This window comes from Chiloscyllium plagiosum, unplaced genomic scaffold (genome assembly GCF_037043375.1).
Source record: "Chiloscyllium plagiosum isolate Xiang-an unplaced genomic scaffold, Cpla_swu_hap1 HiC_scaffold_5, whole genome shotgun sequence".
In the NCBI taxonomy this organism is placed as follows: Eukaryota; Metazoa; Chordata; class Chondrichthyes; order Orectolobiformes; family Hemiscylliidae; genus Chiloscyllium; species Chiloscyllium plagiosum.
Window position 1 is genome coordinate 91,094,855 of NW_028270143.1, and position 51,997 is coordinate 91,146,851.

At 41.4% G+C, this 51,997-nt stretch overlaps 2 pseudogenes across 1 annotated transcript; both read left to right on the top strand.

The window, feature by feature from the left end:
• Positions 1-23,856: 23,856 nt before the first annotated feature.
• Positions 23,857-45,542, top strand: LOC122550320 (patched domain-containing protein 3-like; annotated as a pseudogene). Its single transcript, XR_015757243.1, has 4 exons — positions 23,857-24,730; positions 32,904-33,023; positions 33,125-33,270; positions 41,745-45,542. The product of XR_015757243.1 is annotated as a patched domain-containing protein 3-like (transcript).
• Positions 25,017-25,726, top strand: LOC148149980 (uncharacterized; annotated as a pseudogene).
• Positions 45,543-51,997: the final 6,455 nt, after the last annotated feature.

The window sequence follows — 51,997 nt, forward strand, 5'->3', positions numbered from 1 at the left end:
ATCTTTGCGGTATACCACTAGTAACTGAACTCCAGGATGAACATCTCCCATGAATCACCACCCTCTGTCTTCTTTCAGCGAGCCAATTTCTGATCCAAACCGCTAAATCACCCTCAATCCCATGCCTCCATATTTTGTGCAATAACCTACCATGGGGAACCTTATCAAACGCCTTACTGAAATCTATATACACCACATCAACCACTTTACCCTCATCCACCTGTTTGATCACCATCTCAAATAACTCAGCAACGTTTGTGAGGCACGACCTACCCTTCACAAAACTGTGTTGACTATCCCTAATCAACTTATTCCTTTCTAGATGATTATTAATCCTATCTCTTAAAACCTTTTCCAACACTTTCCCCACAACCGAAGTAAGGCTTACAACCCTCTCAAGGGTTGTCTCTACTCCCCTTCTTGAACAAGGGGACAACATTTGCTATCCTCCAGTCTTCTAGCACTATTCCTGTAGACAATGATGACATAAAGATCAAAGCTAAAAGCTCTGCAATCTCCTCCCTGGCTTCCCAGAGAATCCTCGGATAAACCTCATCTAGCCCAGAGGACTTATCTATTGCACACTTTTCAGAATTACTAACACCACCTCCTTGTGAACCTTAATCCCATCTCGTTCAGTATCCTATATCTCAGTATTCTCCTTGACAAAAATGTCTTTTTCTAGTGTGAATACTGATGAAAATTAATCATTTGAGCGCTCTCCCATCTCCCCTGACTCCACACACAACTTCCCACTACTGTCCTTGATTGGGCCTAATCCTACTCTCGTCATTCTTTTATTCCTGACATACCTATAGAAGGCTTTAGGGTTTTCCTTGATCCTAGTTGCCAATGACTTCTCATGCTTCCCACCTACCCCCCCCCCCCCAACCCGGCTCTTAGATAGAGTCATAGAGATGTACAGCATGGAAACAGACTCTTCGTTCCAACCCATCCATACTGACCAGATATCCCAACCCAATCTAGTCCCACCTGCCAGCACCCGGCCCATATCCCTCCAAACCCTTCCTATTCATATACCCATCCAAATGCATCTTAAATGTTGCAATTGTACCAGCCTCCACCACTTCCTCTGGCAGCTCATTCCACACACGTACCACCCTCTGTGTGAAAAAGTTTGCCCCTTAGGTCCCTTTTATATCTTTCCCCTCTCACCCTAAACCTATGCCCTCTAGTTCTGGACTCCCCGACACCAGAGAAAAGACTTTGCCTATTTACCATATCCATGCCCCTCATAATTTTGTAAACCCCTATAAGTCATCCCTCAGCCTCTGACGCTCCAGGGAAAACAGCTCCAGCCTATTCAGCCTCTCCCTATAGCTCAAATCCTCCAACCTTGGCAACATGCTTGTAAATCTTTTCTGAACCCTTTCAAGTTTCACAACATCTTTCCGATAGGAAGGAGACCAGAATTGCATGCAATATTCCAACAGTGGCCTAACCAATGTCCTGTACAGCTGCAACATGACCTCCCAACTCCTATATTCAATACTCTGACCAATAAAGGAAAGCATACCAAACGCCTTCTTCACTATCCTATCTACCTGCAACTCCACTTTCAAGGAACTCTGAACCTGCACTCCAAGGTCTCTTTGTTCAGCAACACTCCCTAGGACCTTACCATTAAGTGTATAAGTCCTGCTAAGATTTGCTTTCCCAAAATGCAACACCTTAGCTCTCTCTTTAGGTCCTTCCTGGCTAACTTGTAACTCCCAAGCACGTTATCTGAGCCTTCATATCTCATCCTTACATCAGCCTTCTTCTTCCTTTGACATGAGATTCAACTTCTTTAGTAAACCACGGCTCCCTTGCTCGACCACTTCCTCCCTGCCTGACAGGTTCATACTTATCAAGGACACATAGTAGCTGTTTCTTGAATAAACTCCACATTTCAATCGTGCCCATCCTCTGCAGTTTCCTTCCCCATCCTAAGCATCCTAAATCTTGCCTAATTGCATCATAATTGCCTTTCCCCCAGCTATAAGTCTTGCCCTGCGGTATATACCTATCCCTTTCTGTTGCTGAAGTAAACATAACCGAATTGTGGTCATTATCACCAAAGTGCTCACCTACCTCCAAATCTAACAACTGGACTGGTTCATTACTCTGTACCAAATCCAATGTGGCTTTTCCTCTTGTTGGCCTGTCTACATACTGTGTCAGGAAATCCTCCTGCACACATTGGACAAAAGCTGACCCATCGTATTTCCAGTTGATATTTGGAAAGTTACAACTTTCCCATAACAACTACCCTGTTACTATTGCTCTGATCCAGAATCATCTTTGCTATCCTTTCCTCTACATCCCTGAAAATTCCCAACAGGGTGACCTCTCCTTTCCTGTTTCTAACCTTAACCCATACTACCTCAGTAGATATGTCTTCAAGCATCCTTTCTGCCACAATAGTATTGTCCTTGACTAACAATGCCACACCTCCCCCTCTTTTGCCAACTTCCCTGTTCCTATTGAAACATCTAAATCGTGGAACCTGCAACAACCATTCCTGACCCTGCTCTATCCATGAGTCCGAAATGGCTACATCAGAGTCCCAGGTACCAACCCATGCTGAAAATTCACCCACCTTATTTTGGATGCTCCTGGCAGTAAGTTTGCAGATAACACTAAAATAGGAAGTATCGTGGACAATGAGGAAATTGCAGCAGAATATTGATCAGCTGGGAATGGGCTGAGAAATGGCAAATGGAGTTTAATATAGATGACTGTGAGGTGTTGCATTTTGGAAAGTCAAATCCAGGTGGGAATTTCATGGTGAATGGTAGGACCTTCAAGGAGTGCAGTGGAACTGAGAGACCTTGGAGTTCAGGTTCACAGTTCTCTGAAAGTGGAATCACAGATAGACAGGGCAGTGAAGAAGGCTTTTGATATATCAGCCTTCATTAGTCAGGGCATTGAGCAAAGCAAGTTGGAAATAATGTTGCAGTTGTACAGGATGTTGGTGAGACTGCACTTGGAGTATTGTGTTCAGTTTTGGTCACCTTGTTTTAGGAAAGATGTTATTAAACTGGAAAAAGTGCAGGAGAAATTTTCAAGGATGTTGCCAGAACTTAAGGGATTGAGTTATAGGAAGAGGTTGGACAAGCTCAGACTTTTTTCTTTGGAATGTAGGAGATTCTTATCAGCGGTACTGATTAACACATATCAAGGCAGAAAATAAAGAAATAATGTGCAATTTTACAGTCCTTCTATTTAAGTGCTTTGCCACTGGGCTTGGATCCGAGCTTCTCCACCCCAATATTGAGACTGTCACCAGCTCAAAGCAGTCAGCCAGCCTTGAATCTCTTCACCTGCTTGAGATCCATGACAGTAAAATATCTAATCATGATATTAGAAAAATATTAAGTAGGGTCTGGGATGAAAGACCATTGTTGCAGAGCTGACAGGAAAGTGTCTAATTGTGACATTAGAATAGCATTAAGTAGAATGTAGGAAAAAAAACTATCATGGCAGAACTAGAGAGATAATGGGAATTAACATCATTGGTTTATTGTGTAGCTGGAGTGAGGTAATTCTGATTAACACAGTTGGACATGCTGATAAGCTAACAAAAACATTTTAAAAAATGAAGAGCCACAGATGCTGAGGCTCAGGGGCATTCAAGAATTTGCTTTCTAAGTGTCATGGTTTTTTGTTGGCAAATAAAAGACCTTCTCCTTGAAGAAATCTCTGCGTCTCCTGGTGATTCTCTACATTTTCTCCATGACATGTGCCACCACCACTGGAACACATTGGCCACTCTTTGGCAGCATCTCATCTCCGCTGATGCCACTGCCACCATGAGTCCGTGCTGAGCCAACCTCACTGATGTGGCCGCCACTGATTCTGCTGGGTCTGCACTAGGCCCAAACCTGACTCTGTCACCTCTGCCATGAGTCCACATTGGGCCTATCTCATCAATGCATATGCCACCAGGAACCCAAACTCATTTCCGATACGATTGCCATGAGTCTGTGCTGGGCACACCTCATTGTCACCGATGCTGTTGCCGCCTGAATGTTACCTACTCCACCTCCATCTTGAATATTGTGGGGAAGTTTGAGATGCACAAACTTGATTGAGATTTCTGAGGAAGTGACAAAGACAATTGATGAGGGCAGACCGGCAGGTTTGGTTTACATGGACTTTAGCAAGGCCTTTGCCAAGGTCTCTCATGATGTGGAGGTGCCGGTGTTGGACTTGGGTGGACAAAGTTGAAAATAGCACAATACTAGGTTATAATCCAACAGGCTTACTTGGACGTACAAGTTTTTGGAGCGGTGCTCCTTCGTTAGATGGCTAGCGGGGCAGGATCATAGGACACAAAATTTAAAGTAAAAGATCAAAGTGTCTTACAACTGATGTGATGTATTGAACAAACCTAGACTGCTGTTAAATCTTCAATCACTTAGAATGGATTTCAGGTTTCCTGACAAAGGAGCAGTGCTCTGAAAGCTTGTACTTCCAAATAAACCTGTTGGATCATGACAAAGTCTCTCGTGGCAGGCTAATACAGAAGGTGAAGTCACATGGGACCCACGGTGAGCTGGTAAGATGGAAACAGAACTAGCTTGGTCATAGAAAACAGAGAGTAGCAATGGAAGGATGTTTCTCTGACTGGAAATCTTGAGATCAGTGGTATTCTGCACAGATTAATGCTGTTGTTTGTAACATATATATAAATGATATGGAGGAAAATATAGATGGCTTGATTATTAAGTTTACTAATGGCACAACGATTCGGGGAACTGAGCTGCAAATAATGAGGAGGAATGCCAGGATTCAGCAGGATATAAATAGGTTGGAGATATGGGTGGAGAAATATCAGATGCAGTTTAATCAAGACAAAAGTGAGGTGATGCATATTGGAAGGTCTAATACATGAGGCAAGTACACAGTAAATGGCAGGACATACAGCATCAACATACAGAGCGATCTAGGTGTACAGGTCCACAGTTCCCGAACGTGGCAACACAGAGTTGGAGATGATCAAGGAGGCAAATGGCATGCTTGTGTTTGTTGGTTAGGGCACAGAGTCTAAAGGTTGGTGAGTTATGTTTCGGTTGTATAGAACTTTTACTAAGGCCACATTTGGAATATTGCATACAATTCTGGCCACTACACTATCAGAAGGATATGGAGGCTTTGGTGAGGGTACCAAAAAGGTTTATCAGGGTATTGCCTGGTTTGGAGGATATTAGCAATGAGAAAAGATTGAACAAACTTGGTTTGGTTTCACTTGAACATTGAAGGATGAGTGGTGACCTGATAGAAGTTTACATAATTATGGAAGGCATGAATAGAATGGATAGTGGGTTGAAATGTCAATTACTAGGGGGCACAGGTTTAATGTAAAAGTGGATGGATTGAAAGGAGACATGAAGGGGCAGGTATTTTAAACAGAAGTCCCTGGAACATGTTGTCAGAGGAGGTGATGGAAGTGGATACAACAATGACAGTTAAGAGGCATCTTGACTAAAACATGAATAGGCAGCAAAAAGAGGGATATGGATGGTTTGGAGGTAAAAGGGTTTTAGTTTAGAAAGGCATCATGTTGTCAGCACAGTATTAATGGGCTGAAGGGCCTGTTCTTTGTTGTTCGCTCTATTCTTTGTTGCCTGGCTGAAGGCATTGGATTCTGTTTTTAGACAACAGTTTGGATGAAAGAAATGAAACAAATGGTGAACAACAACAGACAAATTCCTGCCCTCAATTAATTCCAAAGAAAGCACAACGATCTCTTTATCATTATAATTGTTGGGATGTTGCTGATAAGGCATGTTCCCTTTTCCATTGCAATAGGAATCATAATCTGTAAGGAAACTAATTCTGTAAATCATTTCAAGTTAACTGATAAGGATCCATGTAAGTGACATGTATGCCACTCAGTTGTACTGAATGTGAGTACAGGGGGAGACAATGTTCTAATGCTATATCATTACATCGTAATCTCGAGAACCACATAGTGTTCTGGAGACTGCAGATGGTGGAATTTGAATTCAGTAAAAATCTGGAATTAAAAAATCTAATGAGACTATGAAACCATTGTCGATGATCAGAGAAAAAAAATGTAGCTCATTAATGTCCTTTAGGGAAGGAAATCAGCCATCCTTACCTGGCCTGTGACTCCAGACCCACAGCAATGTGGTTGACTCTCAACTGCCCTCAGGGCTGAAGAATAGCATCCAGTATCAGTTGTACAGCACATATCATTAGCTGCGGAAATTTAAACTTCAGTGTTTGGAGTTATTTCATTTAGGAGGTTTTTTTTTCCCTATCTACTTTGTGCATGTTCCTCGTTATTTTAAAAACTTCTGTAAACTTTCCCACAAAATACATTTCTCCAAGGAAGATTGCCCCAACTTCTCAACTATCCTCATACCTGAAGTTTCTCATCCCTGGAATCATTCAGATAAACATCATCTGTATTATCTCCAATACAATCACAATTTTTCTAAAGTGTGGTACCTGGAACTGTACTCAATACTCCATCTGAGGTCAAACCAATGTGTTGTATAAGTTCAACATAATCTCCCTGCTCTTGTACTCTGTGTCCTCAGTAACAAAGGAATATTTATTAACGACTCCCTCCAACTATCTTGCCACCTTTAAGGTCTTATGCATAAAAACACACAGGGCTCTGCTCTTGCACATCCTTTAGATTATCCTTTGTGGTATATTTTCAGTACATGTTCTTTGTACTGGCAAATACATCCTTTCTCAGTTAAGAAGAACAAAATTGCACATAATATATGAGCTCACCAAAGGTATATGAATAGAAAGGATTTGAGGAATATGGGCCAGGAACTGGCAGGTGGGACTAGACTGGGTTAGGATATCTGGTCTTCATGTACGAGTTAGTCCGAAGGATCTGTACATCTGTGCTGTACATCTCTATGACTCTATGACTCTGTCGAGTTACAACAGGACATCTTTTCTCAAACTACTCCTCATTATCTCATAAAAATATATCAGAGCACAGCACCAAAGGAGGCAACTTAGATCAACAGGTTGGATTTAATGAAGGTGGTGTGAGTCTTACTCACTGACAGGTGAGCTGGCAAGAGTCTACATTTCTCTTTTGGGGATGTTTCATTGTATTAAAACTCAATCAGTCACTTAAATGGACAGTGGCAGATATTTTTTGGAATCAAGGAGACTGGGGCAGATGTCCTACTTGTTGAGTGCTGCTAGCCAACCTGAGGCGTACATCTCCATTGAACAATTGTATCTCGGGTGTAGCAGCGGCTGCTGCCAGTACACCATACACTTGAGGTCCAGGATTGCTCTGGACCCAGGTCACTGGCTATTGAAGGTAGGCAGGGTACACAGGGTGAGGTTGTAGGTAAGACATTTGAGGGCCAAAAATCAAGAGCAAGGGAAATGGCTTCAGCTGCTCCCACATACTCAACGTGTTTCTTGATCAGGCACTGAGTGCTTTTGAAGGAGGATTCCCCAGTAAAACAGCAAGCAATTCTACATAGCTTCACTTGTTGGCTCCCTGCATGGTATGCCCATAGCCCACTGTTGGATTAAAATCAGCTTAAGTTATCCACTTAAGATGCTCAATTAGTGGCAAGTTGACAAAACTATCCATGGACATTGCAGGATTAAAGCTGGAGACTTGGTTACCCAATCAGACATTTTAAAGTTCCGGATACAGCTGGCAATCACCATAATGGTCCAGGAACTGTTATTAAATCATTTATAGTGTGTTTATTTTGCTCCTAATATATCTAGGAGTATCAATGGCTGAGCTTGAGTGTTATTCCATTGTATTAGCAAAGGCCAGGCTTGTGATCAGCTTGAGGCAGCCTAGTACCTTAGATTACTTCAATGATGTGCATGTACCTGCTATGGTGTAAGGAGGCTACGCTCCTCCAACTTCACACATTTTAGCTGGTTCTACAGTGGAGGTAGTGTGATTAATTTGATGTAATATCTCATTGTGATGACCAGGAGAAAGGGAGGACTGCAGATGCTGGAGAGTCAGAGTCAAAAAGGATGGCACTGGAAAAGTACAGCAGGTCAGGCAGCATTCACAGCGCAGGAGTGATGACTAACCAAGTATGTGACTGTAATGTTATAAAAGGATTAGAAATCTAAAGAAAGTCATCTCACAGAGTTAAATGAGGGGTATAACCGTAAAGCATATTAATATTGCACTGCATTATTATCTTTTAGGTCCAAAGCATAAAACAGCTAACAAAGAACTTAAACTAATCTCAGAATTAGCATTTAAGTAATAACCAGATAACCTGTCTTAATCTGTCTTCAAGTGGCTTGAACGTCTCCCCAACCCTCTCCATAGGTAGTCCTTCAGATTCTTTTATGAATACTATAAAATATAGAAGGTGTGTCTTGGGTAAACACAATATCTAAAAGATGGTATCTCTTTCAACTTAGAGTTCTCTTCCTCTCTCTCTCGATGCTGCACTACAGTGTCACTCGAGAAGTTTTATGCATCATGTTTTAAATCTTAAGTGTTTCAGGATGTTAGGGAATTCTTTAGTCAGGAGAACAGACAAAAGGCCTAGCAATCACTTCCCTAGCTTCCCACAGAGTTCTGGGTTCACCTGATCAGGTCCTGGGGATTTATCCACTCCTGTACTCAATACTCTGACCAATAAAGGAAAGCATACCAAGCACCTTCTTCACTATCCTATCTACCTGCGACTCCACTTTTCAGGAGCTATGAACCTGCACTCCAAGGTCTCTTTGTTCAGCAACACTCCCTAGGACCTTACCATTCAGTGTATAAGTCCTGCTAAGATTTGTTTTCCCAAAATGCAGCACCTCGCATTTATCTGAATTAAACTCCATCTGCCACTTCTCAGCCCATTGGCCCAACTGATCAAGATCCTGTTGTAATCTGAGGTAACCACCTTCGCTTTCCACTGCACCTCAAATTTTGGTGTCCTCTACAGAGGTTTACAAAATTATGAGGGGCATGGATAGGGTAAATAGGCAAAGTCTTTTCGCTGGGATCGGGGAGTCCAGAACTAGAGGGCATAGGTTTATGCTGAGAGCGGAAAGATATAAAAGAGACCTAAGGGGCAACATTTTCACGCAGAGAGTGGTACGTGTATGGAATGAGCTGCCAGAGAAAATGGTGGAGGCCGGTACAATTGCAACATTTAAGAGGCATTTGGATGGGTATATGAATAGGAAGGGTTTGGAGGGATATGGGCTGGGTACTGGCAGGTGGGACTAGATTGGGTTGGGATATCTGGTTGGCATGGACTGGTTGGACCGAAGGGTCTGTTTTCATGCTAGACATCTTTATGACTCTATGACTCTGTACCTCTTATGGTCACATCCAAATCATTTATATAAATGATGATCCTGTATTCCCTGAGATCTAACCTTGTTAACCAGTCTCCAATGGGGAACCTTGCCGAATGCCTTACTGAAGTCCATATATATCACATCTACCACTCTGCCCTCATCAATCCTCTTTGTTACTTCTTCAAAAAACTCAATCAAGTTTGTGAGACATGATTTCCCATGTACTAAGCCATGTTGACTATCCCTAATCAGTCCTTGCTTTTCCAAATACATGTACATCCTATCCCTCAGGATTCCCTCAACAACTTGCCCACCACCGACATCAGGCTCACTGGTCAATAGTTCCCTGGCTTGTCCTTACCACCTTTCTTAAACAGTGGCACCACGTTAGCCAACCTCCAGTCTTCCGGCACCTCATCTGTGACTAACGATGATACAAATATCTCAGCAAGAGGCTCAGCAATCACTTCCCTAGCTTCCCAGAGTTCTCGGGTACACCTGATCAGGTCCTGGGAATCTATCCACTTTTATGCATTTCAAGACATCGAGCACTTCCTGCTCTGTAATATGGACATTTTTCAAGATGTCACCATCTATTTCCCTACATTCTATATTTTCCATGTCCTTTTCCACAGTAAACACTGATGCAAAATACTTGTTTAGTATCTGCCCCTATCTCTTGTGGCTCCACACAACGGCCACCTTGCTGATGATTAAGGAGCTCTATTCTCTCTCTAGTTACCCTTTTGTCAATAAGTATTTGTAAAAACCCTTTGGATTCTTCTTAACTCTATTTGCCAAAGTTATCTCATGTCCCCTTTATGCCCTCCTGATTTCCATCTTAAGTATGCTCCTATTCCTTTTATACTGTTCTAAGGATTCACTCAATCTATCCGATGTATACCTGACATATGCTTCCTTCATTTTCTTAACCAAACCCTCAATTTCTTCAGTCATCCAGCTTCCCTATACCTACCAGCCTTTCTTTTTACCCTAACAGGAATATACTTTCTTTGGACTCTTGTTACTTCATTTCTAAAGGCTTCCCATTTTTCAGCCGTCCCTTTATCTGCAAACTTTTCCCCCCGGTCAGCTTTCGAAAGTTCTTGCCTGATACTGTCAAAATTGGCCTTTCTCCAATTTCGAACTTCAACTTTTAGATCTGGTCTGTCATTTTTCATCACTATTTTAAAACTAATAGAATTATGGTTGCTGGCCCCAAAGTGCTCCCTCACTGACACCTCAGTCACCGGCTTGCCTTTTTTCTCAAGAGGAGGTCAAGGTTTGCACCTTCTCTAGTAGGTACATCCACATACTGAATCAGAAAATTTTCTTGTACGCACTTAACAAATTCCTCTCCATCCAAACCCTTAACACTATGGCAGTCCCAGTCTATGTTTGGAAAGTTAAAAGCCCCTACCATAACCACCTTATTATTCTTACAGATAACTGAGATCTCCTTACAAATTTGTTTCTCAATTTCCCTCTGACTATTAAGGGGTCTATAATACAATCCCAATAAAGTGATCATTCCTTTTTTTATTTCTCATTCACCTATATAACTTCCCTGGATGTATTTCCAGGAATATCCTCCCTCAGTGCAGCTGTAATGCTATCCCTTATCAAAAACGTCACTTCCTCTCTTCTCTTGCCTCCCCTTCTATCCTTCCTGTAGCATTTGTATCATGGAGCATTAAGCTGCTAGTCCTGTCCATCCCTGAGCAATGTTTCTGTAATTGCTATGATATCCCAATCCTATGATCCTAACCATGCCCTGAGTTCATCTGCCTTCCAATTTAGGCCCCTTGCATTGAAATAATTGCAGTTTAATTTATCAGTCCTACCTTGTTCTCTGCTTTGTCCCTGCTTGCCCTGACTGTTTGATTCACTTCTGTTCTCAACTGTACCAGTCTTAGGTTGATCTCTTTCCTCAGTATCTCCCTGGGTCCCAGCCCCTCCACCTTACTACGTTCAATCCTCCTGAACAGCTCGAGCAAATATCCCTGCCATATATTAGTCCCTTCCAATTTAGATGCAAATCATCCTTCTTGCACAGGTCACTTCTACCCGAAAAGAACTTCCAATGATCCAAAAATGTGAATCCTTCTCCCATACACCGGTTCCTCAGCCATGGATTCATCTGCTCTATCCTCCTATTCCTGCCCTCACTAGCTCGTCGCACTGGGAGTAATCCAGATATTACTACTCTCAAGAGCTTCGTTTTTAAATTCCTGCTTAATTCTCTGTAATCTCCCTTCAGAATCTCAACCATTTCCTTTTCTATGTCATTAGTCCCAATGTGTACAATGACCTCCTGCTGTTCCCTCTCCCTCTCCCCCTTGAGAACATTCTGCACTGTCTCTGAGACATCCTTGATCCTGGCACCAGGGAAGCAACACACCATTCTGATTTTTCGCTGCTGGCCACAGAAACGTCTGTCTGTACCTGTACCCTAACACAACCGATCTCTTGGAACCCGGCGTATGCCTCGTTGCATTAGAGCCAGTCTCAATACCAGAAACTTGGCTGTTCATGCTATGTTCCCCAGAGAATCCATCACCACCTACATTTTCCAAAACAGCATACTTGTTTAAAATGGGGATAGCCACAGAAGATTCCTGCACAAACTGCCTACCTCTCTTACCTTTCCTGGAGTTAACCCATTTACGTGACTGTATCTGCGAATTTTCCCCCTTCTTATAACTGCCATCAATCACATCCCCTTGCTCTTGTAAATTCCTCACTGCCTCTAACTTTCTCTCCAACTGAGCCATTTGATCTGATTGGATTTGCAACCAATGGCATTTATTGCAGATATAACCTTCAGTAACCCGTAAACTCTCCCTAAACTCCCACATCTGACAAGAAGAGCACATTCACTTTCTTTCAATCTACAGACTCAGAAAATAGCACTCTCTTATTCCTCTACAAACCACTGCTCCAAGTTAAATTAATACTTATGGCTTATATTTTAAATGTAATCAAAAGACATATCTTAATAAAACATATAATCAAAAAAGAAACCATTCTATGTGCTACTGCAGACTTACTGTAAGGTCTCTTATTCAATTATCTGTTTCTGTGCTACGACCTCTCCCAAACAGGTTCCTCAACATTAGTTGTGAATTTCACTGTTTGTTCATTTTCCCACTCTGATGTCCAGCGATACATGAATTCAAACAGCAAAGGCAGTGACTGTGCAGGTTCACTGCTTGTGTGTTAGCAGTGTGGATTTCTTTCTCTCTCTCTCCTGCACTGACCTCACAATGTCCTTCTTTTGTCTGTACCTCTCCCTTTTAAAAGTGCTGTTGTTGTGACTTTTTTTTCTCCGAAGTTCCAAAACAATGCAACAGCATATGAAACAGTAATTGCTGCTCCTGGAATTCGAGGAAATCGCCTCCAACACCTAAACTGGAAGGGAACCAAAATTCTCACAGCAAGTTTCGCTAGTACTACTTGGGAGGGTTTAAACTAGAGTGGCAGGGTGCTGGGAACCACATAGGGGGACTGATGGGATGAAGTGTGTTTATTTCAGTGCAAGAAGTATTATGAGTAAGGCAGATGAGCTTACAGCCTGAATCAGTACATAAGGCTATGGTGATCATCACAGAGATCTGGTTGAGAGAGGGACAGGACTGGCTTCTCAACATTCAATGTTTTAGTTAAAATAGAGAGGGAGGTAAAAGAGATGGAGGAGTTGCATTACTAATCAGGGAGAATGTCACAACTGCACTCAGAGAGGAAACACTAGAGGGCTACAACCTTTGAGGGCTTGCTCTTTCATCTACTGCCTAACTTCCTGAATTCTTGGTTCAGAACCTCATTCAGCGATGCAATTATGGGTAGACCTCAAAAATGAGAAACATGCAATCACTATGATGGGAATATACTCTAGTCTAGATTAGAGTGGTGCTGGAAAAGCACAGCAGTTCAGGCAGCATCCGAGGAGCAGTAAAATTGACATTTCGGGCAAAAGCCCTTCATCAGGAATACAAGTTAACCTTTGATGTCCATCTGAATGTAACATTAAAGTACAAAGTCAGCAATTTCTCTGAAACATTGTGTCATTCATTATCTGAGGTTAATTTGTAAAGTTGAAGGAGTCAATGACTAAGAACAAGGTATTGAATTCAAATGAGAATTTTTCAACCACTTGGAGGTTTGGACAAACTGAGAACTGCCTCCCACATCATACTATGCACAGAATCATAAACTAGGATCCCTAAATTAAGATACAGGGTTCAGTTGACAGGAAGACAAATGTAGTATTAGCGTTCATTTTAAGAGAGCTAGAATAGAAGAACAGTGATGTACTGCTGAGGCTGCATAATGACCCTGTCAGATTGAATTTAGAATATTGTAAGAAGTTTTGGGCTCTGTATCTAAGGAAGGATACGCTGGCATTGGAGTGGTTCTAGAGGAACTTCACAACAATGATTCTGGGGATGAAGGTCTTGTTATACGTGAAACGGTCGAAGGCTCTTGGTGTGTGCTCAATGGAGTTCAGAAGGCTGAGGGGGACTGTCATTGAAATATATAGAATACTGAGAGTCCTGGATAGAGAGGACCATGGAGAAGATATTTTCACTAGTAGGAGAGGTTAGGATCAGAGGGCACAGCCTCAGAGTGGAGAGAGAACTGAGTTTAGAACTGATATTTGGAGGAATTTCTTCAACCAGAGGTGGTTAATCTGTGGTGCTCATTGCCATAGAAGGCTGTGGAGGTCAAGTCATTCAGACAGAGTTAGAAAAGTTCTTGATTGGTAAGGGCATCAAGGGTTACAGGGAGAAGGGTTAGAGAAACATCGCAGCTATGATTGAATAGCTGAACAGAATAATTATGCTGAATGACCTAATTCTGCTCCTACATCTTTTGGTCTTATTGAGAAAGGTTGTGCAAACATTTGTCCACTTAGTTGACCATTCCCACGATCCTCTAGAGCTCTGTAACATCTCTGGATGACAGAAATTCTCTCAGATATCCAAAGCCTTTCTCCTTTGTGCTTCAGATATCCAAAGCCTTTCTCCTTTTAGAAAATAGTCTATACATCTATTCATCCAATCAAATTGCACCTCCTCACACATTTGAACATTGCATTACACCTGCCATTTCTTTGTCCACTCTCCCAGCATGTCCAAGTCCAACTGCAGTCTTCCCACTTCCTCAGCACTACCTGTCTATTCACCTGTCTTTGTGTCATCTGCAAACTTAACAACAATATCCTCAGTTCCTTCGTCCAGATCATTAATATGACATAAAATAGCTGTGGTCCCAAGACTGTTCCCCTACGGAATTCCACTAGTCATCAGTTACTATCTCGAAATTGACCCCTTTATCCCCACTCTTCACCTTCTGCAATCAGCAAGTCCTCTGTCTATAAGTTCCTTGCCCCTAATTCCATGGGTTTCTACCTAGTGATAGACTTCTCTTATCTTTTTGATATCTCGTCGAAGGCCTTCTGGAAATCCAAATAGCTCATGTCCACTGGCTCTCCTTTTGTTCAACTTTTTTGTTAGCTCCTCAAAGAACTCTAACAGATTCGTCAGGAATGACCTCTCCTGTCAAAGTAATGCTGACTCAACTCTATTTTGCATGTACTTCCAAGTATCTGCAATCTAAACTATTTACTTTCTCTTGCCAGGATTAATGTGAAAATCTAAGAGATAAATCAATTTCCTGTCCTCTGCCTCCATGCCTTCTTAAACATTTGCCATTTTTTATTCCTCTGGGACCCTCTCTGACTCTAATGTTTCCTTAAGGATCACCACCAATGCCTCCACAGTCTCTGTAGCTACATCTGCAGATCTCTGGTGTGTAGTTCATCTGGTTCAAATGATTTAACCACTTTCAGACCTTGCAGCTTCCCCAGCACCTTCATCTTAGTGATGGTCACTACAGTCACCTCTGCCTCCTAACTCTCTTGATATTCTGCTATGTTGCTGGCATCTTCCACTATGGAGACTATTGCAAAGTACCTAATCAGTTCCTCCACCATTTCTTTGTTCCTCAATGCTACTTCACCAGTTTCATTTTCCAGTAGTCCAATGTTCAGTCTGGCCTCTGTCTTACCATTTCGATATCTAAAAAGCCCTGACAATCTTCTTTTATAGAATGAGCTAGGTAATACTCGTATTTCTGTCCACAAAAAAAATACTCTGAGCTTCCAATTGCCTGCCACTTGAACACACCACCCTGTTCCCTGCCAACATCTGTGTCTCAGACTTCCTGCAGTGCTTCAGCAAAGCTCAACACAAGCTGGAAGAACAGCACTTCATTTTCAGCTTGGGAACTCTACAACATTCTGGACTCAATATCCAGTTAAACATTTTAGGGCTTGAGGCACCTTCTCCCATGTCCTTATCTGAACCTGCACACTCCACTATCTTTCTTCTATCAGCTTTGAAGTTAAGTACTGGAAGTGACTGGCAGACTTTGGGACAGCATGTGGAAAAGGAAATGAACAGATCAAACAAGCTTTGTTTGTTCATGAGGCCAGGTCTGGAGGCTAAATGTAGACTGAAATTTCATTTAAAAAGGTTCTTATAGACACACTGATTCAAGGAAGTGCATTGTGTTTAAACAGATAGTAGAAGTTGATTGCTTTTTTTGAACTATGCTTTCTGAGAGATAATTCTTGGCTGCTGCTGAGACAGAAGGAAGTCTTGAAAGTTCCCTGCCTAATCTGCGATACCAGCTTCCCGATGCCTGAAGAAGAGAAAACTGAATAAGAATCATTGCTGTGCTTGCCTGGGTGATCTGAGAATGTGACCCTGATCAATATTTTAGAAAACCAACCAAGGAGTACATCTTTATGCCTGTGAAACAACACATTATGAAAACCACTTAAGTCATCTGTTATCTCTTTGTTATCAACTTGGAGTCGAGTCATAGAGTCATACACAACGGAAACAGACCCTTAGAGTCATAGAGTCTACCTCTTCTGACCATCATCCATTGACCTGACTGTATCTGCAGTGTGACCACCTTCGTGAAACTACCATCTGTCATCAAAAATTGTGGATAAGGAAAGGGTACACATTTTTAATTGTTGTGCTTAGATCTTGGTTGTTTCTTGCCTTTTAATACGAAGGATAGGTATTAATTATCCCAGAGCAGTGCTTGAGCAGTAAGACTGTGCCAACAGTGGGATTTGATCAAAGTGTGAGTTTTTTTAGGTAATTCTAAGTCTGCAAAGGCAACTGCTAAGTCTGTTAAAGAGATGGCATTCAGTGGAATGATATGCTTTCCCTGTCAGAGTTGGAGATCAGGGAACTGTTGATTGTCCCTAGTGACTATGCCTGCAGGAAGTGTGTTTGGCTGCAGTTCAGCTGTGATGAAAGCGTTTGGTATGCTTTCCTTTATTGGTCAGAGCATTGAGTACAGGAGTTGGGAGGTCATGTTGCAGCTGTACAGGACATTGGTTAGGCCACTGTTGGAATACCGCATGCAATTCTAGTCTTTCTCTCGGAAGGGTGTTGTGAAACTTGAAAGGGTTCAGAAAAAATTTACAAGGATGTTAGCAGGATTGGAGGATTTGAGCTACAGGGAGAGGTTGAATAGGCTAGGGATGTTTTCCCTGGAGCGTCAGAGGCTGAGAGGTGACCTTATAGTGGTTTATAAAACCATGAGGGGCATGGGTAGGATAAATAGACAAAGCCTTTTCCGTGGGGAGGGAGTCCAGAATTTGAGGACATAAGTTTAGGGTGAGAGGGAAATGATATAAAAAGAAACCTAAGGGACAACCTTTTCATGCAGAGGGTGGTGTGTATGTGGAATGGGCTGCCAAGTGAGTGGTGGAGGCTAGTATAATTGCAACATTTAAAAGGCATTTGGATGGGTATATCAATAGGAAGATTTTGAGGGATATGGGCCGGGTGCTGGCAGGTGGGACTGGATTGGGTTGAGGTATCTGGTCGGCATGGACGGGTTGGACCGAAGGGTCTGTTTCCATGCTGTACATCTCTATGACTCTATGGATTAGGAAGGTCAGTGACCAGCTGTAGAAATGCATGAAACTACACTGGCAGTTAAAATTGGTGAGAGTCACAAGATATTCAGGAGAAGAGGGAAAGAAGAGAAAGAGTGGAGTCCATTAGAGACCAAGTGAACAATCTGTATGTGCAGCTGGAGGACAATAGCAGGATATTAAACAAATGCAACTCTTCCGGCTTTATTTGGTCTGCTGGGGTTCTTGGCAACTTCACCGATTTCAGTTATATTCCAGACATTATTACCTTTGAGGTGTTGATTTCTTAATGCACCCTCCTAATTGATCATACCTTCTTGCAGAACTACACTTTTACTCTCACCTGAGCCATCACAGAGTGTTTGCCTGAAGTTCTCTTTGAAACAGATTAGGTCATTGTATGTTTCCATAAGGTGGCTATTTATCAGCTGAACAGGAGTGCCTGATCACAAGAATAGTCTGTGTAAATATTATGTGTTTGATTGAGTGACATAAAGGTGGCAGCAGAATCAAAAGGTTGGCTGATGTTCAAAGTTTGTTAAAACAAAGGTAAGCTTTTTCCCAGATGATTAAACCGTTTGTGGTAAATGACATAATTGTGAGGTTAGCCAGTGGGCAAATTGATTACTCACTGAAAATTGGACAGTGTCAAAGTTTAAATGCAAAGTCTGCTTGTATGGAAAATTGGGTATAAGAAAGTTTACCTCTCAGTGATCGATAACTCGTTCAGGACGCGGTGGGCTGGTCAGTGACTGATGATTGGGACAGAGCAGACTGTTCACTTGTTTCAGTCTCATGCATAGACAAGTCCACGTAAATCGGGTCAGTTATGTTTACAAGTAAAACCAGAAATCTCTACACATCACACCTTCCCACGCTTGTCTCTCTATCCTAAACACTGAGTAATGTAAGTAATCCATGGACTGAAATACATTAGTTAGATTCTTTCTTTTTACAACATTTGCTGTGCATTTCTACCTTTTAATTTCTAAAACTCAGCAGATCCAGCAGTACCTGTGGAGAGAAACCAAAGTTAGCGTATCAGGTCGTGAGATCCCTCCTCAGGCCTTCTGAAAAATGATAGAACAATGTGATTGTACATGATTGCACAATGATAGCACATCCTGGGGGCAACCATAGAGAAAAAAACTGAACTGAAAGTAGGGGAATAAATTAAAAGTTCAACAGTCTTTGATGAGTCCACTGCTTATCTTGTGCTCTCTGGAAGATCTCAGCTGTCTGATCTCGAAGCAGCCATCCCTGGTTCCATCACTGTTGCTGAAATGCTGGCTCTCCATTCTGCCCCTGTACCTTGGCAACATACGCTGGCAGGATCTGCTAGCACGCCATGCTGAGACACTGGCATGAGCCACCAAGAGACCAGGCTCAGAACCCACCACAAGCCATGGAGACACCAGGCCAGAACCTGCCAGGAGTTGCCGAGAGACCAGGCTAGGACCTGCCATGAGATGCCCAGAGACCAGGCTGATAACTGCCATGCCATCGAGAAACCAGGCCTGGGACCCACCTCATGCCACTGAGACACCAAACTGGGACCTACCACAACCCACTGAGACACCAGGCTGACACCCCCCAGGAGCTGCTAAGAAACATTCTCTCAACTGTTACAATTCTTTATTCAATCTCATTATAAACTTAATCAAACTGACGCTGTCCACACCGTGCTATCTATGCCGAGTGAGAAGTGGTTCTGTTACATCATTAGTAGGTTGCTCCAAGTCAAAAAATCTCTACACATCACACCTTCCCACGCTTGTCTCTCTGTCCTAAACACTGAGTAATGTAAGTAATCCATGGACTGAAATACATTAGTTAGATTATTTCTTTTTACAACATTTGCTGTGCATTTCTACCTTTTAATTTCCAATCCTGACCAAACATTTCAGTAGATGGATCAGGAAAGTCAATGACCAGATATAGAAATGCATGAAACTACACTGGCAGTTAAAATTGGGGAGAGTCACAGGATGTTATGAAAGTATATTCAAGGGAAGAGGGAAAAAAGAGAAAGAGTAGAGTCCATTTGAGACTGAATGAACAAACTGTGTGTGCAGCTGGAGGACAATAGCAGGGTTTTAAACGAATGCACCTCTTCCGGCTTTACTTGGCCTGCTGGGGGTCTTCACAACTTCTAGGAGAAAGTGAGGACTGCAGATGCTGGAGATCAGAGGTGAAAATGTGTTGCTGGAAAAGCGCAGCAGGTCAGGCAGCATCCAAGGAGCAGGAGAATCGACGTTTCAGGCATAAGCCCTTCTTCAGCCCTGAAGAAGGGCTCATGCCCGAAACTTCGATTCTCCTGCTCCTTGGATGCTGCCTGACCTGCTGCGCTTTTCCAGGAACACATTTCCAGGTCTTCACAACTTCACCTACTTCAGTTATATTCCAGACATTATTACCTTTGAGGTGTTGGTTTCTTAATGCACCCACCTAATTGATCATACCTTCTAGCAGAACCTCACTCTTACTCTCACCAGAACCATCACAGAGTGTTTGGTTGAAGTTCTCTTTGAAACAGACCAGGGCATCAAATGTGTCCAATATGTGACTATTAATCAGCTGAAAAGGAGTGCCTGATCACAAGAATAGTCTGTGTAAATATTATGTGTTTGATTGAGTGACATAAAGGTGGCAGCAGAATCAAAAGGTTGGCTGATGTTCAAGGTTTGTTAAAACAAAGGTAAGCTTTTTCCCAGGTGATTAATCCGGGTGTGGGAGATGACATAATTGTGAGGTTAGCCAGTGGGCAAATGACTACTCACTGAAAACTGGACAGTGTCGAAGTTTAAATGCAAAGTCTGCTTGTATGGAAAATTGGGTATAAGAAAGTTTACCTCTCAGTGATCGATAACTCGTTCAGGACGCAGTGGGCTGGTCAGTGAGTGGTGATTGGGACAGAGCAGACTGATCACTTGTTTCAGTCTCATGCATAGACAAGTCCACGTAAATCGGGTCAGTTATGTTTACAAGTAAAACCAGAAATTGCTGCCAAAACTCAGCAGATCCAGCAGCACCTGTGGAGAGGAACCAACGTTAGCGTATCAGGTCGTGAGCCCCCTCTTCAGGCCCATCTGAATAATGATAGAACAATGTGATAGTGCATGATAGCACAATGATAGCACATCCTGGGAGAAATCATAGAGCAGAAACTGAACAGAACTTGGCATTATACATGCAGTGGCTACAAAACCCAGTCAGCGACTGAGCACTACAGTGAGTAATGCACCTCCTGATTCCCCAAAGCCTGTCCTTCATCAACAAGGCATAAGTCAGGAATGTGATGGATGAGTCAAGAACTGTCAAGAGATTCGATACCATCCAAGTCAAAGGAGTCTGCTTGATCGACACATCCATGAAAACCCATTCCGTCCACCATCAATGCTCAGCAGCATAAGTGTGAAGCATTTACAAAATGCACTGAAGAAATTTCCTCTTCCAAATCCACCTAGAAGGAAAAGGGTAGCAGACGCGTGGAAACATCACAACCGGCAAACTCCCCTCCAAGCCACTCATTATCCTGACTTGAAAATGTATGGCCATTTCTTCACTATCTCTGGGTCAAAACACTGTATTTCCCTCTCTAATGGCTTTGTGGATCTACCTACACCACCAGCTCACCACCACCTCAAGAGCAACTGGGGACTTGCAATAAATGCTGTCCCAGCCAGCAAAGCGCATGCCCCCCGAATTAATTGAAATTTTTTTAAAAATTATTTCTAAATATTTGTTCTCAGGCTGCACACTTGGTTTTTGAGTTTGGTAGGGAATGACCAAACATCTGCTGATATATTGCTAAGATATCCATTACCTATCTAGAGATGATGGTGGACAGGCTTTCTTTACTCTTTTCGTTTTATCATTTCAGTCCAAGACTACCCAAGTCCTTTACATTATTATTTTTTAAAATCTGATTTTTACCTTCAACTAAAGTTTATAGCTCCTTTAAGGTGAGATTGGCTTTAGCACTTATTTTATTTAAAATCCTTTTACGCTAAGTGAGAATACAAAATGGTGATAAATCAGTTTGAGGACTTTGGAGTGATTTATTTCTTAAATTTCCACATAAGTTGTGACAGAGGAATAAGTAAATAGTTTAGATAGTTATCATTTAGGGACGTGATAAATGATAAGACTGCTCATTTGTTTAATATAACTATTAGCATGGGAAGGTGTGATGTGTAGAGATTTTTAGACTTGGAGCAACCTACTAATGATTAGATTAGATTAGTTACGGTGTGGAAACAGGCCCTTCGGCCCAACAAGTCCACACCAACCCTCCGAAGAGCAACCCGTCCACACCCATTCCCCTGCACCTAACACTACGGGCAATTTAGCATGGCCAATTCACCTGACCTGCACATTTTTGGACTGTGGGAGGAAACCGGAGCACCCGGAGGAAACCCACGCAGACACGGAGAGAATGTGCAAACTCCACACAGAAAGTTGCCTGAGGCGGGAATTGAACCCGGGTCTCTGGTGCTGTGAGGCAGCAATGCTAACCACTGTGCCATTGTGCCATCCACTGCCACCATGCTGCTCATGATGTTACAGAATCACTTCTCATTTGGCATAAATAGCATGATGTGGACAGCATCAGTTTGATTAAGATCCGAATGAGATTGAATAAAGAATTGTAACAGTTGAGAGAATGTTTCTCAGCTGCACCTGGTGGGTGACAGCTGGTGTCTCAGTGGCTCTTGGTAGTCTCAGCCTGGTCTCTAGGTGGCATGAGGTGGGTCCCAGGCCTGGTGTCTTGACAGTTTGGTAGTTATCAGTCTCGTCTCTGGGCATCACATTCTGGATTAGTGGTGCTTGAAGAGCACAGCAGTTCAGGCAGCATTGAAACATCGATTTCAAAGCTCCTTGGATGCTGCCTGAACTGCTGTGCTCTTCCAGCACCACTAATCCAGAATCTGGTTTCCAGCATCTGCAGTCATTGTTTTTACCTCTGGGCATCACATGGCGGGTCCCAGCCTGGCGTCTCAACAGCTTATGGTGGGTTCTGGGCCTGGTCTCTTGGCGGGTCATGCCAGTGTCTTGGCTTGGCATGCTAGCAGACCCTGCCAGGGAATGTTGCCAAAGTACCAGAGCAGAAGGGAGAGGCAGCAATTTCAGCAACAGTGATGGAATCAGGGATGGCTGATTTTAGAACAGAGAGCTCAGCTTCCTGGGAACTAATTCATTGGACAGATCAGTCTCTTTCCATGCTGTATATCTCTATAACTGCTGCCAGGCTGAAGCCCTTTTTCATTATTATCTGGTCACTAGTTCACAGACCATAAAACAGAGGTTCAGAAATAGACCATCCATCCCATTAAAACATCCCACCATTCAATGAGGTCATGGATGATCTAACAGCTTCAAACTTCACCTTCCTGCATTTTCTCTATAATCTTGGATTTTTTTAAATAATTAAAAATCTGTATCAGCCTTAAATATACTTAACAATCCAATATTCAATAGCCTGCAACTCAACTAGCACCCTCTGCAGTAAAGAATTCCACAATGACCTACCCTCTGAGAGAGCGCAGCAGGTCAGGCAGCATCAAAGGAACAGGAGAATCGATGTTTCAGGCAAAAGCTCTTCTTCAGGAATGAGGAGGGTGTGCCAAGCAGGCTAAGATAAAAGGTAGGGAGGAGGGACTTGGGGGAGGGGTGTTGGGAATACGATAGGTGGAATGAGGTTAAGGTGAGAGTGATAGGCCGGAGAGGGGGTGGGGGCGGAGTGGTCGGGAATAAGATTGCAGGTCAAGAAGGCGGTGCTGAGTCTGAGGGTTGGGACTGAGAAAAGGTGGGGGGAGGGGAAATGAGAAAGCTGGAGAAATCTCCTAGGAACGCTTTTCTCAGTCCCAACCCTCAGACTCAGCACCGCCTTCTTGACCTGCAATCTTCTTCCCGACCACTCCGCCCCCAACCCCTCTCCGGCCTATCACCCTCACCTTAACCTCCTTCCACCTATCATATTCCCAACGCCCCTCCCCCATGTTCCTCCTCCCTACCATTTATCTTAGCCCGATTGGCACACCCTCCTCATTCCTGAACAAGGGCTTATGTCGATTCTCCTGTTCATTTGATGCTGCCTGACCTGCTGCGCTTTTCCAGCAACACATTTTTAAGCTCTGATCTCCAGCATCTGCAGTCCTCACTTTCTCCTACCCTCTGAGAGAGGAAATTCCTCCTCATCTCTGCCTGAAATGGGTGACCAACAATTCCGAGATTATGCCCTCTGGTCTTAGACTCTCCCACAACAGGAAACAACCTTTCTGCATCCATCATGTCAAATCTTGTAAGAATTTTATATATTCCAATAAGGCTACCTCTCTTCTGTAGCTTTTCACTGTACTCCTGTATTCCAGTACTGAAGGACACGTGACAATTAAACTTAATTCTAAATCTAATTCGAAAATAATTGGTTAATTATTAATCTAAATTACGGAACTTTTGGCTGAACAGAAGGGAAGATGCACAACAGGATTGTCTCTAGAGCAACCGGTGGAAAGCAATCGACATTAGTGGTTTCGAAATAAATGGACTCGAGCAGCTCTGAACAGTTCTTACTGTGTATTTCATTCCAGCAGCTCAGTGAAGCAGCAGTATCCAGCTTATCTCTAAAAAGTTGCCTTTTTCCCCCTCTTAAACACTGGACTTTACTGAGGTGAAAGTTTATGGAATCAGGTTTTGTTTTACCATTGTATCTCTCAGCATGACTCAGTTCAGGGCAAATTGCATCAAGAAACCTCTCCGCCGGGCTTTTCGTAAACTTGGAATCCTCGTGAGTAAATATTCCTGGTGCTTCCTCACGTTTCCTCTGATACTTTCTGCTGCTTTGGGTTCGGGTTTTTCTTCTTTACAGAGACTTGAAAGCAATGACATAGAAGAGCAATTTACGCCCATATATGGACCAGCAAAATCTGAGAGAGAGTTCATTAAAAAACATTTTCCAACCACTGATTCTGAATTCTTCTCCGGTCAGAGACTTTACACAGAGGGGGTGTTTGCTTCTTTCATTGCTTCTTTCACCCACCAGTCGCAGCTGAGAAAGATGACAATATCTTGACAGCTGCTGCATTTCAAGAGATTCTGTCACTTGATGCCGACGTAAAGCAGCTCAGCATCAACAATAAAGAAGGTGTCACGTACAGCTATTCTTCTCTTTGTACACGGATGGCAAACTCGTGCTTTGGAAATGAAATTTTAAATATTATAAATCACAGCCTAGCAACCAACACGAGGATTTCTTACCCTACGATGAATAAGACTTTTATTAGTTTGGCTGTTGGAGGTGTTGACCAAGATCAAAATTATATTAATAAAGCCAAAGCTATTAAACTAGATTATTATTTACAAGAAGATAATGATGACATGAAAACCCTCAGTTTGCTGTGGCTGAAGAATTTCCTTCAGGTTTTTCCAAACAAACTGAAAATTCAGAAGAATATTATGGTGAGTTTTTAATGTGTATCCATATTTCTGAAAGTCTGTTCCATGAAGTGAAATGGAAAAGGTGGCTTGACCATGGCTAATAAGGGAAATTGAGGACTGTATTAAATCCAAGGATGGGGGATCCAAGATGGCGGTGACCCAGCAAGTCTGAGTCTACAGTGTTCCACCCAAGACTTGGGCAAAGTGGGTCACCCACTCCCACCACACTCACCAAATCATTTAAAATAGCTGTTTAATTTAATTAGTTGTTTAGTATTGAATTTAAACAATTTAATCTTCAGTAAAAATGATTAAAGGGAAGGGAGCCCGCAGCTCTCAGCAAGCAGGAACCCCTCCCCCACCCTCTCCAGCTGCAGCAGAGGCGTCCGCAGCCGCCCCGGGGAACTTACCTACGGTGGCGAGCCTCGTGGAAATCATCTCCAAACTGGATGCGAAGATCGACGCTTTTATTGAAGAGTCCCAAAGCCGATGGGACTCACTCTCGGCCGCGCTGCAAAAGCACGACTGAGACATTAAGGAAATCAAGCACCGAGTTGGAGGGGCGGAGCTAAAGGCCGCGACCTCCGAAACTACAGCACAATCGGGCGTGGATCGGGTCCGGACTCTCGAACAGTGAGTCCGGACCTTAGAGAATCACATTGATGACCTCGATAATCAAGGTCGTCGAAAAAATATTCGTTTGCTGGGCCTTCCCGAACAGGAAGAGAAAGGCCAGCTTACAGGGTTCCTTGAACACTGGCTTCCACAGCTGTTAAATCTGGAGGCTGAATCAGGCCAGGTAAGGGTAGAATGGGCCTACTGGGTTGCAATACACGGGCCCGGCTCGAACCAGCGCCCCTGCCCGGTCCTGTTCCGGCTGCAGAGCTATAAGGAGAGGCAGGTACTCCTAGAAACCTCTAGAAATCTTGGAAAAGATTCCCAAGCCATGATCTATAAAGGATCCAAAATCCAGGACTTTTCCCCAGCTCTGGTCTGAAAGAGGAAGGCATTCGATGAGGCGAAGAAGTGTTTAAGGGACTTAAATATTCAGTACTCCTTATGTTACCCAGCGACGCTACACTTTAACCATGAAGGGTCTGTGTATAACTTCGGATCGCCGGAAAAGGCTAAGGAAGTTTTGAACTCTCTTAGAGAAATTGTAAGAGATAATTGATGTTGGTTTGCCTTCCCCCACTCTGGTTTATATAACCCCCTTTTTTTTACCTTACTGTTTAATATTATCTTGGGGGGGTGGGGAGAGGGATGTAAATATTTGTTCTCTATTTAACGATTTTCTCCCCCCCTTGGTTTTTTTAAATTATTATATATATATATATACATATATAGGCCAGGGGGTCTAGTTAATGTTGGTGGGAGGGGGTGGTTACCTTATTCTATTTTACCTCTGTCTCTAGGAGTGGGGTTGTTTTCCCTTGTTATTTTGTATTATTATATTTAATTATTACTTTTTGAGGTTGTAATTTTATAGTTATATATGTTTATACATGGTATTAACATTATCAAATATATCCAGGTGTTGGTGTGGATGGGGGGATGGGGGTAGGGTGCTCACTGTTAACTCTAGCTCTGTAGTATATTTGAATTTTCCTCATCCTATTGAGGAATGCCTGGGTCAAGGATGCGGCACTGGTTGGGAGAGGATACGATGGACCTTTGGAAAGGAACTGATACCCCCAGGAACAAGGAGAAAATCTCCATTTAAATACGTTTTATATTTTTTTAATTTAGAAATAGTTTTTTATTATACTGTTGTGAGTGTATTAGAGAGCCTTTATTTTTGTGAATTTTATATGCTCTATGCTCGGGATGTTCTGGATAGGGTTTCCCCTCCCGAGGGGTCTCGGATTTGCCCGGACGATTATGGTTGATCAGTCGGTTAAGTGGTGCGCCTGGAAAGTCAAGGGGAGTAATTCGCCAGTCAAAAGGAAGAAAATATTACCAAATCTCAAGAAAGAAAGGGTTGATATAGCTCTCCCACAGGAGACACACTCGTTGGATAAAGAACACTTGAAATTATGACAGGGTGGATTTGATCAGGCCTTTTTTTCTTCTTTTAGCTCAAAAGGTAGGGGAGTTGTTATTCTTATTCGGAAGAATTTCCCTTTCAAAATCCTAAATCAGATAAAAGACGAATCTGGACGATATATTCTGATTAAAGCCCTTATAAATGGAGAGGAATATGGAATTTTAAATTTGCATTGCCCCCCGGCACATCCTTTTAACTCTATAATGGAAGCCTTCTCAAAATTGATGGCTCTAGGTGCCCATCATACAATTATAGGGGGAGACTTTAATTGTATTATGGATCTGGAAATAGATAGGATTCCCAAGAGTCCTGCAGGAGTATCTCCCAGATCTAGACAATTGGTGGATTTGAACAAAGAATTAGGATTAGTAGATGTATGGAGATGTCTTCATCCACAGGGCAGAGATTTTTCTTTTTACTCATATCCACATAAATGTCATACCAGAATTGATATGTTTTTTGCCCCCTCGATTGTTTAAAATTCCATATCATCCTGTAAAATAGGTAGTATAGCAATTTCCGATCACGCTGCTGTATATATGGAAATCAAGGCGAGGAACAATGGGACATCCCCTCGGCATTGGCGTATGGACCCCTTCCTGAAGAAATATAGTAAATTTGTAAAGTACTTCTCTCAAGAATTTAAAACTTTTTTAGAAATTAATTTAGGTACGGCTAGCAACCCATCAATGATATGGGAGACCATCAAAGCTTACGCGTGAGGTTTGATCATCTCCTACTCAGCGACCCAGAAAAAATTAAAGGGAGAACAACAGAGTCTGCTCGAAGCTCGCTTAAAAGCAGCTGAAACAGCATACGCTGACAGACCTTCTATTATCAAATTGCAAAGGATTACGGCCCTTAGGGCAGCTCTAAACACCAGGCTTACCCAAACGGCTAAGAGGGAAATATTATTTGCAAAACAAAGGTTATATGAATTTGGCGACAAACCGGGTAGATACTTAGCATTTCTTGCAAAGAAAAAAAAGGCCCCTCAAACTATCACGGCTATCAAGGAAAGTACGGGTATTTTGACTCATGATCATAAAAGGATTAACGCAATCTTTAGAAAATTTTATTCAGATTTATATAAGTCACTGGATTGTGAAGACAGGACTAGGAGGATGCAATCATTTTAAAAAAATTTGACCTTCCTGGACCTAACTCCGGAACAGGTATTGGTCTTAAATGCTCCCCTAACAGTCCAAGAAATACTTGACGCAATCAGGCAACTTCAGAGCGGTAAGGCACCGGGCCCAGATGGCTTTCAAGCTGAATTCTATAAAGAATTTACAGGAATATTAGCTGGTCCACTTATGGACATGTATAACTACGCATACAGTCAGGGCTGTCTCCCACCTTCGTTGTAAGAGGCAAATATCTCTCTTATCCTTAAAAAAGGAAAGGACCCAGAAGATTGTGTGTCATACAGACCAATATCCTTGCTAAATGTAGATTTTAAAATCCTTTCTAAAATGTTAGCATTGACTCTAGAAAGGGTATTGCCACATATCATAAAGGAGGATCAGACGGGGTTCATTAAGGGCCGTAGATCATCCAATAATATTAGGAGGGTTTTGAATATGATTCAAGCCTGCCATCAGGGAAAGATATCAGGAGTAGTAGTCTCATTAGACGCGGAAAAGGCATTCGATAGGGTTGAATGGTCATATTTGTTTTACACATTGGAAAGGTTTGGAAAGCTGTTTACCAAATGGGTCTCAACATTGTATAGTGATCCCAAAGCAGTTGTGGTTACCAATGGATTAGGCTCGGATAGCTTCAGTGTGGATAGGGGCTGCCTTCAGGGATGTCCTCTCTCGCCATTGTTATTTACGCTAATAATTGAACCACTAGCAGAAGCTATATGAGCTGATCCTAATATAACGGCCCCGAGGATTGGTACAGGTAAACATAAAATTACCTTTATGCAGATGATGTTCTTCTATTCCTCAGTAATCCTCTGATGTCCGTGCCTCGCTTAATCCAAGTTATTAATACATTTAGTGCATTCTCAGGCTATAAAATTAATTTCTCAAAATCGGAGACTATGCCAATGGGTGGCCTTGCTATGATACCCCACTTAGTGGACGGATCCCACTTTCCCTTTCGGTGATCCCTGGAGGGTTTCTTATATTTAGGCATTTTTATTGCCCCAGTATTTGGTCAGTTATACAAGGCTAACTTTGTGCATTTACTGGAAAGGATAAGGCAGGACCTCCAGCGATGGGGTGACCTTCCAATTTCCTGGTTGGGTAGAATAGCACTAATTAAAATGAATGTCCTGCCCCGTCTCCTATACCCTATGAGAATGCTTCCGGTGATCCTGCCGAGGCTAGCACTACGTAAATTATACGGCTGGCTGGGTTCCTTTATCTGGAATCATAGACGGCCTCTCATTAAGCTAAAGAAGCTACAGCTTCCACAGGCAAGGGGAGGATTGGACTTCCCAGATTTTAGGAAATATCAGTTAAGTTCCCTATTAAGTTACATAGCTGATTGGGTCTTGTCTGACCCGCAATCAATCTGGCTGGACATCGAGGCTTCTCAAGTAAAATGCCCACTTATTAACCTTTTATTTTCAGACAAGAGGAAAATCATTACGGATCACTGTAAAAACCCTATAATATTAAACACAATTAAAGCTTGGAATATAATGCAGCAAAATGAGGGCAACTCACATAAAACATCCCCCTATGCTCCGATAGTGGGAGCATGGGGATTTCAACACGGGGTTTACAGGTGCCACTTTTAAACTCTGGAGATCCAGGGGTATCTCATGTTTAGGGGATCTGTTTAAAGAAGGGGTCCTGATGTCTTTTGAACAGCTGCGTCAGAAATTCGGATTACCTAATGGAGATCTCTTTCGATACTTACAAATTCGAGATTATATACAGAAGAAGACTACGTTATTAGATAGTCTTTATAAATCAGATAGAGAATGTAGAATGCTATGGCCAATGGGGGTATCTTCCGTCAGTACTATTTATCATTTACTACATGATGAAGTATCGGGAGATGTGAACAATCTGCTTAAAACATGGGATCAGGATTTGGGACTAGAAATCTCTATAGAAACGTGGAATGACATTTGGGAAAATGCCAGAAGAATCACCATCTGCAACAGAACTCAGGCTATCCAGCTGAAGATACTTCATAGGGCCCATAAAGCACCGGATCGATTGGCAAAATTTAAGGCAGGAGCATCTCCAATGTGTCCCAAATGTAAAAGAGAGGTGGGCACTCTTGTACATTGCCTATGGACCTGTCATAAGATCTGTAGATACTGGACTAAAGTAGCAAGTACCCTGACAGAAATTTTAGGAACGAAAATTAAAGTGGACCCTGTATCGCTCCTTTTGGGCTTTTCGAACTTACCCTCCCTGGATTTGCACAAGAAGAGATTATTTTCTATTCTCTCTTTCTGTGCAAGGAAAAATATTTTGGTAAACTGGGTGGCTGAGGGCCCTCCTGGATTTTCAAATTGGCACAGATTAATTATGAAATGTATTCCCCTTGACTTCCTTACAAATATGGTGCACCGAAAGACCGAATTATTTCATAAAATATGGCAGCCCTTCTTGAATTATATAAATACAGATATTTCGGCTATCCTAACAAGGGCTTTTATTTAATTGAGATTGCGAACCTGGCTGGTCCGGGGCCCCTTGGGAGAGGAATCCCGTACGAATACGGGTTTTGTTACATTTGATGTTAACACATTCCGAGCATGTATCTCACTACCCAATTTCTGTGTTATCCGTTGGTTTTTTTTTCTTTCTCTTATTTGAATAATGTAAGAGACTTAATTATACACTCTGGTTAGTTGTAGGTTAGATTAGTAGTTAGTTGAGTTTTGTTTTTTTTCTCTCGGTATTTTTCTTTTGTTAAATTTTGGTTATTATTTATTTAAGATTTAATTGTATATCAATGTTTGTACTTGAGAGTTTTTTTATTTTTGTAAACTTGTAAAAGTGTTAAATTTCCAATAAAAATATCTATTAAAAAAAATCCAAGGATGGGGCACAAAAAATGGCCAAAAAAAGCAGCAGATCAGAGAATTTGGAACAGTATAGGTTTCAGCTAAAAAGGACAAAAGGAGGAATATGAGAGTAGGTTTGCAGGGCACATACAATTTGATTGTAAAAGATTCTATCGATATGTAACACGAGAGAGATTGATGTAGACACATGTAGATCCCTTGCAATCAGACACATTATAATGAAGTTATAATGAGAACAAAAAGATGACAGACAAATTAATATATATATATAGTGCCTGTCTTCACTCAGGTGGATGCAAATAACTTCCTAAAAATATTGAGAATACTGGGCCTAGTGAGAGGGAGTAACTGTAGGAAATCACTGAGTAAGGAAATGATGTTGTGAACAGTGATTAGATTACAAGCCAATAAATTCCCAGGGCTTGACAATCTAAATCCTGGAGTACTGAAGGAAATGGCCCTTGAAATAATGAATACAATGGCGGTAGAATCTGGAACAGTTCCTATAGCCAATAGCTAATATAAACTCAATATTTAAAACAAAAAAATAGAGAGAAAAATTGGAAATTCTAGGCCAGTTAGCCTGACATCAATAGTGGGAAAAATGTTGGAACCCATTATGATAGATTTTATAGCAGAGCATTTGGGAAACAATGATGAGATTTGGCAGAGTCAGGTTGGTATTTTGAAGGGGAAATGGTGCTTGACAAATCTGTGGGAAGTCTTCAAGGATATAAGGATGTATTTGTAGGGTTGATGTATGGGAACCAGTGAATATAGTTTACTTGGAATTCCAGATGACTTTCAATATAATCTCGGGTAAGAGATTATAAAATTAAAATAGATTGGAAGCAGTAACCTGCCATAAATAGAGAACTGGTTGGCAGACAGGAAACAAAGAAGAGGAAAAACAGGTCAGTTTCCAAGTGACAGTCAGTGACCAGTAGCGTTCCACAGAAACTAGTGCTTGGACTCCAGGAATTCATAACATATATTCATGATTTAGATGAGATCAGATTTGCAGATGACACAATGTTGGGTGGAAACATGAACATGAATTAGTTCTAATGTCTGCTGCATATATTTTCTAATCCATCCTGTCACACAGTAATTATTGTTTATCCCTTCACTAATCTGCATCTCTGCTCTACCTTATTTCTTTTTGATATTTTTGAGCTTCGTTCAATCGAACCCTCTGCACCCTGACTGTTTAAAACCCTATCAGCAATCCTACTATGTGATTCATCAGAACACAGATCCCAGCATTATTCACTTACTTTGCCCAATGCTGGTGCCAATACCAATTAATTGGAACTCTTTCTTCCACACCAATCTTTCAGCTTTAACCACTCTAATCGTATTTAATATACGCCAATAATCCTGAGATCATTACCTTTGTGCTTCTTTTTCATTTAGCCTCCCAAGTAGCATGAAATCTCTGAGCCAAACTGTTTTCCTAGTCCTACCTACGTTGCTCGTGCCAACATCAACCATAGCAACTGAATCCTTCCCCTTCCATTCCAAGTTCCTTCCCAATCCAAAAGAGTTGTCCTGAATGTGGCAGCAGATCCAGTACAATGTCCTGTACAACGTCTTGTACATTGTTCTGTCCTTGCTGCAGAGAATTCTATTTTCCTAACCACACTATGCATTACCAGTAAATGTTTCTTTTCTTCGCTGACTTGAATAGTGTTCTGAACCATTCTGACTGTGGTTTATTTACTCATTCTCCCTACAGCTTGTGTCCTTGTCCACCTTCAGAGCAAGAGCCATGTACCTATCAGAGAAAGGCACTGACTGAGGCTCCTCCAAAGCTAAATTATGGATCCGTATAGCCACCTCATCCACAGTGACACCTTACTGTCCCTGACCATGCAGCAAATTTGATGTAATTAATCTAAATGGTGTGACTGCCTCCCACAACAGCGGCTAGGTTTTCTCTCCCACTCCCTGATGTGTCACAGTGACTGCAGTGTCTCAGTAGCTCTGAGTTGTTGTCCTTGAGCAGCTGATACAGATGTGGTCACCATGGATCACTCCAGTATCCACCAGCTCCCACATACCACAGCTGCTCAGGATGTTGTTTTCTGAAAATAAATTGAGAGTATCTCTGTTAATTGCTAACCTTTGTTCCTGAATTACAGGTTTCCTACTTCACATCAATATCAAGACAAAAAGAACTTGAAGGGACTTCCAAGAAAATTATTCCTTTGTTCTCTGTCACATTTTCTTTCAAAATTCTTTTCTATCATATCTTGTATGGGGTAAAATCCACTTTTTCATAATTATTTATAACAGGTTTTCATAGAATACATCATAGAAAAATTTCTGTTGTGTTATACAAGATTGTCAAATTTATTTTCAGGTTGGACTGTGTGAGGAATAAGGTATGGGTCGCTGCTCTGGGAGTTATATCAGCTGGATTAGCTGTACTGTCAGGATTCGGACTGCTGTTACATTGTGGAATGAAATTTGCTATCAATACCGCCAATGCACCTTTTCTGATTCTAGGTTAGTAATATTTCGTTAAAATGTAATTATGATAAAATTAGATATGGGACTCCTATTGTTCTGACTCCTATCCCTTTGGCATTGTACTTTTGTGCATCTCTCCTTATTCCATTTCTCTTAATTCTCTGAATGTAAGTTTGCTTGCTGAGCTAGAAGGTTCATTTTCAGATGTTTCATCACCATACTAGGTAACATCATCAGTGAGCCTCCAGTGAAGTGCTGATATTATGTTCCACTTTTTATTTATGTGCTTAGGTTTCCTTGGGTTAATGATGTCATTTCCTGTATTGGTAGTGTCATTTCCTGTTCTTTTTCTCAGAGGGTTCTAGATGAGGTCCAAATCGATGTGTTTGTTGATAGAGTTCTGGTTGGAATGCCATGCTTCTAGGAATTCTCTTGCATGTCTCTGTTTGGCTTGTCCTAGGATGGATGTGTTTTCCCAGTCAAAGTGGTGTCCTTCCTCATCTGTATGTAAGGATACTAGTGATAGTGAGTCATGTCTTTTTGTGGCTAGTTGATGTTCATGTATCCTGGTAACTAGTTTTCTGCTTGTTTGTCCAATGAGTGTTTGTCACAGTTCTTGCAAGGCATTTTGTAAATTACATTAGTTTTGCTTGTTGGCTGTATAGGGTCTTTTAAGTTCATTAGCTGCTGGAGGGTTTGTGGGCTACCCTGATGCCAAGAGGTCTAAGTAGTCTGGCAGTAATTTCTGAGACATCTTTGATGCAGGGGAGAGTGGCTAGGGTTTCTGGGAGCGTTTTGTCTGCTTATTTGAGTTTGTTGCTGAGAAATTGACTGACTGTGTTCACTGGGTACCCGTTCTTCCTGAAATCACTGTATAGGTGATTTTTCTCTGCTCTTCATTTTTCCTCTGTGCTGCAGCATGTGGTGGCTCATTTGTTATAATGTTCTAATGCAGTTCTGTTTGAGAGTGTTGGGATGATTGCTTCTGTACTTCATATTTGGTCCGTGTATGTTATTTTCCTGTAGATGCTGGTTTGAAGATCCCCACTGACTTTTCGCTTGACTGTGACATCTAGGAATGGCTGAGCTACAAATCTTCTCAAAAACCCGCTCTCTTACTGCTCCTTTCAAGCTCTCAATTTATGCTGCCCGATCTCAAATTTTTCATTGGCATGGAAATATCAGGGACTGTAACAAATGTCTCTTGAATCTTTTGAAAATAAATGATTTGAAAAAATAAATAAATGGTGCCCAGTACCATCTTTGCCATTCAAGAAAGTTTAACCATGAGATAAACAACCTGGTAGTTGGACTGAAAGCAGGTGGATTGCTGTGAACGATTCAACATTGTTGCCATACAGACATTTTGTTGACATTGTATGTTAGAGTGCAGCAATTTCAGTTACTTAGATTGGAGACGCTGGGACTGTTCTCCATGAGGAATTAAAAGTTGAGAGCAGGTTTGATACAGGGTGCTCAAAATTATAAGACCATAAGATATAGATGCAGAAATAAGCCTTTCAGCCCCTCACAGCAAAGCCACCTATGCATGGAACTGCAGGAGATGGGAGAGTACTGAACAAGTATTTTGCATCCATGTTTGCTATGGAGAAGGATGTGGAAGATAGAGAACGTGGGGAACTAAATAGTAACATCTTGAAAATTGTCCAAACTACAGAGGAAGAGGTGCTGGATGACTTAAAATACATAAAGGTGGATAAATTCCCAAGACCTGATCAGGGCTATAGGGAGAGGCTGAATGGGTTGGGGCTATTTTCTCTTGCTAATGGGTGACCTTACAGTGGTTTGTGGATAGGGTGAATAGCCAAGGTCTTTTACCTGGGGTGGGGGAGTCCAAAACTAAAGAGCATAGGTTTAAGGTGAGAGGGGAAAGATTTAAACAGGACCTACGAGGTAACTTTTTTTTATGCAGAGGGTGGTGTGGGTATGGAAGCAATGGAGGCTGCCAGAGAAAGCAATGGAGGCTGGTAAAATTACAACATTTAAAAGGCATCTGGATGGGTATATGAATAGGAATGGTTCAGAGGGACATGGGCCAAATACTGTCATATGGGTCTAGATTAATTTAGGGTATCTGGTCAGCATGGATGAGTTGCATATCTCTATGACACTATAAGTCTGCATCACCATACAATGAAGTGAAGATGCCAGTTTTGGAGTGGACAAGATCAGAAGTCACACACATACAATGAGAACATGGGTGGCCTCAATTCTATTTTTCTGTTTTATCCCCTTGATTTAAACTGTGTCTATCTCAGCCTTGAGTATACTTAATGACTCAGCCTCAAGAATTGGGAAATTCTCTGTGGTAAAGAATTGTACTACCCTTTGATAACAAAATTCCTCATTATTTCCGTCCTAACTGGATGACCCCTTATTTTGGGATTATGCTCTTTGATCATTAAGGTACATATTCACTTCACATCAATCCTGTCAAGTCCCCTAAGATTATTGTATGTTTCAATAAAGTCACCTTTCATTCATCTGAACTCCAATGAATATAGACCCAATCTACTCAACCTCTCCTTGTAACAAAATCCCTCCATACCTCGTACAACCTAGTGAACCTTCTCTGCACTGCCTCTAATGCTGGCTATCCTTCTATAGGTAAGGGGGACCAAAATTATTCACAGCCTTCCAGCTGTGGTCTGACTAGCACCTTGTATAGATTTAGCAGAACTATTTTATACTCCATTCACTTTGAAATGATGGTCAACATTCCATTTGCTTTCCCTATTACCCGCTGAAATTTTGTGATTCAAGGACAAGAGTACCCAATACCCTCTGTTTTATGGCTTTCTGCAGTTTTTCGCCATTTTTCAATATTTAGCTCCTCTACTATTCCTGCCAAAGTACGTAATCTCACATTTTCCCACAATATTCACGATCTGCCAAGTTTTATTGCATACTCACTTAACCTGTCTATATTCTTCTACAGATCCTTGATATCATTGTCACCACTTGCATTCCCACTCACCTTTCTGTTATCATTAACTTTCCTCTCTAAGTCGTTACTGGATTTTGCAATATATTCCTACAGAAAGAAAAATTCTGAAGGAAGGACCCACCATCAGTGTTTACAAATTTAGGGAAAGTATCAAACTGAAGGAAAAGATATATAACTACAAAGATGAGTGGCAGGTCAGATGAATGGTCAGAATGTAAAAAATGACAGAGAATGTCTACAAGGCTCATTAGGTGGAAGAAATTATAGTACGACAGGAAGTTAATTAAAAATATTAAAACAGATTGCTAGAGTATTTATAGGTATTCTAAAAGGAAAAGTAAATAAAGTCCTCCAGAGAGTGAGAAAGATGAGTCATAAAACTATAACACTATAAGATATAGGAACAGAATTAGCCCATTGAGACTGCTCTGCACTTCGAACATGACTGATATGTTTCTCAATCCCATTCTCCTGCCTTCTCCTGTAACCCTTGATCCCCTTACTAATCAAAAATAAATCGACCTCTGTCTTAAATACATTCAATGAGTAGGCCTCCACAGCCCTCTGCAGCAATGATTCCACAGATTCATAACATTCTGGCTGAAGCAATTCCTTCTCATGTCAGTTCTCAAGGGTGGTCCCTTCACTCTGTGCCCTTGGATCCTAATCTCTGCTATAAGTGAAAACATCTTCTGTACACCCACGATATCCAGGCCTCTCAGTTTTCTGTAATTTTCAATCAGACCCCCACATATCCTCTAAACTCCATGTAGTACAGACCTAGAGTTCTCAAACGTTCTTCGTGTGACAAGCCTTTCATCCCAGGATCATTCTTGTGAACTTCCTCTGGATCCCTCAAATACCAGCACATACTTCATTAGATATGGGGCTAAAAAATATTCACAATGTTCCACATGTGGTCTGACCAGAGCCTTATATAGTCTCAGTATTAAATCTCTGCTCTTGTATTCTAGTTGACTTGATTTGAATGCTAACATTTCATTTGCCTTCCTAACACCCAACTGAAATTGTATATTAACCTTAAGAGAATTCTGAAGTGGGAAGTCTATGGTAGGCCTCTACTTTGCCTACCAAAATGCATAAACTCACACTTTGCCAAATTGCTTTCCATCTGCCACTTCTTTACCCACTTACTAAGCATGTTCAAGTCTTTCTACAGCCTCTTTGCTTCCTCAACATTACCTGTCCCTCCACCTATCTTGCTGTCATCTGCAAACTTCGCAACAATGCCCTCAGTTCCCTCCACCAGATCATTTATGTATAACGCGAATAGTTGTGGTCCCAACACTGACTGCTGTTGAACTCACCTAATCACCAGCTGCCATCCTGAAAAAGACCCCTTTATCTTTACCCTCTGCATTCTGCCCATCAACCAATCCTTTATCCATGCCAGTGTCTTGCCCCTAACAACATCGGCCCTTACCTTATTTAGCATCCTCCTGTGCAGCACCTTGTCAGAGGCCTTCTGGAAATCCAAATATATCATTGTGTTTCCTTTGTCCAATTTGCTCGTTACCTCCTGAAAATTCTAAGGATTTGTCAGGCATGACCTCCCCTTGAAGAAGCTGTGCTGACTCCACTATAGTTTACCATGTACTTCCAAGTACTCAGCAATCTCATTCTTAATAGTAGTATCTAAAATCTTACCAAAAACCAAGTTCAGGCTAATCCAGCTGACAGTTTCCTGTCTTTTGCTCCCTTCCCTCTTAAATAGGTGTGTTACATTAGCCATTCTCCAGTCTTTTGGGAGTCTCTCTGACTCCAGTCATTACTGCAAGATCCCCACCAATGCCTCCACAATCTCCACAGCTATCTCCTTCAGAACCCTGGGGTGTAGTCCATCCAGTTAAGGTGATTTATCCATGTTCAGACCTTTCAGTTTTCCAAGCACATTCTCTTTAGTGATGGCCAGTACATTCACCTCTGACTCTCTCAAAATTCTGGAATATTGCTGGAATCTTCCACTGTGAAATCTGAGGAAAAGTACTTATTTAGTTCCTGTGCCATTTCTTTGTTCTCCATTTTTACTTCTCCAGCCTCATTTTTCAGCTCTCCAATATCCACTCTTATCTATTTCTTAGCCTTTAATATCTAAAAAACTCTTGCAATTTTTTTTATATCACTGGCTAGAATACTCTCATATTTCATTTTCTCCCTGACCCCCATTGCTTTTTAAATTATTGCCTGCTGGTTTTTAAAGGCTTCCCAATCCTCTTGCCTCCCACTACTCTTTGCCACATTGTCAATAGTTAAAAATAAAGAAATGGTGAAGGAAATGAATATCTTGTTTGCTTCTGTCTTCACTACAGAAGAAACAAAAAATAACACTCTATAATAGCTATACACCAGTAGGCGGAAGGGAGTGAGGAACTTAATGGAATATAATCGCAAGTGAAGTGGTACAGAGTAAACTGATGGAGCTGTGTGTTGACAGATCTCTGGGTCCTAACAGACTTCTTCATAGTGTCTTAAAAGATGTGATAATGAGGTGGTATTCATGTTGTTCTGCACTTACCAAAATTCCCTAAATTCAGCAAAGGTTTCCATTGGATTGGAAAGCAGAAAATATAACCACTCAATTCACAAAGAGACAGAGGCAGAAAAAAGGAAACAGTTTCCTTATAGGAACTGTAAACCAGCTTGATATCTGTCATGGGGAATTCATTAGAATCAATCAATAAAGAGATTTTTGCAGTGCATTTAGAAAAATTTAAATCAGCATGGTTTTGTGAAGGAGGTGTCATGTTTAACAAATAATTGGAGTTTTTTTGAAGGAGTCAATATGCTTTAAGTAAAAAGAAGTCTGTAGATGGCACTTTGACAAGGTGCCACATCAAATGTTATTTCAGAAAATAAAAACTTATGGTTTAGGGAGTAACCCATTAGCGTGGATAGAAGATTGTCTGGCTGGGAGATGCATAAATATATTAATAGTTCTTTTTTGAAAGAACCATTAATATATACCCTTGGCAGGGTATGATGAATTGAATCCTGCGAAGGTCTGTGCTGATGCTTTAACTTTTTACAATTTATATCAATGACTTTGCTAATGGGAGTGAAGGAATGGTAGCTAAATTTCCAACATCAAGTGGGGTTTGAGAATATGTTGTGAAGAAGATAGAAGCAAGTTACAGATCGATGCAGGTGGCTGTGTGATTGAGCCAAATTCTGGCAGTTTTTTTATTCTCTCAAGGGATGATGCCATCACCAACTGGGTTAGCATTTATTGCCCACTCCTAATTTGCTGAGAGGGCAGTTAAAATCCAAATGCATTGCCATGAGTCTGGGATCACATGTAGGCCCAATCAGACAAGGATGGCAGTTTCCTTCCCTAAAGGACACTAGTGAGCCAGATGGGTTTTTTCTGACAATTGATGATGGATTCATGCTCATCATTAAATGGATTCATGGTTATCACGTCTTTTAATTCTGGATTTACTTTGAATTCAAATTACATCATCTGCTGTGGTTGAATTCAAATCCCCAGAACATTACCTGGGTCCATGGATTAACAGTGCAGTGATTACACCACTAGGCCATACCTCTCCCTTTTGATGAAGCATAATGTGGAAAAATGTGAAGTTGTTTCCTTTGGCAGAAACAGTGAAAACACAAGGTAGTACTTAAACAGAGAACAACTGTGGAATTTGAGTTTTGGAGGAATTAAGGTGTTCTGGACATGAGTCACCAAAAGTTAACTTGTTGGTCCAGCACTTAGTTAAAAGGGCTAACATGATGCTAACATTTATTATGAGAAGAACTGAACATTAAAGTAAGGATCTTATGACTCAGTTATATAGGGCATTGACGTCAATCCATCTCAAATACAATTTTAGTCTCCATTTTTAAGGAAGGATATAAATGCATTGCATGTATTTCACTCGAGGTTTACTAGATTGATACCTGGAATAAATGTATTGTCTTATGAGGAAAGGCTGGACAATCTGGGCCTGTTTCCATTGGAGTTTAGAAGAGTGATGTATGACTTTGAAGCACTTTCAAAATTGTAACTATTATTGGCTTGTAAAAACCATTTAAAGCACTCTTATTTCATGATCAAAGTGTCTAAATGGATCATGTGACTGTCAAGAATTAAGGGAAAGGTCAAGGCAAACGTGCTCCAACGACAATCAAGAAGTTCAACACAATCCAAACCACTTGGTGAGCACTCCATATACCACTTTCAACATTCACTCCCTTCATCACCAATGCACGGTGGCAGCAGTGTGTACCATTTACAAAATGCACTGCAGTAACTCAGTAAGGCTCCTCTGACAGCACCTTCCAAAACCACAACCTCCAGCACCAAGAAGGACAAGGGCAGCAAGTGGGATCACTGTTACCTCTGAGTTCCCCTCCAAGTTACACACCATCCTGATTTGGAAATATGTATTAGTTCATTCGCTGTTACTGGGCAAAAATCCTACAACTCTCTCTCTAACAGAACTTGGGTGTCCCTGCAAGGGACAAGAACACAGCTCACTGAAACCTTATCAGGGCAGTTAGAAATGGACAATAAATTGTGGTCTAGCCTGCAATGTCTACAAGCCATGAACAAATGTGCATAAGTCCATTTTCAATTCATTTGTGAAGTCCCCTTATAATGTGAAGTCCAGAGCTATAGCTTACCTAGCTTATGTCTGAATCCAGCATTGCTAGAATACACTGCCTGTTAGTGTGATTCGAAAGCAGATTCAAAAGGTTGGAGTGGTGGGACACTCTTGTGACACTCCAGAATACACATAACAGGCCAAATGGTCTTCTTCAATTCTGTAGCTATTCCATTATTCGATTCTGTAGTCCTGTGTTCCTGGTGTAAAAGGTAAATGTAAAGTCACCATAGTCTTATCAGCTGCTCTGTCATTAGACAGAGATGATTTGTGGTAGTTTAACCTGAGGGTGACCATGCCTCAGGTGAGGGGGAGGTGGAGAAGGAGAGTCCTTCATAGTAATCTCAGCTGATGTGGGAATGAAACCCACACTGTTGGCATCACTCTGCATAAGAGACAAGTTATCTGGCCAACTGAGCTAACCAACCCCCTTCCTGATGTAAACATCTAGATCTGTCAGAATTGTTTAAAGGAATCAAAGTCTTGATACTAATTGTTGAAGCTCAAGTCTGAATGTACTATGTGCCTACTCTATATTGCACAGCTATCAAAGTTGAGTGCATGCTTATTTGATTTTAACGGTACATAATTCCTGCATGGGACAGTCTATAATTATAATGCATAATATGTCTGTATTTAGTGGAAATGTTGCAGGTTAGTCCTATGAATAGGTAGCAAATATAAACACAACAGAAACATTGGCATAGCGTCTATATTTACTTGCATTGGTTTGGCTTTTAATTTCTTCTCAATCTTTGGAACTTCATTTAAACATTTAAAGAAAGATATTTAGCAATAAGCATTGATTTCTCATCATACACCATTCAGATGAGATTGTTAAACTTTAACGACTTATGCTTGAAGGCATTGATTGGTAATTACTGGTGCACTAATTCACCTCTTTTTTTTAGGTATTGGTGTAGATGATATGTTTGTCATGCTCGCCAGTTGGCAAACGACCGACGTCACAGATAAGATTGAAGATCGCCTTGCTGATACATATGCTGAAGCAGCCATCTCTATTACAATCACCACTCTGACTGATGTTTTGGCCTTTTATATTGGCATTATGACACCTTTTCGATCTGTGCAGTCATTCTGTGTTTACACAGGCACAACAGTTCTGTTTTGCTTCATTTATAACATTACATTTTTTGGAGCTGTTCTTGCATTGAACGGGAGAAGAGAAGCCAGCAACAGGCATTGGCTGACATTCAGAAAAGTCAAAAGTGATCAGGAACCAGAAGACTCTAAATGCTACTCAATGTGTTGTGTGGGTGGAGCTTATAATAGTGAGACTGGTGCCGAACTAGAACATCCAGTTTATTTCTTCTTTCAGAAATATTATGGTCCCTGGCTCACAAACATTTGGACCAAGGCACTTGTGGTTGTCCTATACATTGGTTACTTGGCTGTCAGTATTTATGGTTGTATAAATATCAAAGAGGGAATTGATCTCAGAAATCTGGCCTTTGATGGTTCTTATGTGATTAAATTCTATGATGATCAAAGTGCTTTTTTCTCAAAATATGGACCACGTGTTATGGTTGCTGTCACTGAACCCGTGGAATATTGGGATTCCACTGTTCAGGATGAAATTGAAACCTGCATGGGCAGATTGGAAAACAACTTGTATGTAGATCCTGAATTGTCAGAATCCTGGCTTCGTGTGTACATTGCCATAACTAAACAGATGTTAATAGACATTCAGGAAAAAAATGCATTCTTGGGAAATTTATCTATATTGTTTCACATTGTTCCTGTATTTGAACATGACATTAGGTTTTCAGAAAGTAAGCAAAGAATTGATGCTTCTCGCTTTTTCATTCAGACCATTAATGTCAATACTCCAGTCGCTGAGAAAAACATGCTGATTGAATTAAGAAAGCTGGCACAGGAATGTCAAATCCCTTTGCTGGTGTACCATCCTGCATTTATCTATTTTGATCAATATCTTGTTATTGTATCCAACACAATACAGAATGTAGTTGTTGCTGCTGCTGCAATGCTGATCATTGCGCTATTGTTAATACCTAATCCAATCTGCTCTATATGGGTAACATTTTCTACTGCATCAGTTTTAGTGGCTGTGGCTGGTTTTATGACGTTTTGGGGTGTCAATTTACATTCGATATCAATGATTAATCTGGTCATTTGTATTGGTTTTTCTGTGGACTTTTCAGCTCACATTTCATATGCATTTGTGTCTAGTGACAGAGAAACTGCAAATGAACGAAGTATTGATGCATTATACAGCCTTGGATATCCCATCATCCAAGGGGCCCTTTCGACCATACTGGGTGTAGTTGTACTGGCTGCTGCAGCAAGTTACATATTTAGGACATTTTTTAAAATCATGTTTCTTGTCATAACGTTTGGGGCTGTTCATGGCCTTATATTTTTGCCTGTGTTCCTGACATTTAGTGCAAACTGCAGAAAGTCAAACAGTGCAAAATCAGATAAGAGAACAAACCCGGAGGGAAACCCTGGCAATTCCAACGAGGCATTGGAACAAAAGATAAGAATTGATTTAAATTCATTTAAAGGCATTTCAAGAGGACAGGATCCCGATTGTTCTTGTCTCCCTGTTTCAAATGCCTCCAATAGCTTTCCCCTTCCCAAGCATCTTCCCTTGCAACAGTGTGACATGTAACATCTGCCCTTTCCTCTCTCTGTCATCATTTCCTCATGTCCTAAACATTCCTGCTTTGAATATATCTTCCAAGTGGAAAACAACTCAGATGTACATCCTGAATTGTCAGGATCCTGGCCTCACGTGTACATTGCCACATCTACAATGAAGTTAATAGACATTCAGGAAAAAGATGCATTCTTGGTGAATTTATCTACATTGTTTCACATTGTTCCTTCATTTAAATAAGACATTGGTTTTTCAGAAAGTAAGCAAAGAAGTAATGCTGCTCGCTTTTTCATTCAGACCATTAATATCAATACTCCAGTCGCTGAGAAAAACTTGCTGATTGAATTAAGAAAGCTGGCATAGGAATGTCAAATCCCTTTGTTGGTGTATCATCCTGCATTTATTTATTTTGATCAATAACTTGTTACAGTATCCAACAGAGTACAGAATGTAGTTGTACGGATCCATTAGAAAATAGTAGTGTAATGAAGTAGCTAAGCTAACAGAAATTGAACTTTGTATGAAAACATTAATATTTGCCCATCATCACCATGTGATGAAATTATTGGTTAACACATGAAACCAACAAGTTATTATGTTCCAGGATGTTGTAGAATTCCAACAAGGTATAAATTTCCTACATTACACTTTTAGCAGAATGCCATGCATGGATGAGAGATGTGTCTGAGATCTGTGTGACTGTTTTCTTGCTGGAGTAGTGAAACAAGCACACACCTTGAGTGCACATCGTTTAATGTTGCATCAGAACGATGCAATTTATGAAAAACAAGATTTGTTGTTTATTTTAATTATTTTAGAGCATAATTTTTTTCAAAGAAGACATTTCAATTATTTATAATTTCCATCAGATCATATGTTCATTGTAATTTGCTTACAATTACAATACTATGACAGCCCAGGCAGTATAATGGAATACTGTGGCTAGAGTGCTGTAAGCTGAGGGGGTGACTTGATAGAAATATAAAAAATTATAAGAGGCATAAATATAATGGGTAATCAGAGTCATTTTTTTCCCAAGGTAGAAACGTCAAGTACTAGGGGGCTAAGGCTTAAGATGAGAGGGAGGAAATTTAAAGGAGATGTGCGAGACATGATTTTTACATAGAGGGAGGTAAGTGCTTGGAACATGTTGTCAGGGGAGGTGGTTGACGGTGATATGATACCAAGAGGCATTTTTGCAGAAACATGAACAGGCAGGCAGTAGAGGGACATGGCCATGTGCAGGCGGGTGGATTAGTTTAGAATGACTTCATGGTTGATGCAGGCACAGTGGGCAGAAGGGTTTGTTGATGTTCTGTACTGTTCTATGTTCTAAGTGCTCACAATTACCCATTTTTTGAAGAGATAAGTTATATAGTGAACAGATAATATGGACAAAGTCCCTCGTAAGAGTCTGTTAACTAAAGTTGAACTCCTAGGAATGAGGGCCAATTATTGAGCAGCCAGATACAGTGCACTGAAATATGGGGCATGAACTCAAATTGGCTGAATATAAAGAGTAATATTCCACAAATATCTGTGTTGGCTGGGACCCTGATTGTTTGTTGTTTTCATGAATGATTTAAATGATGGGATACAGAACCATATATTCAAATTAGCAGAGGACAATTTTTTATAAGAATGGATGGATTTCAAAGTAAGCTATTGTGAAATCATCCACTTTGGAGCAAAAGATATATCATAATACTTACTGAGTTAGGAAAAGATGAAGCAGTGGAGGTCCAAGACACTTGGAGGTTCTTGTAAATAAATTATTAAAATGTCACAGACAGGTACAATAATAATCACAAAGGCTAATGAAACGCTGATGTTTGTATTCAAAGGACGAGAATGCAAAGATTTAGAAGTCGTGCTGCAGGCCTACAAAACCTGGAGTGCTGTGAGCAGTCCTGGGCACAACATCTTCTAAAGGATAAAAATAATGTCAGAGGGAGATCTTTTATATTGACATCTGAATTACTGCTGAATTGGAATCACTTTACCATGCAACATAATTGTAAAATAATTGTATAATTAAAATCTTTGAATTGTATATCATTAGACAACAAATAAAAGTATAATACAGCATTGGGGTGATGTGTTTTGTTTTCTGGTAAAGTATGTAATTTAAAACGTCACACTATAAAAATGTAACACTCAGAAGTACATACTCAAGGAGTTGAATGACTATTTTAATCATATATTAAATTATTCAGTGCAATCTATCACTTGGTATTTTAGATTAGATTACTTATAGTGTGGAAACAGGCCCTTCAGCCCAACAAGTTCACACCGACCTGCCGAAGCGCAACCCACCCAGACCCATTCCTCTACATTTACCCCTTCACCTAACACTATTGGCAATTTAGCATGGCCAATTCACCTAACCTGCACATTTTTGGACTGTGGGAGGAAACCCACGCAGACACGGGGAGAATGTGCAAACTCCACACAGTCAGTCACCTGAGGCAGGAATTGAACCGGGTCCCTGGTACTATGAGGCAGCAGTGCTAACCACTGTGCCGCCGTGCCACCCATCAGGCTATGAGGGCTTATCTACCATTACGTTTTTGAGACACACATTGATAGCTTTTGCTCAGAGAAAATGCTTCTAAATTGAGATTATAATTCACCAGAATGGTAGCCTTCCACCCAGTTGGAAGAGGGTGTTCAACCATACTTCAGGAGAAGCCCAACCCTCCTGAACTACATTGAGCATTTTGCTACCAGGTACAACTGGGGAATTAGCATTGATATCAAGCAACATCAATCTGACATTTTCTGGATGATGGCTTTCCCATTTCCTCATTGGAAAGGTGAATGGAAACTCACCCACATTACCGATCTAAGAGAAAGTGAGGACTGCAGATGCTGTGAGTCCGAGTCGAAAAGTGTGGCACTAGAAAAGCACAGCAGGTAAGGCAGCATCCAAGAGATAGGAAAGACAACATTTCAGGCATAAGCCCTTCATCAGGAGTTCACCACATTCCTGATGAAGGGCTTATGCTCAAAACATTGTTTCTGCTACTCCTTGGATGCTGCCTGACCTGCTGTGCCTTTCCAGCACCACAGTTTTTGACCGCAATACAGATCTAGTCCTGTTAGAATTTTACAAGTTTCTATGAGATACCCTTCACTCTTCTAAACACTAGCGAACATAGTTCTAAACAATCCAATCACTCATCATTTGTTATTCATGCTGTCCCAGGGATCAGTCTGCTAAACTTTGTTGCACTCCTTCCATAGCCAAAGCATCTTTTCTCAGATAAGGAGATCAAAACTGCACATTGTGTACTCCAGTACACCAAGGACTTGGACAATTTGAGCAAGATGTCCCTTCTCCTGTACTTGAATCCTCTCACTGTGAAGGTCAACATTCCATTTGCCTTCTTCACCTCCTATACCTGCATACTTACTTTCAGCGGCCAGTGTGCAAAGATACTCAGGTCTTCTTGTAACTCCCCTATGAGGAGAAAGTGAGGTCTGCAGATGCTGGAGATCAGAGCTGAAAATGTGTTGCTGGAAAAGCGCAGCAGGTCAGGCAGCATCCAGGGTACAGGAGAATCGACGTTTCGGGCATAAGCCCTTCTTCAGGAAGGGCTTATGCCCGAAACATCGATTCTCCTGTTCCATGGATGCTGCCTGACCTGCTTCGCTTTTCCAGCAACACATTTTCAGCTCTGTAACTCCCCTATGCCAATTTGTTATCATTCATGCTACCAAAGTGGATATCCTCACACTTATCTACATTAGGCTTTATCTGCCATGTATTTTCCTACTCACAAAACTTGTCCAAATCACACTGAAGAATCTCTGCATCTCCCTCACAACTCACTTGGAGTTGTGTCATCTGCAAATTTGGAGATATTACCTTTGGTGCCCTCATCTTAATCATGAACAGATAATGTGAAAAGCTGGAGTGCAAGCACTGATCCCTATGACATACCCAACTGATCAGTGGCTGCCATTCAGAAAGTGACCTATTTCTTGCTACTTTTTATTTCCTGTCTGCCAGTCAGCTCTCTGTATTAGTCTTAGATTAAAAATAAGTGGTCCACCCATTTCAGACAGTGAAGAAGAAATATTTTTGTCTCTCAGAGGATGTAAGTCTTTTGAATTTCCTTCCTCAAAAGGCAATGCATTCTGAATGTTTAAATGCTATTTTTAAGGCAGAGTTAGATAAATTTGAGTTATGTTGAACAGTCATGAGACTCGAAACATTAACCCTGCTGTACTCTCTACAGATGCTGCCAGGCCTGCTGAGTTTCTCTAGCACTTTGTTTTTGTTTCAGATTTTATTATCAATAGTTTCTTGATTACCAAGGTGCAGGGAGGTGGATTATCGAAGTAAATTTAAGTTTAGAACCACATCATTCATGATCCTATTGAATGGTGGAGCAAGTTTAAAGGGCCGAGCAGTCTACTCTTGGTCCTTGTTTTCATGTTTATGATTTTTCTTCACCTTCTTGCAGGTTTTCTTCAGGATGGTGTTCTAGCCGCAACAGCTTTAGCTGCTTTATCAAGGAGGATCTCTCCATAAGGTGAGAATTGGGGATGATTGCTGATGACTACACATTTCTCCCCAAATATTGAAGAACTCCATGTCCAAATACAACAAGACTTGGATAATATTCAGGGCTGAGCTGACCAGTGAGAAGTAACTTACAAGTGTCAGGCAATGATCATCTCTTGGAACAGAGAATCCAACCAACCAATGACCCTTGACATTCAATGGAATTACCATCACTGAACTACCCCTCCTTCCCAGACTATCAATGTACAGGGAATTATCATTGACCAGAAACAGAAGTGAGACTGCAATATACATATTGCTGCTATAAGAACAGGCCAGAGGCTGGGAATTCTGTTATGAGTAATCCACATCTCAGCTGCTCACAGCCTGTCCATTATCTACAAAACACAGGTCAGGAGTGTGATAGAACATGTCCCAATTGCCTGAACCTGTGTAACTCCAACAACACTCAAGGGGCTCCACACCATCCAGGAGAAAGCAGCCATCTAACATCTTCAACATTCACTTCCTCCACCACTAATGCATAATGGCAAGTATGTGTGCACTATTTACGATAAGACCATAAAATATAGGAACAGAATTAGGCTGTTGACTCATTGAGTCTGTTCTGCATTCAATCAAAACTGATATCTTTCTCAACTCATTCTCCTGCCTTTTTTCCTGTGACCCTTGATCCCCTTACCAATCAAGAACCAATCTATCTGTTTTAAGTACACTCAATGACTTGGCCTCCACAGCCTTCTGCAGCAATGATTCCACAGAGTCACCACCCTCTGGCTGAAGAGATTCCTCCTTATTTCAGTTCTACATGGTTATCCCTTATTTTTAAGGCCATGTCCATAAAGTCCTAGTCTCTCCTACTCACAAAAACATCTTCTCCACATCATCTCGAAGAAAGCTTCTCAGTATCTTATAAGTTTCAATCAGACGCCCCCTTATCCAATTCCCTCTCATCCTTCTAAATTCCACTGAAGAACAGACACAGAAACCTCAACCACTCCTCATCTGACAAGCCCTTCATCCTTGGGATCATTCTTGTAAACCTCCTCTGGAACTCATCTAACGCCAACACATCTTTCCTTTGGTAAGGGGCCCAAGACCGCTCACAATATTTCAAATGCAGTCTAACCAGAACATCTTACAGCCTCAGTATCAAATCTCTGCTCTTGTATTTCACCTACTTGAAATGAATGCCAACATTGTACTTAGCTTCCTAACCACCAACTTGACCTGTAAGTGAAGCTTAAGATAATACTGAACTAGAACTCCTAAGACCATTTACACTAGGGAGTTATAGAGTCATAGAGATATACAGCGCGGAAACAGACCCTGCTGCCCAACTTGTCCATGCCGACCAGATATCCCAAACCAATCTAGTCCCACCTGCCAGTACCTGGCCCATATCCCTCCAAACCCTTCCTATTCATATACCCATCCAGATGCCTTTTAAATGTTACAAATGTACCAACCTCCACCACTTTCTCTGGCAGCTCATTCCATACAAGTAGCACACTCTGCGTGAAAAAGTTGTCCTTTAGGTCTCTCTTATATCTTTCCCCTCTCACCCTAAACCTATGCCCTCTAGTTCTGGACTCCCCCAGCCCAAGGAAAAGGCTTTGTCTACTTATCCTATCCATGCCCCTCATGATTTATAAACCTCTATAAGGTCACCCCTGAGCCTCCGATGCTGCAGGGAAACCTAGCCTATTCAGCCTCTCCCTATAGCTCAAATCCTCCAGCTCTGGCAACATCCTTGTAAATCTTTTCTGAACCCTTTCAAGTTTGTGAAGCCTTTCCCCATTTTGAAAATAGTTTACGTCTCTATTCTTCCTACCAAAATGCATAACCTCACATTTGCCTACATTGCCTTCCATCTGTCTTATCTTTTCCCACTCTCCTAGCCTGTCCAAGTCCTTCTACAGCCTCCTCACTTCCATAACACTTCCTGTCCCTCCACCTATCTTTGTATCATCTGCAAACTTAGTAACAATGCCCTCAGTTTTTTTGTCCAGATTATTCATGCATAACGTGAATAGTTGTGGTCCCAACATGGACATCTGTGGAACCCCACTAGTCACTGGCTGCCATCCGGAAAAAGACCCCTTTAGCCCTGCTCTCTACCTTCTGCCAGTCAGCCAATCCTCTATCCAAGCCAGTACCTTTCCCGAACACCATGGACTCATACCTTGTTTAGCAACCTCCTGTGCAGCACCTTATTGAAGGTTTTCTGGAAATCAAAACAGATGTTCTCTGGCTATGGGGACATGCCAGAGGACTGGTGAATGACTAATGTAGTTCACTTTTCAAAAAAAGTAGAGTTGAAGTAGGAAATTACAGACTGGTGAGTTTCATGTCAATGTTAGGGAAACTATTGGAGAAAATTCTGAAGGAGAGAATGAATATCCACTTGGAAAAGCTTGGGTCAGTTAGGGATTGTCAGCATGGCTTTGTCAAAGGGAGGTCTAACAAATTTGATAGAATTTTTCAAAAATGCTATTTTTAAAATCAAGTGTGTGGATGAAGAAAGTTCAGTTGCTGTAGTTTATATGGATTTTAGCAAAACTTTTAATGAGATCTCACATGGGAGACTGATTGAAAAGGATAAAGAACATGAAATTCAGGGAAGCTTGGCAACATGGATCAGAAACAGGCTTAGTAATAGGACACAAAGGGTAGTGGTAGAAAGCTGACTGAATGACTGGAAGCCAGTGTCCAGAGATATACCACAAGGATCAGTACTGGGACCCTTATTAGAGTTATAGAATCATAGAGATCTACAGCACAGACTCAGACCCTTCAGTCCATGCCGACCAGATGTCCTAATCTAATTAGTCCCATTTGCCAGCACTTAGCCCATATCCTTCTAAACCTTTCCTATTCGTATACCCATCCAGATGCCTTTTAAATGTTGCAATTGTACCAGCCTCCACTACTTCCTCTGGCAGCTCATTCCGTACATGCACCACCCTCTGCATGAAAAAGTTGCTCCTTAGGTCCCTTTTAAATTTTTCCCCTTTCATCCTAAACCTATGGCCTCTAGCTCCACCCCAGGGAAAAGATCTTGTCTATTTACCCTATCCATGTCTTTCATGATTTTATAAACCACAATAAGGTCACCTCTCAGCCTCTGATGATCCAGGGAAAACAACCCCAACTGATTCAGTCTCTCCCTGAAAATAAATATGTCGGATGAAATGTTAAGCAAGTTGCAGACAACGCCAAGATTGGTAAGTGGTTAATAGCGAAGAAGGTGGCTATAGGTTACAGGAAGATACAGATGGGTTGGTCATATTAGCAGAGTAGTGGCCGATGATATTTAACCCTGATAAATGTGGGGTGAGGTACCTTGGAAGAAACAAGGCAAAGGAATATTTAATGAATGGCAGGACACAGGGTAGCTTAAGAGAAACTGAGGGATCTTGGGGTAATTATTCATAGATCCCTGAAGTCAGCAGAGCATGTGAATAGGATAGTTAAAGCGGCATGTGGGACACTTGCTTTCAGTCGTGGCATTGAGCACAAGAACAAGGAGGTAATGTTAGAGTTGTACAGACCATTAGTTAGGCCACAGCTGGAGTACTGTGTACAGTTCTGGTCACCTCACTACAGGAAGAATGTGAAAGCACTTGACGGGTACAGAGGATATTCACCAGGATGTTCCTTGAATCGAGCAATTGAGCTATATGGACAGCCAAGAATAAGCTCGGATTGCTTTCTTTTAAGGAGAGAAGACTGAGGGGGGTCATGATTGAAATGTATAATGTTATGAGGGTTATGGACAGTTTGTAAGGGTCAGGAGATCCATAGTGGATTTGAGAAAAACCTCTTTCACTCAGAGGGAGGTGGGAATCTAAAATGCACTGCCTGGGAAGGTAGTGAAGGCTGGAAACCTTACAAATTAAAAAAATATTGGACGAGCACTTGAAATATCATAACATTCAAGGATATGGAATTAGAGTGCCTTTCATGGCAGTTGTTGTCAGTATAGA